Genomic DNA, 58,641 nt, shown 5'->3' with positions numbered 1-58,641 from the left:
CTGAATCTGATTAATAATTCTGGCTAAATCTTGGCTAAGATAGCTAAGATATGATCTGCAAATGGAAACTGTACAATTATTTGGGCATCTACAATAACAATAGGAACAGTTTAAATTGTGCTTTCTGTAACAACCCATCTGTACTAGAGCAAACATCCCCCACTTGACTATCTATAAAACCCCCAACCCAGTAAAAGGATTGAAAGCAAAAACTGTTGTTGTGTGCTTTGCAATTCTCAAGTATATGCAAAGTACCTGAAACAAAGCTCATAACCAGAAACAAAAACTCCAGATTGAACAAGGCCTTACCATTTGTTCATTAACATAATTGACCTTACATTACAAATTTTAAGGCATTTTAAATCTGGTTTTCCCGAAATAAATTGTTGCCTTTGTAAAACGCTATATTCAAAAACATTTCAATGGCCCGCAACTTTGTGCATGGATCCTTACAAGAGGTGAGAAAACAAAAATACAATCTCACCTGCCATGCCTTCAGGCCATTCACAAAACCCTCTACTATAGTAAAGTAACAAAGGCAACCCATTCAGATTTACATAGCTACAGTCAGCACCTGAAGCTACGACAGTAATTTAGAATTTAACTTTTCTGACTGTAGATAAAATGATCAATTAAATAAAGAGGCTTATTCCTAACTCTAAAAAAATATGTTAGGATCCTCTTTATACATAAATGCATACATAGACAGACAAACAACAAAACACAGCCAGGATCTTCTTTTGTTCCTCGGTTTCCTACGAAATAGAAACTGAAAAACCATTATTACCATTTGACAAAGTTCCTCCTAGGAAAACTGTGTTCTGGAATGTCCCTCATTGTTTTACATTCCAGTATCTCCTGCTTTATTTCACTAACCTCCTGAGCAAATTTCCCTCGAAGCCAACTTACCTCAGCTTGTAATTGCTCAGTATGTGATCTGAGAACTTTATAAGGAACCCAGGCCCTGTACTGGCTCCTCTGCCTGCTCTCCCACCTAGGAGAGTACACCTCAGTTTCTCTCCTCCTGGTAAGGAATTTGTTACCTCTGAAATAATTCTGTCTGTCTCTCCCAAGTGATGGGCAAAACTATTTTATGTGGCCCTGCTCCCCACATTGAAAGCACCGCCGGGTCTCATGCCTTCTCTGGGGCTTATTCACTATATGTACAGTGCTGTCCCTTACAGGCTCCACAGCAAACACCTTATTGAAATTTATCTTGTGCTGCACTGACGATTTGAAAGGGTTCCTTTTCAAATCATCTCTTGGACTCTCTAAAGTCCTATTCCCCTGAATGGGCCTTTCCAGAGAATGCGCCTCCTGCTTGCTCTCTGGCAACTCAATAACTGAACAACCACTGCATTTAGAAGAACTACTATAATCAGCATCACTTTCACTTGGACACTGATTAACTGCTTCACTACTGGAGGATACAGACAATGTTTCCAACTTGCATTGTGCATCCTTCAACTGCTCAGTCAGACCTGCATTCTGACGAAGCAATCTTTTATTTTCCTCAACAATTTGTTTCTGGGTAATGGCAACCACATTGGCCTCTTCAGCAGCAATTGTTAAAATGGAGACTGCGCTTTGTAAGTCTTTTACATTGTCCTTCAGCCTCTGAACCTCATGTTCTAGGTTTGATTTTTGTTCAACAACGCCCCTGTATTTCTCTGCTATCCATTGCGCTGCAAAAATAAGCATAGCTTTGCCCTCATTTTTCTTCAACTTCTTATTATTTATCAGATCATGCACATACATCTGGGCATGCTTCCATGGATTTACAGAGCTTTGCAATATATTCACAATACCTTCCTGGTTCTTTACTTTAGTCTGTTTTAAAAGCAACAATTGGACAGAGGTCTCCATTTTGTTTACCCCTAAACAACAAAATGGACAGTCTATTTAATGCAAACACTTTGATCTCTGCACACAACAATAGGCAGAGTTTACACTGAAACTCACTTGGCTACCTCACAAGTCACAACATGGCTGCTTACACAGTTTCTCCCAAAATCTGTCTGCAGTATAACCTCAACATCAAACCTAAATCACAAATCCAACATGCAACATTATACAGTTATTAATATGCCTTCCCGCCAAATCATAACACACCTCCTACCTGCCGCTCACCATTTATGTAAGAAATACGATATTGCTGGAAATATTGCATCAACAATGGGATATTAATAAAGACAACAATACCGATTTCTCGTAAGTTCTAGGTGGTCGTTTGGCAAAGAAATACATATCAACAACAGCATGAATAAAGTTTATATTGCAAGTGGTATTTGCGATAAAGGTACAGATATTGATGTATTACAGTAAGCGACAAGTACAGAGAAATCGGACCATATAAAAACATAAAGCTTAGGAACCAATACCCACAATGTATACATTAATACATAACATTAGTGTAGCTTCCCAATATATCCTAAAATACAGCCCACAATGCGCAGATACAGCTTACCTAGCCATGGTTTCCCGCTAACAGCCTCACCAGTCCATTCCAGCAAAAGCCCCCCCAACCACATGGTCAAAGACTCTATATACTTCTTGACTCCACCCCTTCACCACACATCACTTCCGGCTCAGTGTCATTGGCTGAAAGGATGCTTTTCAGCAGATTTTAACTTAATCTCCGCCTAAGGTCAGTTAAGCAGGAAGTGAATTTTTTTGTCTGAAACGTGCTCTAAGAATGGATTTTCAAACAGTCCAATTCTTACAGGAGGAGCAGTGCGTTGCTGACGCACTCCTGCTGCCGACGGCTTCGCAGTGGTGGCGAGTCTGCCACTGCCACTGCCACTGCCTTCAACTTCACGAACTCCTCATGCTCGTGAAAGTGTTTCCCTGCAAGGTGGTTGACCAGAGAGGTGGTGCCAAACGCAGAGGGCTCCTTCCCTCTGCTGAGCTGCTTGCGGCACTGGTTGCAGGTGGCATACTTGCACTCCAAATATGGAAGGGTGAAAAAATTCCATATTGGGGAGGTGAAGTTGCCCCTTCGGCTGGAAGGTGCTGCTGCCGCTGGTCTCCCTGTGGTGGTTGGGGGGGGGGGGGGGGGGTTCTTGGTGCGGCTGGTGGTGGCACTGGCAGAACTCGTCTCCTGATCAGCACGCTGTGTGGCCTGCATACCACGCCCACTTGTGATCCTGCCCATACCTGCGATGCTGATCCTTCTAGCAAGGCCCGCAGACGCATCCTCCTCCTCCTCCTCCTCAGAGCTGATGACATCCCCACTCACAGGACCTGGCAACCAGTCTTTGTCCTGCTCCCTGTCATCATCATCCTCCCCCTCCACAAACATGTCCTGCTGGGATCCCCCAAACTCCCCTTCTGCATGCATGGGCGGATGGACAGTCACCACTGTCTGACTGTCCAAAGCATCATCCCCCAAAGTGCCCATGAGCATTCCTTCCTCTGCCAATTCTTCCGCAACAGCACTCCATACCTTCTCTGTGCTTGGGGTCCATAAGAAGGTGCTGAGTGACAGGGTGCTGGTGTCGCCCGCTGGGGCTGGAGAACTGCACTCCTCCTCCTCTCCCCCAGGCAGTGCTGGGCGGTTGCTGCTGCTCTTGCGAACTGGAGTGGTGGCGGGGGTGGAGGACTCTGTTCCAGAGCTAATGGTGGCCTGCTCATCCACTATCAGTTCCACCACCGCGTCTGCGTCCTTCTCCTCAATAGGACGGCTACGACCTGGCGGTGGGAGGAACATCTGGGCCACACGCTGCTGCTGCTGCTGTGTCTCTGAAGCGTGACTCCCAGCTGTTGGGCGGCCAAGGCGTCCACGGCCAGTGGCTAATGGCGGAATAGCCACTGGTGCAGACGCAGAACTGCGCATGGAGGCGGTGGCGCGGCTGCCACGCCCACGACCTCCTCTCTTGGCGATGCCTTTGCTGCCCTTGCTGCCCCTGCCCAGACCGCGGCTGCCAGTGCCAGACATTGAATATTTTTAATATTATACAAATGAAAAAAAAACTTATGTATGTAAAGGCGGGTGGGACAAGTGGGGTACTTTAATGGGGTGGGATTGGTGGTGGTGGGTGTGTGAGGTGACGGACAGGTGTACTCTACAGCAGAGATCGGTGTAGCGCTAATGAGAGTGCGCGCTGCGAATACACAAAGACCCTAGCTGACGCTGACTGACGGTGTCCCTATACACAGACTACAGTACAAGTCAGCAAATACACAATAGAAGTAATAAACAATAGGACGGGTGTAGAACTAATGAGAGGGTGCGGACAGCACAGACGTGCACTGACTGCGCACACAAAGACCCTATGTAACGCGGTGACAGACGGTACCTATACACAGACTAGAGTACACTACAGTACTAACTAAACAATAGAAGAATCTAGCTAAACAATACAACAGGTGTGACTAGATTACAGAGAGCAGATACAGCAGGACAGGTATAGCATTAACCTGCTGGGCGGTCTGGACGAGCTCAGCTCGTCCAGTACCGCCGGAGCCTGCCGCTCAGGCCCTGCTGGGCCGATTTGGCTGAAATAAAAAGCAGCACACGCAGCCGGCACTTTGCCAGCCGCGTGTGCTGCCTGATCGCCGCCGCTCTGCGGCGATCCGCCGCGAGCAGCGGCGAAAGAGGGTCCCCCCAGCCGCCTGAGCCCAGCGTAGCCGGAACAAAAAGTTCCGGCCAGCGCTAAGGGCTGGATCGGAGGCGGCTGACGTCAGCTGACGTCGATGACGTCACTCCGCTCGTCGCTATGGCGACGATGTAAGCAAAACAAGGAAGGCCGCTCATTGCGGCCTTCCTTGTTTATTCTGGGCGCCGGAGGCGATCGGAAGAACGCCTCCGGAGCGCCCTCTAGTGGGCTTTCATGCAGCCAACTTTCAGTTGGCTGCATGAAATAGTTTTTTTTTTATTAAAAAAAAACCCTCCCGCAGCCTGCCTGGCGATCTTAATAGAACGCCAGGCAGGTTAAAGCTGGGCCTTGCTAACTATAAAATAGTACAATATCTATCTAACACAGAAGTAGTACAGTAAGGACAGGTGAGAGCACAGGTGAGGTGAGGTAACTAGAGACTAGAGCAAGAGCATAGAGCAGGGCAGGCACAGGGCCTAGCTGCTGGCTGCAGGCCTGCAGCAGCAGCACCAGTGACAGACTCTCCCTCCCTAGTCCCTAATCACACAACCTAAACTGCCTAAAATACAATCTATCTACAATACAAAGCAATACAGTTGAAGATCAAGTGTTGGAGTGTAATAGCAATGCACTTGCACACAGACAAAAAGCACTGGAGCAGTCTCTCAGTACAATCAGTCAGTAAGTGGCAAGCAGGACGAGTGAGGCAAGATGGCGTCCGCTATTTATAGAGGGGGGCTTGGCCAGGCTCCCCCTCTGTGATTGGCTACAGTCAGAGGGCTTGGAGCCCTCTGATTCGCTTGTGAGGACTCGAGGTGACGTCTGTCGTGACGCTATCCGAGCTCGTGACGCTATCCGAGCTCGGATAGCTAGGATGTCTCCGGATGGCTGCTTGCTATCCGAGTGCGCTCGGATAGCACAGCCCGGATAGTTAATACTATTCGAGCTCGGTATTCGAGCTCGAATAGTGAAAAAAGAGCTAGGATATCCGAATAACTCGGATATCCTAGCTCAGATGAGCACCACTATCACTGACACATGGACGCCCCTCTGTACTTCTGTCACCATAGATCATCACTGACACATGTACGCCCCTCTGTACTTCTGTCACCATAGATCAGCCTTTTTCAACCTTTCTACCCTGGAGGAACCCTGCAAATAGCTTTTGGATCTCAAGGAACCCCTGCAAACTATTTGTTGATCTCGAGGAACCCCCGCATTTATTTTGCAGGAGGCATGATCTTTAAAACGGATCAGTGAATAATGGCGCACAGCGCCTATGCATAAAAATGGCGCCGCATTAAAAACATGGCGCACAGGGAATAAAGAAGAAAAACGGCACACACTAACGTTGTTTATCAATAGTGGCACACATTAACGTTATTTATCAATAGTGCCGTTCATTTGCCAAACAGCAGACATTATTGCCCACAGTAACGTTATTTATCAATAGCGCCCTACATAAGCCAAACTGCAGATGTTATTTAACTGCAAAACGGTGAATGGATTTAATGTAACACTGTCAAGGTTAGGGTTAGGCACCACTGGGGGGGTCTTAGAGTTAGGCACCACCAGCGCTGTGGTTAGGGTTAGGCACCACCAGGGGGGTGGTTAGGATTAGGCACCACCAGGGGGGTGGTTAGGGTTAGGCACCACCAGAGGGGTGGTTAGGGTTAGGCACCACCAGGGGTTTGGTTAGGGTTAGGCACCACCAGGGGGGTGGTTAGGGTTAGGCACCACCAGCGGGGTGGTTAGGGTTAGGCACCACCAGGGGGGGGTCTTAGGGTTAGGCACCACCAGGGGGGTCTTAGGGTTAGGCACCACCAGGGGGGTCTTAGGGTTAGGCACCACCAGGGGGGGTTTAGGGGTTAGGGATAGGTACAGAGAGGGTTCTGTGTGTTAACGCTAAATAACGATAAGGCTTTAACGCTAAATAACAATAAGGCTTTAACGTTAAATAACAATAAGGCTTTAACGTTAAATAGCGATTAGCGGCAACACCGTGCGCCATTATTCGCAGGCGCCATTTTCAGATGGACCCCTTTAAAAGTATGTGTGGCTGTTTATTTCACTACCCCTATTACACTGCCACTCATTATACTGCCTCCTAACCCCTAATTTAGTGCTTCTTGTTACAGTACCACCTATTATAGTGAGCTCCATTATACATCCCCACGATGGGGGAAAATGCCAAGGAACCCCTGCAGAGTACTCAAGGAACCCTGTGTTCCAGGGAACCCTGGTTGAGAAAGCCTGCCATAGATCATCACTGACACATGGACGCCCCTCTACTTCTGTCACCATAGATCATCACTGACACATGGACGCCCCTCTGTACTTCTGTCACCATAGATCATCACTGACACATGGACGCCCCTCTGTACTTCTGTCACCACAGATCATCACTGACACATGGACGCCACTCTGTACTTCTGTCACCATAGATCATCACTGACACATGGACGCCCCTCTGTACGTCTGTCACCATAGATCATCACTGACAAATTGTGATCTCACTATAGCAGTTTGTGTTATCGTATTTCTTTCGTGACAATCCCATGATGTCCCTGTTATGTCTGAAGTAACAATTGTACTCCTTGTTTTGCAGACCGTGGCTTTGACCTCACATTTAAGACAGCAATGCAGGCTGACAGGTAAGCTCTGCTGCCAACACTCTGCCGGGATCCCGAATCGAGCACTAGATAGGGGAGACCTGAGGGGCCAACCAGTCAACCCTGCAGTATGGTGGCAGTGGTTTCATAGATTTTTAATAGATTTCAAGGTGAAATCTATTTAAAATCTGTTTGCAGTGTGTGGCAGTACTTGATTCCTCTTTGTTCAAATCACAGAGGGCAAATCGTCCCAAAAGGGCTCTGGAAATGTTGGCTCACCAGGCACTGGCAATGTGAATTAGTGCTATTGCACTGCACAGTCAGTAATTTGGGTGGCAGCAATAGCTGGAAGCTGAATTCTGTGTTACCACTGCATCCACGGCACCCTGGAGGGGGAGAAGTAATTAACACCACCGGGACTTTAGCAAGAGCAGGGTGAGGTGTTTTTCAGCTGTACCGTGTCCAAATATCCCGGGGCCCTAATTACATGTGTGCCACAGAGGGACCCAACTCTTGTTCGAATCTGGTGGCCATCTGTCAGTGTATGGCCACCTTTAGTTTATTGCAGGGAAGTGAGAGGGATATGGAGGCTGCCATATTTATTTCCTTTTAAGCAATACCAGTTGCCTGGCTGGCTGTCCTGCTGATCCTTTGCCTCTAATACATTTAGCCATAGATGCTGAACAAGCATGCAGCAGATGAGGGGCTTGATTCACAAAGCGGTGCTAACCTACTTAGCACGTCTAAAGTCTTTAGACGCGCTAACCAGGGTGCTAAGTAGGTTAGCACCGGATTTCTCAATCAGATCGCGCGCTAACTTTGCGCGCGCAAAGTTTTATGCGCGCAAAGTTTTACGCGCGCTAAGTCCCATAGGCTTTAATGGGCACTTCGCGCGGAGCGCCCTGTGCTCTGTGTAAAGTTTTACGCGCGTAAAGTTTTATGCGCGAAAAGCTTGTTTAGACGTGCTAAGGGGGTTTTCACAGGCGTGCTAACAGTTAGCACCACTTTGTGAATCAAGCCCGAGGTGTTTCTGACATTATTGTCAGATATGACAAGATTAGCTGCATGCTTGTTTCTGGTGTGATTCAGACACTACTGCAGCCAAATAGACCTTACTCCTCGGGGGGCAATCCGGGCAGCGCTTGCATGTGAGGCAGGGCTATGAGCTGCAGCTCTGCCTCTCAGCGCGTCTGTCAGCTCAGATCGCCGCCTCTCCCCCGCCCCTCTCAGTCTTCCTTCACTGAGGAGCGGGGGAGAGGCGGAGATCCGCCGCTGACAGACGCGTGTGAGGCAGAGCTGCAGCTCATAGCCCTGCCTCACACGGAAGAGTGCAGCAAAATCCACGACCAAGAAAGTCGTGGATTTTGCAGTGGAGAGGGAGGGGGGATTTAGATAGATTTCAGTGGCGGGAATGCGGCGGTTTAGTTAGGGCTATCATATTACACAGGATTTTATAATAAAAAGATGATTTTTAAGAGACTTCAGTGTCTCTTTAAGCATTACCAGTTGCCTGGCTGTCCTGCAGATCCTCTGCCTCTAATACGTTTAGCCTCAGCCCCTGAACAAGCATGCAGCAGATCAGGTGTTTCGGACATTATTGTCAGATAGATATTTCTGCTGTATAAATGCTGAAATACTGCTGGTGTGTCAGTATTGCTTTTCCCTTTATTCACAATTTTCATGCAGTTTATTGTGTATTGTGCTCTGTAATATAAATGCACAATAATCTAATCATAACATACAGGATATAGCACTTGGTGCTGCTGCTGGCAATTTCCGGTGTTGTGTCTGATCACGCTACCCTAAGGATTACGCTGCTGCGCATGCGCAGTATAAAAATTGTGTAGTTACAGACTCGCGTGACTTCCATGGTGGTTTAGTACATGCGCAGATGCCGTAGTTTTAAGCTGCTCGAGCTGCACAGGCTGGCTGCAGAGAGTGCTTCCTATCCTACATCGGGTAGACGTGAAGGGATGAAGGGGGCGCGGCGTTCCACTCATTCACATTTACCAATGAGCTGTTAGCTGTGGCGTCCAGGGCTGTGGGGTCTGCACTAAAATCCTCCAACTCTGATTCCTCAGTTTAAGATTCCTCGGACTCAGACTCCTCTAATTTGCATATTACAATCTTGTTGATTGAAAGTATGTAACATAAAATGCATCTCTTAACTGCCAACGCTTAGGAATTTTAAAACACAACTGAAGTGAGAGGGATTTGGAGGCTGCCATATTTATTCCCTTTCAAACAATACCAGTTACCTGGCTATTTGGCTGATCTTCTGCCTTTAATACTTTTAGTCATAGACTAAAACTAGTCCTTGGTAAGAGTACTTGTAAAAGGTACAGACAGGAACAAAAAACATCAATCAGGCCCTAGGGAATGTAACTGTGGGTACATGTAAAGGTGGCCACACACGATATAATAAAATGATCCGATTTTACGGAAGTTCGATAAAAACGATCGGATCTCCCGGAAAAAATCGTAAGCTTTTTTTCATTCGACTGAAAAATCCGATCGGATTTCCCATTTTCTTCGATTTTTATCGATCCGGAATTCCAGATATTTTTCTTCAATCTTTATAAAGATTATATGGTGTGTGTTAGATTGTCAATTTATTAATATACACATCCTAGCAATTTAGTCAGAGTTTCCAATAATTTTTATCATAATTGGGGAAAAATTGAACATAGGTGTGTGATACATTGGTCATATTTTTTTAATGTTACAATTAGTCAGAAAAATTGATTGTAATTTTTAAATTGAACAGATATTTAAAAAATTGTATGGTGTGGCCACCTTAAGGCTCAACACACACCATACAATCTTGGTTGTATAGATTTACCAAATCTATGTAGTATAAGGGCCAACAGATTCAAAATACCTTGAATGATTGATTAGATAAGCTCTTATACTACATGAAAGTGGTAAGATTGAACAACCAAGATTGTATGGTGTGTGTTGAGCCTAATGATGGCCATACATGGTACAATTTTTTCATACAATCTTACCATTTCTATGTAGTATAAGGATAAATTAGGTGAATATACTGAAAGGATAATTTAGGCAGTTCCCTTATATTACATAGAAATGGTAAGATTGTATGAAAAAATTGTACCATGTATGGCCACCATTAGAGTGATGTACAGGTACTCTGCAGGAGAATGAGGGGATTCTTCCTCTATTACACATTCTTCATGCACAATCTGAACATGGATCAGGCCCTACGCATTGTAACTGTGGGTACATGTAAAAATGGCCACACATCATACAATTTTTTAAATATCTGTTCAATTTAAGAATTGCAATAAATTTTTCTGACTGATTGTAACATTTCAAAAATATGACCAATGTACCACACACATGTTCAATTTTTTCGCCAATTATGATAAAAATGATTGGAAACTCTGAGAAAATTGCTAGGGTTTGTATATTAATAAATTGGCAATCTACCACACACCATACAATCTTTAGAAAGATTGAAGAAAAATATCTGGCATTCCGGATCGATAAAAATCGAAGAAAACTGGAAATCCGATCGGATTTTTCCATCGAATGAAAAAAAAAGCTTTCGATTTTTTTCGGGAGATCCGATCATTTTAATCAAATTGGTGTAAAATCGGATCATTTTATTTTATCGTGTGTGGCCATCTTAAGAGTGATGTGCAGGTACTCTGCAGGGGAATGAGGTGATTCTTCCTCTATTACACATTCTTCATGCACAATCTGAACCAGGTTTATGTGTGATAGACAACACCTCTGTGTTCAATGTGCACAATATTCTCAGTGGATTCCCTGCAGCTCTGTGGGGAGTGCATATGTAGAGTACAGTACTACTGTGTAACAAAGTAAACCTGAGACAGATGAAATTAAAGTTTTGTACATCCCTGGGGATTCCTCCAGCCACCTTCAGACTAATCAGTCCTTCGCCACCTGGATCTTCTGCTGAGTCCAGGTACTTGAGCCAGTCTGGCGTAGTGCGCATACACACACTCCGCCGCCGGGAGCGTACTACAACTGCGCAGCACTATTGTGCAGGTGCAGAACGCTCCTGGTTGTGGAAGAGGCACGTGGCCGGACTGCGCTGACTGGCTGAATTACCAGGACTCATAGCAGAAGATCCAGGTGGCGGAGGACGACAGTGGGGGACTGATTAGCCTGAAGGGGGCTGGAAGAAGCCCCAGGTATGTATAAAACTTTAATTTCATCCATCTCAGGTACCATTTAATTCGTAGTCACCAAACTAAATTTTAACAACATATCAAATTATTTGATTTCATGAGCAAAGAGAGTGCATACATTTGCATAAACCAGCATCAACGCAGGATTATTAGCATCTCATTGACCATCTCTATTAGTGACACGGCTACACATCAGGCTTTATACTTACAGCATAGATGTTATTTAGTATATAAAAGATTCCTGTGTACACATCATATATCCCCATATGCAGAGTAGTGAGCAGAGAGCTGCTAGGAAGTGACGTATCTCTCCGGGCTCCACTTATGATCAACCTTCCCCATGCGTACAAATCTCTATGATTACAATGTCCACCCTTGTCATATAACCTATATGATGACACGAGGACGCTACAAGGAAGGTACAGCCCAGAGAGGTATGTCACTTCCCTTCAGCACTCTGCTAGCTACTCTGCAATTCAGAGGGCCCACCACAGGTCTCCATGAGGCCCACAGCGGACCCTCTTATTGCCGGATGATATCACCAGGCACCACTTGGCTATGGGCCCTATAGCAACTGCTGTGGTGATCCCCATGCCAATCTTTTTTGCCTTTTTTTTCCATGGGCAGCTGAAGGCGTTGAAAACAGAAACCTCCCATATTTTTGTTTGACACAAAGCATTCATGATTTGACGTGTGTGCCCTGCCTAAATGTTTTTTGCTGGAGACTCGATCAGGAAAGTCTATTATTTCATCAATTAGGCTAGGTGGAGGCAGGGTATTTACGGCTACATAGCCTTTGCACTGCATTGAGCTATACCAAGTTTGAGGTAGCAGCATTCAGATCTACATTTGCTAAAATATGATTAAAGGGAACCCGAGGTGAGAGGGATATGGAGGCGCCATATTTATTTCCTAATAAACAATACCAGTTCCCTGGCAGCCCTGCTGATCCACTATCTCTAATACTTTTATCCATACACCCTGAACAAGCAAGCAGCAGATCAGGTGCTCTGAATCAGGTCTTACTGGATTAGCTATATGCTTGTTCCAGGGTTTTGACTCAGACACTACTTATGCCAGAAGATCAGCAGGGCTGCTAGGCAACTGACATTGTTTACAAATAAATATGGCAGCCTCCATACCCCTCTCACCTCGGGTTTCCTTTAAATATTGAGTGGTACAATGGGATAATCAGTATTGAATGTTTATCTGATATCACAACATGAACGCATACGAGGATGCGCACAACCATGGGCCACGCAGGTGCAGTGTAAGCTGCGGCGGGGGACTGGAGGATTAGTTTGGCACACCGCGGGCACGGTACGCCTGTGGGAGGGTGGTTGAAGCCCCAAGTAAACTTTCTTTTTTTTCAGTTAGGGCCCATTCACACTTGAAAGTGCAAAACACCGGCGGTTGCGTGAGTGATTTCTCAGCGGGAAAAATCACTGAACACTGCGGCGATTTTTCCGTGATCGCGTTTAGCGCTTCTATAGCACTGAAACGCGATCGCCAGGAAATCGCCTAAAAATGGTGCAGGCGTTTGTGTTTTGCGTGTTTGGCCGTTTTGTGGCGATTTGTGGCGATTAGCGCAAATCACCCAAGTAAGAACGGGCCCATAGGATTTTATTACACTAGAGCTTTAAAAAAAACGGTAGCGTTTGAGCGTTTTGCCGAAATCGTGCCAAAACGCTTTAGTGTGAATGTCCCCATAAGGTTCTTTTTAAGCTCTTCACTGTTCTCTGAATATGGTCAGTGAGATGTAAATGACTTTGGTTTGCTTGTAAATTGTGTGCAGCTCTGAAATAGACAAATCAAACACAACAGGAAGTGTATCTGATGTGCCCAAATCTTATCTGCATACAATTGTGCATTAAAATAGAATTACAATCTGTTATTACAATAAAAACATGTTCCTCTACTCTATTTCATTTATAGTTATCCTGTTTGCATTTGTCCCATAGAAATGTCATCTTTGTAAATATCACAGGACATCCCCAGCTCAGAGTTCTCCATTACTAAGATATGATGGATAGATGGATGTATCATGCATGTGAATTAATTCTAATCTTTTTGGCGAAGAAACATTTTGTCTGCTAGGGTCAGAGCTGTTCACAGACACCAAGCCTGCACTGCTACTGAGACTTTGTCTTTTCTACCTGCTATTCTTCAATAAAAAAAATTGTTTAAAAAAAATGTACTGGCTTCCATGGACTTCTATGTGGAGTAATAGTAATTCCATAACGTGGTTTCCAACATTGGAGACTTAGTTTGGTGGAATCCCGATTTATGTTTTATGACTGTGTTAGTACAATAGATATCGAAAGTTGATCTGCCACCAGCTATCCTTCAAAAGTGTGGTGGGATTGTATGGTGGAGGTTGTGTGGGGATAGATCATTACCTCAGTAGTGGAAAGCCTCGGGTTGGTCTAGACTCTAGAGGCTTCACAGGACCCTTCTACAACCCACTGTTCCAGCGCAGGATCCCTCTATACCTACGCCACTTATCGGGACTTTTCTTTCAGCTGTGTTTCCAGCTGTGGACAAGTGCATTCTGACTGGGTATGTACGGGGAAGGTCTACAGATGCCCAGTAGAACAAAGCCACTTGTCCACTTTTTTCCTCAGTGCACAAGCACTTTGTTCCTATGTGCATGGCAGAGTTCTTCTGGGACCTTACTCGCACATGCCCAGTTAGGACATACTGCACATGCGCTCATCCATATCCAGGAGAGGGACTAGTAAAAACCTATTTGACCAGTGTAAGTAAAATAGGTATAGAGGGAACCAGCGCTTTAACACTGGGCTGCAGAAGGATTTGGGAAACCTCTGAATCATATACCTACAGGCTTACCACTACTGAAGTAAGTATGCCATTTTTTTTTTTTCAGTTCAGGTGTCCTTTAAGCGTTGTAGACACACTAGATGTTTCTTGGCTAAGGCTGCCTGTCGGAGTGTCTCTGCCAAGGCTCCAGCTTGTATACAGCAGTCCCCAGTTCCCCCTCGATGGGATTGCAAGCGATCCTGCTCACCCTGGCCACTGCATTGTGTGCACTGATTGTGTTGCTAGCCCGAGTCTAATCGTTATAGAGGGACCCTGCGATGGATGGTGGGCTGTAGGACCATCCAGAACCTTTCCCCTACTGAAGGAAGTATGTCATTTTCCTAGAAGTCTCTAGCCCCTTAAGGACCAGATTTTTGTTTAAAAAAAATGGAGCTCACCAACATTTCACCACACGGACTCATCTCTCTTGCTGTCTGTGCCATTCTCCTGTCGCTGCAGCCCACTTGATCTACTGTTGGTATGACAGCAGAGCTCCATGAGCCTGCCATGAGCCGATTTCATTGGCTCCTGACTCTGATCACTGTGAGCCAATCACAGGGTCAGCAGCCAATGAAATTGGCTCATGACCGACTTATGGAGCTCTGCTGAATGGGCAGCAGCGACAGGAGAGCGGAGCGATTGAGGGAGGTCTGGAAGCGGTTTAACTCTTGCCGACCGCGTCATGCCGATGGGTGTGGCCGCGGCGGCAGCCCCAGGACCGCCTAACGCCGATTGGCGTAAAGTCCTGGGGAAGCAGTTTGCATGAGATTGCGCGCAGGCTGCGCATCTCCTGCTTGGTGGGCGGAGCTGAGCTCCGCCTTCAGTCTCCGAGCGGCCATTGCCACTCGTAAGACTGTTACACAGCGAAGCCGCTGTGTGTTTACTTGTACAGCGCTGCGATCAGCAGCAGCGCTGTACTGGGGACAGCCGTGTGACACGGCTGTCCCCCTGGGGGACAAGAGAGCAATCGGCTCTCATAGGCAGAAGCCTATGACAGCCGATCGCCGTGATTGGCTGGCTGGGGGGAGGGAGGGGATTTGGTAAAAAAAAAAAAAAAAAATAGTAATAATTATTAAAAAAACATAAATATTTATATAAAAAAATAAATAAACACAGGGGGGGGTCGATCAGACCCCACCAACAGAGAGCTCTGTTGGTGGGGAGAAAAGGGGGGGGGGGAATCACTTGTGTGCAGAGTTGTACGGCCCTGCAGCTTGGCTTTAAAGCTGCAGTGTACAATTAAACAGAAAATAGCCTGGGCACTAGGGGGGTTTAACACCATGGTCCTCAAGAGGTTAAGCAACATACACAACAACTGCGTGGCAACTCAAATTTATGAAATCAGTTAAAAAAAAAAAAATAGCACATCCTTGCAGTTTATTGTAAAATACTGTTTGTTGTGAACAAAATGTACATTAACCTTCCTGGCGGTAGCCGCGCAGGAGGTTTTCTCCGGCCCTGCTGGGCCGATTTTCTTAATTTTTTTTTTTTGCTGGACGCAGCTAGCACTTTGCTAGCTGCGCCAGCACACTGATCGCCGCCGCCCCGCGCCCGATCGCCGCTATACGTTGCGGCGCGCCCCCCCAGACCCCGTGCGCTGCCTGGCCAATCAGTGCCAGGCAGCGCCGAGGGGTGGATCGGGACTCCCAATGACGTCACGACGTTGCTGACATGGCGATGGGGGAAGCCCTCCAGGAAATCTCGTTCTTTGAACGGGATTTCCTGATCGGAGATCGCCGAGGGTGATTGAAGAGGGCGGGGGGATGCCGCTGAGCAGCGGCTATCATGTAGCGAGCCCTGGGCTCGTTACATGATTTAAAAAAAAAAAAAAAAAAACTGCCGCGCTGCCTCCTGGCAGAATTTTTCATACCGCCAGGAGGGTTAATAATTGTAACAGTAAAATTTGAGTATAATGCTTTGCATTCCACCCACACTAAAGGTCATTTAAAGTAAGCCTAAGGTGTGTGTGTGTGTGTGTGTGCGTGCGTGCGTGTAAGTTGTATTTTACTTACCTTGGGATTCCTCCGCATTATTGAATCTAATTATTTTTGTGCACTGTCCTTTTCTGAATGCTGCCAAAATGAGTTCTTTATTGGATTCCTCCAATCCCCCTGTAGATTAACAGGTCCTTTAATTTCCTCCTAGCCTGCTCCGTTGTGCTCCTCCGGAATATTGCCAGTGGACACACGCTTCTTCGGTCCTGTGGCTGGGGAGAACATGCAGAATGCTCTTGGCCACGGGAACACAATCAAGGAAATGCGCACTTCTACTGGTCCCAGTCTGCGAGTTATCCGAGAAGCACAACAGAAGGGATCAATGGGAAACTGAGGTACCTGTAAGGCTACGGGAGCTGGAAAAATCCCTATAGAACTTTTCCCCCATCTCAGGTATACTTTAAATTCAACTGTCGATAGTTTAGTAGACCTGGCAGATGTAAAAAGTGCTTGTGGATTAATGGAAGGGTTTCATGATAGCTTAGTGATGGGCACACTGAATAACAGTCACAGATGGGGTGTCGCTAATCAATAAAATCTAGTCGCTCGCAAAATACAGTGTACACGGACACCACACAGAAAATACTGGCTTTCCCATACACTTGGGCTACGAAGTTGTCAGCATGAGGATCCCAGAGGCAGCGGCTGACCACAGTAATGTCTTCCTGTTCCCTCTCCCCATTGTCACCACACATAGCAGCTTGTATCGGGCACGTGGTCTGGAATGCTCTGTGTAGGTGCAGAAGTACTGCGCATGCATAGAACACTACACCACGTGAGTGCGATAACGACGCCTGGCTAGGCTGGCATCTGTCAAACAGATGAGAAAAGGAGGGAGCTGACATGTACAATGAGCTGTCCAGATGCCCACCACTCCCCTGTTCACCTTCTTTGCCTGATAAATTCCCCCCCCCCCCCCCCTTAGAGACTAAGGGTGCGGAGAGAAAAAGTTCTTATGAAAGCATCTGCTAAGCCTCTCATAAGGAATCTACAAACCTTTTCTCTACAGCAACACATGTATGACATTCCCTAATTAGTTATCTGGAGATCTAGAGTGTGTCTGTGCACTCCTGTCCCGCCCCTCCTTATGACCTTGAAAAGAAAACACATCAGAAGAGGAGGATGGTGTCTATGGAAGCAGGTACAAGGCATTCCAGAACGGACTGGCCAGGGGGGGAAGGGGCTAGATTTTCCCCCAGGCTGCTGGTACAGTATATAAGGCAATGTGAAGTACTAGGACAAGACAAGACAAGACAAATAACATTTATATTGCGCTTTTCTCCTTGCGGACTCAAAGCGCCAGAGCAGAGCAGCAGCCACTAGGGCGCGCTCTATTGGCAGTTGCAGTGTAAGGGAGACTTGCCAAAGGTCTCCTACTGAATTAGTGCTGGCTTACAGAACAGGCAGAGCCGAGATTCGAACCCTGGTCTCCTGTGTCAGAGGCAGAGCCCTTAACCATTACATCCTCAGCCAACTGCTAGGCTGGCTGAGGGAAATAAAAATACATGTACAGAGGAAACTGGTAAATGTACACAGCATGATGCAGAAGAAAGGCTTGCCTCCTGCAGATTCTGTAGAAAAAAAACTCTGTCTGTTCTCACAATTGTAAAGATGGTATGTGGACAGCTGGAGAAGATATTAGGGTGAAAAGTTTGACAGTCCCTAGACTCCAGGATGGCTGCTGCAGCTAGTGTGAGAGACTGGCAGTGACAGGAGTCCTATTACAGGCAAGTAGCCTCTGTGTGATATAGGACTGCAATACAGATGCGCTCTCTGAACCATCGCAGGCTATTCTCAGTATCTCTCCACTCCTCTTTACTCCCTCGTTTACCTTCGTTTCCCCCCTTCCCCTAGTGCTGGCTGTCTTCTTGTCATATAGCTAAATAAAAGCTCTTTTCTGTATAGTGTAATGGTTAAGGGCTCTGCATCTGGCACACGCGATCTGAATGCAAATCTCAGCTCTTCCTACTCAATAAGCCAGCACCCATTCAGTAGGAGACCTTGGGCAAGACTCCCTAACACTGATACTGCCTACTGAGCGATTCTTAGTGGCTGCAGCTCAAGAAATTTGAGTCCGCCAAAAGAAAATCGCATCGATATTACTTTCGATCAATTCAGTGCAAAAATATCTAAAAATTTACACAGAACATTTTTCAATTTGACACAGTGGTATAGTGTCGATAGATCGGCGGCATCGTAGTATTGCACTGAACCACTACTGTAATACGATTATTTTCTGGTGAAAAGCTGCCGCATTGCGATTATTCTCCTGAGGGGGACATGGGGGGGGGGGGAGTTGGTCGCACAGGTTTTCTTGCCTGGAGTGACAAAATGGCCAGAGGCGCCCCTGCCCCCTGGCAACTTCTACCGGGTCGCGTAGCACCACGCCTGCGCTGGCCTGGCTGCATACACCCCACAGCACTCGAACCCAACTGGGAGCGCTCTGTGCATGACATCAAGACTACATCATGTGCGGAGCACTCCTGGCTGCAATTACATGCTGTAGGATGTGGGACAGGACAGGCGCGGTGCTGGCCATCTTCAGCAAGCCGTGAGGAACGGAGGAGAATGGGGAAGCGGTGGCCATCAGGACAGCTCATTGTAAATGGCCCCCCTTGTTTCTCATAAGTGAGTCAGCTCTGGTATCCTTTACGGTAACTTGCTACTGGAATTCACCCAGGCTGCACAGAAAACAATAATTTACTATATCTTTGAATGGACACATACAGTGCTTTGCAAAAGTATTCGGCCCCCTTGAAGTTTTCCACATTTTGTCACATTACTGCTACAAACATGAATCAATTTTATTGGAATTCCACGTGAAAGACCAATACAAAGTGGTGTACACGTGAGAAGTGGAACGAAAATCATACATGATTCCAAACATTTTTTACAACTCAATAACTGCAAAGTGGGGTGTGCATAATTATTCAGCCCCCTGAGTCAATACTTTGTAGAACCACCTTTTGCTGCAATTACAGCTGCCAGTCTTTTAGGGTATGTCTCTACCAGCTTTGCACATCTAGAGACTGAAATCCTTGCCCATTCTTTGCAAAACAGCTCCAGCTCAGTCAGATTAGATGGGCAGCGTTTGTGAACAGCAGTTTTCAGATCTTGCCACAGATTCTCGACTGGATTTAGATCTGGACTTTGATTGAGCCATTCTAACACATGGATATGTTTTGTTTTAAACCATTCCATTGTTGCCCTGGCTTTATGTTTAGGGTCGTTGTCCTGTTGGAAGGTGAATCTCCGCCCCAGTCTCAAGTCTTTTGCAGACTCCAAGAGGTTTTCTTCCAAGATTGCCTTGTATTTGGCTCCATCCATCTTCCCATCAACTCTGACCAGCTTCCCTGTCCCTGCTAAAGAGATGCACCCCCAGAGCATGATGCTGCCACCACCATATTTGACAGTGGGGATGGTGTGTTCTGAGTGATGTGCAGTGTTAGTTTTCCGCCACACATAGCGTTTAGCATTTTGGCCAAAAAGTTCCATTTTGGTCTCATCTGACCTTCTTCCACATGGTTGCTGTGTCCCCACATGGCTTGTGGCAAACTGCAAATGGGACTTCTTATGCTTTTCTGTTAATAATGGATTTGTTCTTGCCACTCTTCCATAAAGGCCAACTTTGTGCAGTGCACGACTAATAGTTGTCCTACGGACAGATTCCCCCACCTGAGCTGTAGATCTCTGCAGCTTGTCTAGAATCACCACTACATTTCCGATCAGCGCTCTCCTTTTTCGGCATGGGAGTTTCGGTGGACAGCCTTGTCTTGGTAGGTTTACAGTTGTGCCATACTTCTTCCATTTCTGAATGATCGCTTGAACAGTGCTCCATGGGATGTTCAAGGCTTTGGAAATCTTTGTGTAGCCTAAGCCAGCTTTACATTTTTCAATAACTTTATCCCTGACCTGTCTGGTGTGTTCTTTGGACTTCATGGTGTTGTTGCTCCCAAGATTCTCTTAGACAACCTCCTGAGGCCGTCACAGAGCAGCTGTATTTGTACTGACATTAGATTACACACAGGTGCACTCTATTTAGTCATTAGCACTCATCAGGCAATGTCTATGGACATAGACTGCACTCAAACCAAAGGGGGCTGAATAATTACGCACACACCACTTTGCAGTTATTGATTTGTAAAAAATGTTTGGAATCATGTATGCTTTTCGTTCCACTTCTCACGTGTACACCACTTTGTATTGGTCTTTCCCGTGGAATTCCAATAAAATTGATTCATGTTTGTGGCAGTAATATGACAAAATATGGAAAACTTCAAGGGGGACGAATACTTTTACAAAGCACTGTACTTTCACTCCATGGTAACAGGTCATCAGGACATTTAGTGACAAGAAGACAATATGTACAGTGCTGTCAGCACTATATAATTACTAAATAATAAAGATAATAAAACGCAACTAAAACTTATATTTGATCCTGGTAGTTATGTCAAATAAAATAGATCTGTCCTGTTAAAAAAAAAGTAGTGACTCGCTCAAACTCACTCTTATCAAGCGAACGACAGTCTGTACACACGCCCGATTTAGCGGGCGAACGACGGGACGTTCAAACGACCCGTCGTTCATGGAAATCCGACGTGTGGGTGTGTATGGGCCTTTAATGTGGAAACTGAACAGCAGGTAGAAGACTGATTGGATTATTCCTCAGTATTCTAATCAAGCACTCCTGACGGCTGCCTGCCCTGCAAATTAACCTAAAGTCCTGTCCTGTCTTCTCCTACAGCACAGCCACCTTCAGCGCTTTACAATAGACCCCATTCACAGCACGGAAGTGCTGCAGATTAATTACCATTAGAGGGCAGCTCTCTGCAGAAGCACAGTCTGAGCTGTGCTATGTCTGATTTGTGCTGCCTTGCCTTCTCTCTGCGGAATGAGGAAGTGATCTCCACAGAATGAGAAAGTAGTGTCTGCGCATGTCTGCCATGGAGGGCAGCTTTGAGGCAGCGCAACAGACATTATACCGACATAAAAGATGCCCAAAGCTAATATGGCTTCTGTGTGATTTGCCAGCCCTCTCTAGCTGTCCCGCCTCTCTGCCCGGAAGTGCACAATCTTGCATGCTGCGTGGAGAGTTGTTGTCGCGCATGAGGGAGAGCCATGCCTGTGAGTTGACAGCTAATGGCGCTGCGTGATTCCTTAGCACAGCACATCCTAGTACCGTGGCATGCTAGCGTGCGGTAGCTACAATCATCTTCTGAAGCTGGGGTGACGGGGCGCTCTGTCACTTGGCATGCAGCAGCAATGTGATAGTGGGGTATGGTGAGCTGTGCAGTGCCGCATGACATGCCTGCTGCTATTGTATTGCTCGCGCTAGACGTGCAAATGGTGCAGCTGTTACTACCTGTTGCTTCCTAGCCATAGCGTCAACTTTTTTTTTTTTTTTTCTTTTAAGCAACGTTTTTTTTTCTTTTTTCCTCCAACTGTTACCCCTTATAGGTCAGATAAAGTCAGTAATACTAATGTTCTAACTTTATATGCAGCCTTATAACTATAGTTTTTTGTTTTTTGGGTTCAAGGTATTTTGTACTAGCTGACCTAAGCCTGTTTAAAAATGGGCTCTAGGTCTGTCACCGCCGCAGCAGCGCCCGTCGGCCGCGCATGCATACGCCCGTCCTGTCCCAACGGCCTGTCGGTGCTGGACATACGCACTAGCGCAAAAGCACTGACACAGGGACATGGGACACAGGGAATTTATATAAAGAGATTGTGGATGCTTTAAAGTCTTATTTGTTTATTGACTCGTAGACAATTAAGCCCGTTTTAAAAATGGGTTCTAGAATGGCAGCGGCCATGGCACAGGCGCACTGGAGGTGACACGGACGCAGATACCCAGGACAATTATTAGGTAGGATTTATGGTGTATATGACAAAATATGTGACAGGCTAGCCATTTGTACAAATCTTTTTTCATTGATAAGTTTCTCAAAGTGGGGAGCAGAGATGGTATCTGAATTAAAATGGGTCAATTGTTTAAAGGCACAGTCTTGCAACAATCAGATAATTGTGGGTGACAATGGTACAAGTACTTCTGAATCGGGGACAAAATTATTGAATACAGCCCATGGGGAACTAGATTACCTTTTTCTGAATGTCCTGACGCTGCTCATGTATCCTCAGAAAGTTTTTCTGAGTGGTGCAGAACAATTCCAAACTGTGCAGGCACAAGTTTCACATTGCACAGTGAAAGAAAGTGCTTGTGAATAAGCACTTGCTTGTGCTGAGCATGTGCCACGCTGCTTGGGGGAATTTCCTGGAAAAGTATTCAACCTGAGGATCCCATCGAATGCTTAGAGGGATGGGTAACAGGGAGGACCCTGAGAACAACGAGCAGAGTCGGGATACTTATCACAATCTGTTCTCATTCTATTGGTGGAGGAGGGTGGTGCTAGTTAAGCTGAACCAGCAGGAAACCTCATAGGTCAGCTGAATAGTGTACACGTTAAAGGGACTCAGAGCTCAGGGAAATATTTATACATACCTGGGGCTTCCTCCAGCCCCATACGCTCCGATAGCTCCCACGCCGCCATCCTCAGTGTTTTGCAGCGCCGGTACCGGCTCCCTGCACTTCTGTCGGAGCCAGTCTACGCAGGAGATGTGCACTGCGTATCTCTCCATACAGACAGTAAGGCAAGTGATCTGCGGTGGGAGCGTGCAGTGGGATGATTGAAATCTACGCCTTAGCAGGTATAACAGAATGAAAACGGGGCGTAGACATCAAGGTCTGGATGTGGTTAAAGAAAAACATTTCTTTGTTACAGCTGATACAAATCCTGCAATAAATCTGCAATGTTTCTACTTCCTGCTTTCATGAAAGCAGACATATTGTTAACATCCTGTGTTTACCAATTCATGAGTGTAGGTTTTTTTTGTTTTGTTTTTGTTTGCCTGTTCCTCCAATAGTGTGTGCCTAGCTTTCCAGAAGCCACTGTAGCACAACTATGGTGTGCTCACTGTGCTGCCAATTCGTAAGAGGCTGTAACTTCCATGTTAATAAACTGAAGGAACATTCAGGGCTCAAACTCACTAGCAGCCTTTTCTAAGGGCTAATGACTTGAAAGAAAGCTCTTGCTAATGTAATGCTATGGGGGATTTTTATAAAATCTCATTGCTCAAGTGGGATTACACCCATAGCATTACATTAGCAAGAGCTTTTGAAATCACAAAGTGCTCAGAAAAACGCTCCTAGTAGGTTCCAGGCCTCACTGTGATTTGACGTTCTTGGAGGAGTGGCTGTTTCATCAGACTGGAAGGGTGGGTTACAAGAAACATCTGGTATAGGGGATTTCATGCTAGTTACTTTAATGCCTGTTGCAGTGATGCTGCTTATAAGCCTCTCTCTGCTTTGCTGGTTTGATAGTGTGCACACTACCCTTAGGCTTCTTGCACACAGGGACATTACAGGCGCACGTTAGTGCAGCCTGTAACGCTCTCCCAACGCACAGCAATGTAACAAAAGTGGGCTGTTCACACTACCCACGTTGCGTTACATTGTAACGCAGCAAAGTGCTGCATGCTGTGCGTTCTCTGCGGCTAAGCCGCGTTAGACTGTTTGCACATGCTGTCATGTTGGGGAGGAGGGGAGAGCGGCCGGGCACATGGCTAATTAATATTCACTGCACTCAGTGACGTGCAGTGTTTACTTCCTGGAGCAGCCGCTCTGTGCGGCGATTGGCCGGGCGGGACCACGTGATGCCGCATGCGTCCAAGAGTACGCATCACGGACGCCAGAGTGAGCTGCACGACGCGGCTCACTCCGACGTCCACACCAGAGAGCACCAGGCGTTGCGTTAGGGGCACGTTATGTGCCCTATAACGTCCCCTAAACACAACGTCCTGGTGTGTAACTAGCCTAAGGGCCTCCAATTGTGGGTACAGGTAGAACATCTCTTGATTGGGGCCTATAATATATTTTTTTTATGGATTTTGATGCTAACCCTGACAACACCTGTCTCCCTCCCTGTCCTGTTCATTACTCAGTGTTCTCCCCAGGCACTTTTAGCCGGGTGCTCCACCCGGCTGGTTTTGGTGAGCACCCGGCTGTCATCGGCTCACCTCCTCCTCTGCTGTAAGCAGAGTTCAGCCGAGAAGATCTGGCCCTTCATTCTCTCATATCGCCCCTCCCGGCTACTTTTTCATGCCACCCGGCTGGAAAAAAATTCTGGGGAGAACACTGTTACATGTTTAATTAAGACCTGCTCTGGAATTAGAAATGTGAAAATACCAACAGCCAGCTTGTCGGTAGACTAATGGGAAAGGGGCATCTGTAGCATGAAAGGCTCTCCTGCAGAACGCTGCCTCTCCCCGGTCTCTGCTCCGGACAATTCTTTTTTTTTTCTCTAGCAAAATGAAACTGAAGGAAAACTGTACACGAGTGGCAGTAAGGGGCTCTACCTGACCCAGTTGATTTCCCTGATCAGGTATTAAGCATGTATGTACTGGCAGTAAATGAGTTCCTGGATCTCTTCAGGAACACAAAATCTACAATTGAGCATAGCTTCCTGGTTGATCAGGGACATACATTTGTTCTAAACGTGGCCATACACTGGTCGATTTGCCATCAGATCGTCCAACAGATAGATCCCTCTCTGATCGAATCTGATCAGAGAGGGATCGTATGGGTGCCTTTACTGCAAACAGATTGTGAATCTATTTCAACATGAAATCGATTCACCATCTGTGAAGCTGCCACCCTCCCTGCATACATTACCTGATCTGGCTGGCGCGAGTCCCCTGGTCTCTGCTGTCTTCTTCTCCACTCTGGGCTCCAGAGCTGCAGCTTCACTGTACTTCCTGTCCGGGGAAGTTTAAACAGTATAGGGTGCTTTACTGTTTAAACTTCCTGTCGGGCCAGGAAGAAGTGAAGCCTGCCGGAGCCCAGCGGAGAAGGAGCAGCGGTGACAGCGGGGATACGCTCCGGCCGGATCGGGTAATGTATTACTGCTAGCGTCGGTTGTTGGACATTCGAACGCCGCTATCGACGCACTCCCAACCCGCCGGCGATCGAGCGAAATCTTCCACACGGATGGATCGAAGGGAACGATCGATTTTGGACGGAAATCGATCATTTGGTCAGCGTTTGCGCAATGCTTTCACAGCAGATTCGATCAGTGATCGAATCTGCTCTATATCGGCGGGAAAATCATTAAAGGACTTACGAGGCGAAATTCATGCAAAAAAGTTAATTACCTCATTGCAAAAGCAGACCTCAGGGCAGACGAACAGCACCTTCCCTGTCATTATCAGGTGCTTTATGAGCTTAATCCAGTCTTCATTACATGTCCCGACCCTCCCCAGGGTCGCCTTATGAGAATTGCCGCTTTAAAAATTATCTGCTGCGCAGCTCTCATAGCCAGAGCTGCGCAGGATTACAGCCCCGCTCGTGTCCGCCCTCTCTCCGTGCAATCTATCTCCATCCGATACGTCATGTGGGCGGCTCCACATGACCACCCACATGACTTGCTACACAGTGCCAGCCAGCCGCGCCCCCTCAGCAGAAAATACTAGCGCTGAGCGAGTGATGACTTGCTCGCTCAGCGCTTGTATTCTCTGCTGAGGGGGCGCGGCTGGCTGGCACTGTGTAGTAAGTCATGTGGGTGGTCATGTGGAGCCGCCCACATGACGTATAATAGAGCGCACGGAGAGAGGGTGGACACGAGTGGGGCTGTAATCCTGCGCAGCTCCGGCTATGAGAGCTGCGCAGCAGATAATTTTTAAAGCGGCAATTCTCATAAGGCGACCCTGGGGAGGGTCGGGACCTGTAATGAAGACTGGATTAGGCTCATAAAGCACCTGATAATGACAGGGAAGGTGCTGTTTGTCTGCCCTGAGGTCTGCTTTTGCAATGAGGTAATTAACTTTTTTTGTGAATTTCGCCTCCCTTTCGTAAGTCCTTTAAATTTTACTTCACGTTCAGTGCTGTGTGAAGTATTTCGTTGCAGAGCCTGAGCAGCCTGTAGTTTATGCTGTGACATGTCTGGACTTGTCTTCCTGTTTCACATTTACTGTACAAATGCTATGAATTGTACTAATTGGGATGGTGATAAGCTGTGTATGATAAGGCTGAAGGTCAACTACAGTAGTTTTCACCTGTGAAATTTTGCAGTGAAGCAGTTGCCAGACTGATGTGCTTTTCTACAGTGTAGTACACCTTACTAGTACTGGGTTGAAACTACTTTTGCCTTCAGAGATGCCTTGGTTCTTTCTGGCATAAATTCTCTCAAGAATGTTTTTTTAAATCTTGTAGAATTTGGTCTATATTGACATGATAGCGTCACATAGTTTCTGCAGGTTCATTAGTTGTACAACCATGATGCAAACCTCCTGCTCAATCATTGTCCTGTTCAAGTAACTAGTTAGGGATGTGAGCTTTGTAGTATGGTGCATTATCCTGCTGGGAGTATGGTAGCTACCAGAAGATGGGTACACAGTGGTATTAAGGGATGGACATGGTCAGCAACAATATTCTAGGCTGTGGCATTTAAACAACGCTCAGTTGGTACTAAGGGGCCCAAAGTGTGCCAATAAAGTCCCCCACATCATTATAACTCCTCCACTAGCAGCCTGAACTGTTGACACAAGGGCAAGATGCTGTTTGCACCAAACAAGGGCTCTGGAGTTGAGACAAAAATTATCTGACTCAATGCCCAAGACTTGAACTGTTTTGGTTAGGAATACAGGACCTATTGAAAAATGTTTTAAAAGCTCCTCTTAAATTATCACCGCAACTAGCACTCTTAAATATTGGTCTGGAACGAATTCCTTTAAAATATAGATTAGTAGCATTTCAGATTTTAGCATCATCTAGATATTTTATACTGAATCATTGGAAAAGCCAAGAAGTCCCTCAATAACTCAAATAATTCATGCTACTAAATATAATCTGGAATTAGAAAATATCTTGAGGAGTAAAAGTAGCGTCACTGAAAGTAGATATATTATGAAACTCCCAGATAAAAATTTGGATAGGTAAGACAGAATCCCTAACATTACCATTACTCTTCATTATAATTTAAACCTACATTTTAACCGACTAAGTTACCTAGGACCTTTTTTATCTTTTTCTTTTTTTCATGGGACATTTGGTGGGACAGTTCTCTCTGTTTGTTTTTACCCTAGTAAGGGCAGGTTTGCAGAGTTAATAGATCTGTATAATAATGCTACTAGTTAAAGGCAGGGCTGTGGAGTTGGAGTCGGGGCAATTTTGGGCACCCGGAGTTGGAGTTGTGGTTTCAGAAACTGAGGAGTCGGAGTCTCATGATTTTTGTACAAAATCTACAGCCATGTTAAGTATTAGACTAAGGAGTCGGAGTCTGAGCAATTTTGGGTACCCGGAGTTTGAGTCGGAGTCGTGGTTACAGAAACTGAGTCGGAAGATTTTTGTACCGACTCCACAGCCCTATTTAAAGGGACTCCAAGCCGTGCATAAAAACAAAATCTGAATTTACCTGGGGCTTTTTGCAGCCCACCGTAGGTTGGGAGGTCCCTCGGCGTCCTTCTGGCCCATCTCCCAGGCCCTGCTCCGAAATTGCTCCCGGTGACACCGGGACCGAGTGTCGGGCTCTCTCTTCCTGGAAGATTTAATTGCGCATGCACAGTACTGTCACGCCGGCCGGCGTGAGGACTATTAACGTAATCTTCCAGGAAGAGAAAGACCGACACTCGGTCCCAGTGTTGCCGGGAGCCATTTCAGAGACTGGGAAATGGGCCAGAAGGACGCAGAGGGACCTCCCGACCTACGGTGGGCTGCAGAAAGCGCCAGGTAAATTGAGATTTTGTTTTTATGCACTGCTCGGAGTCCCTTTAAGTAGCTATGTTATGCCAATATTTTTCTGAAGTTAATTAATCCTTGAGATCTTTGACGATTCAAGAACTGATGTGTGTAGCTTGGGGAGATCAATAGGTAGATGTGATAAAAGTATGGTCTTTAGATCTCTGAACATATCTACACAGTTATAACTATTTGCAGGACTTTTCTTGATCACTACTTCTGTACTATATACTGTAATGTGGTATACTTTTCTGTATTGTTAAACATTTTTAATAAAAATTGACAATTTAAAAAAATTACAAATTATCTGACTCCCCAGTTTATGAAACCTCTGATTCCAGGTACCCACTAATTGCTTTTACTCCAACTCCACAGCCCTGCTGGTGTTATCAACAAAGCAGGAAAGCCTGGGATCAGAATCATAAAGAATGGTAAAAAGCCGTGATTGGCAGCAATTAGGCCTGAAAGATAAATCGAATTTAAATCAAAATCGCGATCACCAAGATCACAATTTCGGAATCGTCAAAGCGGCAATTATCGCGATCCCGTCATTTCCACATGGGGGAAGTTTGAAGAAGTGGCTTCACACCTCCCCAAAGTCCCGGTGCGTGCGGACCGCAGCGCTGGACATACTTTCCGCACGAGTCCAATGCTGTCCGTCCTCTATCCCAGTCTGCCGGCTCTTGTGCTTGGCAAAGCTCCTGGTTCCTGTATGTTACATGACATACAGGAAGTATTCTGTGCATTAGAGCCTGCAGGAGGCAAAGTGGATAGACGGGCATCGCTTGACTCGTGCTGGAAGCTATCTCCAGAACTGATGCAGCTTGGGGGACAGAGGAGGCATAGAGAGAGACCGAGAGAACCAGAGCGGGTACAGAGACGCAGAGAGGGCAAGAGAGAGACCCAGAGGAGGCATAAAGAGGCAAAGGGGGCACAAAGAGACTGGGGGGCAGAGAGGGAACAAACAGGCAAAGATGAGGAACAAAGCTTGATTTGAAGGAAATCGTGAATCGAATCGAAATCGCAATTTCAGACAGGAATCGCTCAATTCAATTTTTTCCTAAAATCGTTCAGGCCTAGCAGCAATACACAGAAATTTGGGCACTCGGTGAAACAGGCGCTGGGGCTATCTGCTATGTAAATTGCGGATATAAATCAGGCCCGTCTGCCTCTTTTACATGTACGTGTTATCAAACCCCCTTTCATGTCTGAGGTAATATTGTAGGAGAAAATATTTTGACTGCATAGTAAGTTTAAACGAGGAAGAATTAAATTGGTCTTAAGGCAGCCATACACTGGTCGATGTGCCATCAGATCGACCAGCTGACAGATCCCTATCTGATCGAATCTGATCAGAGAGGGATCGTATGGCTGCCTTTCCTGCAAACAGATTGTGAATCGATTTCAGCCTGAAACCGATCACAATCTGTTGTGGTGGTGCTGCCGCCGCTCCCCCCGCCGGTATACATTACCTGAGGCTGGCTCCCGGGCGTGATGTCCCCGTCATGTGGCACCTCCGGCTCCGGCATCCGCATAGAACTTAAGCTATCACACCAGTGACAGCGGAAGTTCAAATAGAGCGCCCTCTAGTTGTACTTCCGCTGTCACTGGCATGACAGCGGAAGTTATGCGAGGATGCCGGAGGCGCCATGACGGGAGCAGTGACGGACGGGATGCCCGGGAGCCAGCCTCAGGTAATGTATACCTGATCGGATCGGCCGCCGCTAGCGACGCGCTCCCTACCCGCGGGCGATCGAGGGTAATTTCCCGCACGGCGCGATCGACGGACCGATCCGATTTCGGGAGGAAATCGGATCGGCGGGTGCGTGTTGCGCGAATGATTGGCAGCAGATTCGATCCCAGTGATCGAATCTGCTGTCGAAACTGCCGCAAATCGGGCCAGTGTATGGCCACCTTTACTCATCATGGAGGGACATCAAACGATGCACCAAACTTTTTTTTTTTAACTAATCTAACAAGTGTACAGTATGTTCACATACAAAACCGTCTTCTGATGCATTCCACAGACCAATGAGTCAAAGCTAAGTTCTGTTCAAAGGTCAATGGTTAAAGTAGATAAGTGAATTCCAGCAGTGAAATGGTTAGTAGCCTGACGTTATCCCTTGTAATTTAGTTATCAGTCTTCCCTTGCTTATAAAACAGCACACACAGTACACACTGTCAGTTGTTACTCTGGTGTTCTAACATGGTAAAGCCATTCTAGCTCAGTTTAGATGTGTACAGATTGATCAGGTCAGTATGTTGGCTTTTGCTTGTTGAAGAATGTTCTAAATGGAAACCTAATTTATTTTTCAGTTGGCAAAAGATTTACTGCATCCATCCTCTGATGAGGAGAAGACCAGACATAAGAAAAAGAGGTTGGTACAGAGCCCAAACTCGTACTTCATGGATGTCAAATGTCCAGGTGAGACACATTTCTTGCTTACTTATTTTGAGTATCATGTCGCAAAACGTAAATATATTGTAACTTTCTGTACTGAAAAAAATCTTTATCAGCAATTTTAGTTACTAAGTGGTTTATCAAAAAACTAGCCCTGGGTAATTTGTTAGTGAAGTAGAACATTGTAGCTGCAGACTCCCCACTGTCATGGTGGTGACGACCTATTCTTTTTTTTAGGTGTGTAAGGTAGCTTGTGCTTGCAAGTCTGTTAGTACAATTGTACTCAGCAGTTGGGGGCACAGGGTTTTCTCTTTCATCGGTCAGTCTACATTGCTGGACGTAAAGGTAATGGAGCTTAAACTCACCTGTCCACCAAGTGTCTTCTCTTTCCAGAGCTGCCAGTACTCATCCCCGACTCTTTTCTTCCAGGACACCTGTGTAACCTGGCAAATGCTAGAGGCTCCATGGCATATACCTTTAAGTGACCACTAGAGGCCTCCAGCGTTTGTCACGGGACACAGGTGTCCCTGGAGAGAAGAGACAGGGAGGAGTACCTGGTGGTGGAGAGAAAATATGGGAAGTGCAAACAGGTGAGTGTAAGCTCTGCTGCCTACACTGCCCTTTGATTTTGGCTGAAAATCAACCAAGAATAGTTTTTCATTGTTTTCTATTATGCTGGGTACACACGGTAAGATTTTTCCGTGCTATTTTATTTATTTTTTTTGACCCGATCGTTTTTTCCACACGATTCCGCACTCTATTCTGTGCTCGATTCTCTTATCATTCGTTTTTCCATTCACCGCTATGAGAAATTGAGCGCAGAAACGATCGTGAGCAATATCAGACATGACGGATTTTATCAGTCGGATCCATCTATCGCACGGAAAATCGAACCTTGTGTATTAGGCATTAGATTTGATCAAATGTTCAAATTATCCGGATATTGATTGAAAACCATCGACCAGTGTATGGCCACCCCTAGCTTTAAATTGTAACGATGTTTTTGCTTTTGCAAAGGGAGTTGGATCCTTTATATATGGCTTTCATTATATGTTTAGAAGTTGGCCTGTCAACATGTCACCATCAGTCTGGTTTCTTAAAGGAAACCAGAGATTAATATAATCTGTCCTCCGCTCCTCGATCTTCCGTAAGGGGTCCTGATATCGTTACTTGCCATGCGTGGCCCAGTCGCCCGCCCCACCGTGCTACCGTCGCCAGGAGCTTTCTGCGTCTGATCAGTACCACTTTAGTGAGATAGTGTGATGTTGAAAACCACTCATGCATAACTTTTGATATGGCTTCACAGGAATTACCAAGGTGTGCGGTGTAAACCTTTTCCTTCCTAAAAGTAAATGCTATGTAGGTGTTACAGGGTTGATGACTTGGATTAGCAAAGAAAAACTTTTTCTCCTAGAGCTTATAAATTGATATCCGTGTACATCTTAATGCCATGTTTTGGACTTGTGCAGAGTGTAACTCTTTGTACAGACGGTAGATGGTTCCTTTACTTTATGTTGGGTAAATGGTTGATATGTCCCCAGGGGAGGACTGGCCCAGGGGGCAATTGCACCCCGGGCCGCCCAAATCTTAAGTAATTAGGGCCAGCCGCTGCTATACGCAGCGGCCGCAGACATACCACAGGTGACAGGTTCGCAGTGGGGATCGCAACCTCGCGCGATATTTCCCGGCAAGTTGAAGTATCCAATCAGAGAAGGGGCTGAGGCGGCCGGCCGTGGTGTGCCCTTGTGCGTGGCTGCGCCTGCGGTGGATGTGAGCGGCACAAGGACACAAATAGCTTAGGTCCTCTCCCGCCCGGTGGGTTGACCCTGCTTAACTCCGCCCCCCGCCTGGAGCCATTGCCGCCCGCAACGTGCTGCTGTGCCTGCGGTGTCATCGGAGTGAGCTGTCTCACTCTTCAGCTTTCTGTGCTGGGGGCCTGAAGCTGTGGCTACGAGTGGCTGGCTGGAGGAGTCGGACACAGTCCTCCCCTGTGCTGTTGTGCCTGAGGTTTCATCGGAGTGAGCTGTCTCACTCTTCAGCTTTCTGTGCTGGGGGGGCTGGGGGCCTGGAGCTGCGGCTACGAGTGGCTGGCTGGAGGAGTCGGACACAGTCCTCCCCTGTGCTGCTGTGCCTGCGGTGTCGTCGGAGTGAGCTGTCTCACTCTTCAGCTTTCTGTGCTGGGGGCCTGAAGCTGTGGCTACGAGTGGCTGGCTGGAGGAGTCGGACACAGTCCTCCCCTGTGCTGTTGTGCCTGAGGTTTCATCGGAGTGAGCTGTCTCACTCTTCAGCTTTCTGTGCTGGGGGGGCTGGGGGCCTGGAGCTGCGGCTACGAGTGGCTGGCTGGAGGAGTCGGACACAGTCCTCCCCTGTGCTGCTGTGCCTGAGGTGTCGTCGGAGTGAGCTGTCTCACTCTTCAGCTTTCTGTGCTGGGGGGGGGGGGGGGGGGGGCCTGGAGCTGTGGCTACGAATGGCTGGCTGGCTGTCCTGGCTGGAGGAGTCGGACACTCTGGGGGCTGGGAGTCGGAGATGCCACCTATAGCTGCTTGCTGCTGTGGAGAAGGAGGAGGTGTAGGACTGAGGAGACAGGAGGATAGAGGAGGTCGGGTCCAGGTTGCCAGAGGAGAAGGTGGTTTTTATAAATTTTGTTTCTGTACTTCTTCTCCCTTCTTGTCACTGAGTTACTCACACTTTGCTGCCTGCCTGCTACTGCTGTCAAATTCAATTCTCTGCCCAGGCCAGTGCCGTCTGAGTTTTTTTTTTTGTGTGATAATCATCCTCATTCTGACCCTGGCCTGAGGGGGAACGTTTTTTCTTCTTGTGGTGTGAATGGCGGCAGGGGAGGGGGGAGGCAGGCAGTTAGGCACTGTCAAACAGGTAGTTGGAGGGGGGGGGTAGGTGTCAGACAAGTAGTTTGTATGGTGGGTGGGCAGGAGTGGGGTTAGGCATCACCAGGTAGGTAGGTTTGTGTGTGTGTGTGTGTGTGTGTGTGGGGGGGGGGGGGGGGGGGGGTTTAAAGGAGTTATCAGGCATTTTTAATGAAATAAGTGCTACTTACCCGGGGCTTCCTCCAGCTCCCAGCATGTCCCTCGCCACAGCTCTGCAGTCAGCCATTCGCTGCTGCTGCCTCCCAGTCCCCAGCGATGGTACCAGTCCGACCTGGATGTCGGCCTGTACTGCGCCTGTGTGAGCAGCACTGTCAATCACCGCCACGTGGACCGGAGTGTACTGCGCAGGTGGAGTAGTTCTGCGTCTGCACAGTACGCTCTGGTCCATGTGGAGGTGATTGACAGCGCCGCTCGCACAGGCACAGTCAGCCTGACGTCATCGCCGGGGGCTGAGAGGCAGCGGCAGCGAACAGCTGACTGCAGAGCTGCGGCAAGGGACATGCTAGGAGCTTGGGGCTGGACGAGCCCTGGGTAAGTAGCACTTATTTTCATAAAAAAAAAAAAGCCTGATAACTCCTTTAAGGTTAGGCATCAGACACAGACAGGTAGATTGTGCGGAGAAATGAGGTTAGGCATCAGGTACATTGTGTGTGTGTGTGTGTGTCTGTCTGGGGCTGTAAGTCATCACAATTTGAAGATTTGCACACAAGAAAGATATGGCTTTGGGCTGGGGATGCCGTGAAACGGGCCTCTAGTTTGTGTTGTCCCCCCAGGCCAAAAGGTCCCAGTCCTCCCCTGTATGTCCCTGATATCAAACCTATACCTACTTACCAACTTGAGCTACTGAATATTAGATTAGATTCCAGCAAGAATCTGACCTAATGATCACATAACTAGCTCTGTATTGCCCAGTTAAGTACAAAGTTAGTAATCCTATACCATACCCACATGCATCCCAGTACAAGGTACTGTTACAGTGTACATATGTTAGGATGAGTACAGTGACATTCATCACGCTCCAATGGCCTGCAAGATGTATTTCCCATAGTAATATGAAAGCATTCATGGCAGGATAGGAATTGGAAGACTGTCCACAAGGCACATCCATATCATGTTTGAATATTCAATTAAATATTTTGTAACCCCCCCCCCCCCCCCCCTTCAATCACCAAGTGGGAGACCCCTGTGCCCCACATCATCACAATAGCCTAACCTTCCACATGCCCTCATTTTCCTAGCTGATTCCTACCCCCTCCTCCCAGCACAGTCATGGTCTGAAAGGTAAGCCCTGGAGAGGTCCTCTTAGGACAATCCCTTGCCACAAGTAGGAGATGGGTTGGGAATGGGGTTTGAGTTTTACAAACTTGAAGGATCCTTTTTCCCAGAACGTCCTCCTGACAGCACCCCTCCTATGAGACTTGTCTCCCTCCCAAACTTTGGACAGGAAGCTAGAAGATACAAATTTGCATAACAGGCAGGCAGGAGTAGTATATAAAGATGTTACTCACAAAAGGTATTCAGTTGTTTTTCCTGTCCCGGACGGGACGCTTTGAGAGGTCTCCAGGTGCTACTACGTCAGGCGGCGAGTGCAGCGTGCAGCGCGGGCATAGTAAGGCTGAGCAGGGGACTCAGCTGGTCCAGCGCACAGCGTGGAGGAGGCTTCTCCTAGAGATGCGGAAGCTTTATGGCGGCAGGAGCGCGAAACCGGAAGTTCCGGGTGGAAGTGACGTCATGCGCATGCGTCCCGCATGACGAGTCAGCTGACGGCATAGCGGCAGGGGCCGCGGCGGTGTTAAGATTGACTTCAGCTGCAGGTAATTAACAGGGGTATATATATGTGAATGTTAGCCACGATCACCATTGCTGTCGGTGATCATGGAGGACGCTGTAGGCCCTTCTCCTCTGACTTCTGCGGAGTCTGGCGCTATCCCCTCTCTGGTGAGCTGTAATTTTTCAGACTTTGAGGGAGTTGATTTGTAATCATAGGTCCACCTTGTAAGGCTGACAGTCTGTCTTTATTTCTTTTTAGCCTAAAGCCCCAAAAGGTGATAAAGACAAAGACAAGGCTGTGTCTCAGCAAGGTCAAGGGGGACAATCTTCTGGTAGAACTGAGAAACGCTGTGTTATGTGCAACTCTCGCTTCTATTCTTCCTCTACGAAGAAACTGTGCCAGTCTTGTAGAGAGAAGGTGGTAAAGGAGGAATCCCCAGTGGTATTTAAGGACTTGATGGGATGGATGCGGTCTGAGATGGCCTCGGCCATTAAAGAGATAAAGGATTCAGCAATGGCGGAATCTACAGTTCCTTCTACTTCTGCTGCTGATACTGTGCCTGCTCCCTTACCAGCCCCGGTGATTGAGGGGCACAGTCAGTTAGAGGCTTCACCTCATCAAGTTGCAGCTAAACGTAAAAGAAAGGATAATGAATCAGGGGATTCAGATTTATCTGGAGAGGAAGGAGAGATTTCATCTTTGGAGGAGATTTCTGGGGAGGAGGAGGAAAACCCAGAGGTTACTCAGAAGTTTGCTTTCGCACCCAACTTAATGAAAGACTTGTTGTCGGCAATGCAAAATACTATGGGGATAACAGTGGAGCGGAAATCTTTGACCCCCTTGGATCAGATGTACGTGAGTTTGGCGGAACCCCAGAATTGTTTCATCCCAGTCCATTCCTCTCTAAAGTCAATGATTGGGAAGGAGTGGGATGACCCTGAAAGGAGGGCATTTTGGCCCAAGTCTCTTTCTCGTCGTTATCCTTTCAGTCCGGAAGATCAAAAATTCTGGGGTCCGGTTCCCAAACTGGACCCGTCGTTTTCAAGGGTGTCGAGAAAATCCGATTTGCAGTTTGAGAACTTTGGGAATTTAAAAGACCCCATTGATAAAAAGATGGACAATCTGTTGCGTAGAGCTTGGGAGTCAGCATCTTTAACATTTAAACCAGCAGTGGCATCCACGGCAGTGGGACGATCCCTTAAAGCTTGGCTCACGCAGACTCAGTCTAAGATAGCTTCGGGGGTGCCCAGAGAAGAAATTTTAGAGGACTTTCCAGATTTGTTTAACGCTACTAATTACTTAACTGATGCAGCGGATGATACGGTTAAATTAACGGCCAGAACAACTGCCCTTGTCAACTCGGCAAGGAGAGGTATATGGGTAAAAACATGGCAGGGGGACAATTCGTCTCGCTCCAAGTTGTGTGGTTTGCCCTGTGAAGGTGAACTGTTATTTGGTTCAAAGCTAGACCAGACGCTAGAGAGAACCTCAGATTATAAGAAAAATTTTCCGACCAAAAAGAGAGCTTTTCAGTACAGGGGCCCAGCTCGCAGCGGCAACAAGGAACCTGAGGCAAAGGTCCCACCTAAAAAGAAGTGGATTCCAAATAGAAACCAAAAAGGGAAGGCTCTTTTTCCCCGGTCCAACCAACCCAATAAGCAATGACGCCAGTATTCCAGTAGGGGGAAGGCTTTCCCACTACTACGAAACATGGTGCCAGCGGTTCACAAGTCAGTGGCTCTTGAAAATAGTGTTGGAAGGTTACAAGATAGAATTCGAGTATCCCCCACCCCTGCAGTATGTGGTAACTCCACAGCCAAAATCACCAGACCAAAGGAAGGCATTACAGGAGGAGGTTGCTTCCCTTCTGGAAAAAAGAGTGATCCGAGAGGTACCATCCTGCCAGAGAGGCCAAGGGTTCTACTCACCAGTTTTTCTGATAAAAAAGCCTCAGGGAGCCTTCAGATTTATTCTAAATTTAAAGGGGTTGAACAGGGCCGTAAAATACAGGAAGTTTCGAATGGACAATGTGAAGTCTGTAATAACCCTGTTGCAAAAAGACTGTTTTCTAGCTTCTCTGGACCTCAAAGATGCCTACCTGCATGTACCAGTTCATCTAGAGTCCCAGCAATTCCTAAGATTTGCAATTCACCTACAAGAAGAGGTAAGACATTTCCAATTTAATGTGTTACCTTTTGGGCTAGCTTCATCACCTTGGCTGTTCACAAAGGTGATGGCAGAAGTTTTGGCAGTCTTGAGGTGTAGGTCCATTAACATCATTGCTTACCTAGATGATTTATTGATTTGGGGTAATTCTTTACAGTCTGTAAGTGATCAGGTTAAGATATGCATTGATAGTCTAGAGTCTTTAGGCTGGTTAATTAACTGGTCAAAATCGGCGCTAATACCCAGCCAATCTATGGAATATCTGGGGTTTATTTTTTCCTCCCGCCAGCAAAGAGTATTTCTCCCAGAAAGAAAAGTTTCGGCAGTACTTAATTCTGTTCTTTCTTTTCAGAAATCAAGGTCCATCAGTATAAGAAAAGCCATGGCACTTCTCGGTCTGTTAAGCTCAGTCTTCCCTGCAGTACAATGGGGTCAATTCCATGCCAGGAACCTGCAGTTGTGGATACTAAGGAGCTGGAACAGGAACATTTCAGCACTAGAAAGGAAGATTCTGATCCCATACGGTGTGAAAGTGTCGTTAAACTGGTGGCAGGAACTGTCTCACCTATCGGAAGGCCGCATGTGGTTTTTTCCAGTACAAAGAATCATAACGACGGATGCCAGTACGTGGGGGTGGGGCGCTCACATGGACTCTCTACCAGCACAAGGGCAGTGGTCCAGAGCTATGGCAATAAGATCCTCCAACAGCAGAGAACTGGAAGCAGTATGGAGAAGCCTTCAATTCTTCAAGGATCAAATCAATCAGTGTCATGTCCTGATCAGGTCCGACAACAGCAGTGTAGTGGCTTACCTGAATCATCAGGGAGGAACAAGAAGTCGTCGGTTGTGGTCTCAGACAGCAAGGATTCTGCATTGGGCAGAGAGCAACTTAACATCCGTCAGAGCAGTTCATTTGAAGGGGACTTGCAATGTTGTGGCAGACTATCTCAGCAGGTCAGCGATATTACAAGACGAATGGTCTCTGAATCCAGAAGTATTTGTTCAGATCAGCCAGGCATGGGGCACCCCTGCAGTAGACTTATTCGCAAGGAGACAAAATTCAAAGTGTCTAAAGTTTTGCTCCCTGTATCCAAAGGACAATCCGTGGGAAATAGACGCTTTCTCGATAGAGTGGCGGTTGAACCTGATGTATGCATTCCCCCCAATACCTCTGATATCAAGGGTTCTGAACAAGATTATGCAGGACAGAGCACAAGTAATTCTCATAGTACCTTTCTGGCCGAAAAGACCGTGGTTTGCTCTGTTACAGAATTTAGCGATGTGTCAACCAATAATGTTACCAGTCAGAACAGATTTGTTGTCGCAGGGCCCAGTTCTTCACCCGGACTTCAAGCGTCTTCACCTTTCAGCATGGAGATTGAGTGGGGAATCCTGAAATCAAAGGGGTTTTCGGATAAACTTTCTGAAACGTTAATACAATCCCGCAAGAAGGTGACGAGGCAGATTTATCAGAAGACATGGAAAATTTACTGTGAATGGTGTACAAGGAAAGAGAAGGATTCTAGACTTTCCGCCTCAGCTCTGGAATTTCTTCAGGATGGATTTCAGATGGGGTTAAGTTCCAGCACTCTTAAAGTTCAGACAGCAGCTTTGAGTGTATATTTAGAGAGAAGATTAGCTCAGGAGGAGTTTTTTCTTCGTTTTTTTCAGGGAATTAAACGTCTCAGGCCTGTGGTGATATCTAAGGTGCCCCCTTGGGACTTGAATGTGGTGTTACAGAGTCTTTGTGAACATCCCTTTGAGCCTCTGGATCAGATTCCAGATAAATTTCTGACGTTGAAAACGGCCTTTCTTCTGGCAATCACCACAGCCAGGAGAGTCAGCGAACTTCAGGCCTTATCCATTAAGCCACCTTATTGTACCATCTCGGAGGATAGGATTACTCTACGTCCAGACTTTGCATTCCTTCCTAAAGTGACTTCAAAGTTTCATCGATCTCAGGAGATCTTTCTGCCATCATTCTGTGATAAACCAACTAATGAAAAGGAGAGGAAGCTTCATTGTTTGGATGTTAGAAGGTGTATCCTTCATTATCTTGAAAGGACTGCATCTTGGAGAAGATCAGATGCCTTGTTGGTGCTGTTTGCGGGGAAATTCAAGGGGAGGCAAGCCTCTAAGACATCAATTGCAAGATGGATCAGACAAACTATCACCGCGGCTTATCAGACTCAAGGGAGGCCTTTACCGACCTCAATTAAAGCTCACTCCACAAGAAGTGTATCAACATCTTGGGCAGAGAGGGCAGGCGCCTCGATAGAGCAGATTTGCAGAGCGGCCACCTGGTCCAGCCAAAATACGTTTGTCAAACATTATAGACTAAACTTATTAGCCAATACTGATCTAGCATTCGGAAGAAAGGTGTTGCAGGCAGTAGTCCCTCCCTAACTTATAATGTTCTTGTTTATCGTCTCATAGGAGGGGTGCTGTCAGGAGGACGTTCTGGGAAAGCCAAGCTTACCTCGGGTAATGTCTTTTCCAGTAGTCCGAGTGACAGCACCCCTCCGGCCCACCCTAATAAAGGGCATAATTAAATTAATCGTTTCAGCAGCATTTGGTGTCCGTGTCTTTTTTTATAACTGAATACCTTTTGTGAGTAACATCTTTATATACTACTCCTGCCTGCCTGTTATGCAAATTTGTATCTTCTAGCTTCCTGTCCAAAGTTTGGGAGGGAGACAAGTCTCATAGGAGGGGTGCTGTCACTCGGACTACTGGAAAAGACATTACCCGAGGTAAGCTTGGCTTTTTTTTTACAAGTTTTTAAATTAAGAATATATTTTTTCAGAATGTTGATTACCATCAGATTTGACATACAGGTCTGAAATGATTATGTAATTGTATGTGCTTTCCTTCCAGGCTGCTATAAGATCACTACGGTATTCAGCCATGCGCAGACAGTTGTCCTTTGTGTAGGCTGTTCAACTGTACTGTGTCAGCCCACAGGTGGAAAAGCCAGGCTAACGGAAGGTAAATATCGTCTGCAAATCATCTGCAAATGAGTTTAAAGCTGAAACTATTAATGTACAATTCTCAGTGTACATTATTGTTTTAAAGGGAAGTGAGGTATATAGAGGCTGTCATATTTATTTGTTTTTAAGAATTACCAGTTGTCTGGCAGTCCTTCTGATCCTCTGCCTCTAATACTGAACAAGCATGCAGCAGATCAGGCGTTTCTGACATTATTGTCAGATCTGACAGAATTAGCTGCATGCTTGTTTCTGGCGTGATTTAGACAATACTGCAGCCAAATAGATCAGCAGTGCTGCCAGGAAACTGGTATAGTTTTAAAAGGAAATAAATGTGGCAGCCTCCATATACTTTGTGTATTTTCACTTAAAGGTAACATGAAGCACAGTTCCCCTCCGCCCCTCTCCTTTATACCCTAAATTGCTGCCACAGCGGCTCAGTCCAGGTTGCCTGGGTTGGGCTTTAGTGCACAGGCGCGCGCGGCCAGCACTCTGCATAGAATGTCATTGGTGTAGAACGCTTCTGGCCACACGAGCCTGTGCACTACTACCCGACTTGGGCAACCTGGGCTGAGGTGGCAATTTAGAGTATAAAGGAGGGGAGCGGTGGGCATGAGGAATGCATCTAATACATGACTGCAAACCCCCCGTCCCCCCATATTCTTAACCCTCTGGGCGATAATCCCGAGCTGAGCTCAGGGTAAGCCGCCGCATAATTTTTTTTTTTTTTTGTTGCACGCAGCTAGCACTATGCTAGCTGCGTGTATATACCGATCGCTGACGCGCCCCCCGACCCCGTGCGCAGCCTGGCCAATCAGAGCCAGGTAGCGCTGAGGGTGGATCGGGACTCCCTCTGACGTCACGACGACGTTGACATCGATGATGTCATCCCGATCGTCGGCGTGGCAATGGGGAAGCCAAACAGGAAATCCCGTTCTAGACGGGATTTCCTGTTTGCTTTGACCGCCGGGGGGGGGGGGGGATGACGCTGCACAGCGGCTATAATGTAGCTAGTGCTAGGCTAGCTACATGAGTAAAAAAAAAAAAAAAGAAAGTGCTGCCCCGACCCCTGGCGATATTATTGTATCGCCCAGGAGGTTAATAAATTGTTCAACTCTGGTATCCTTTTTAATCCTGCTCTGGCCCACGGTGCCATAACATTTGGCCCACCAGTGGTTGATGAATTAACATTGAATCTGGCCCGCGGCCGCACAAGCTCTGGCTGCTATATTATACAGCCCATTATATTAACTGAGGCTATTCCTTTTGGCTCCAGGTACCTGTACTCGCACTCAGTGAGCTTTTTTTTTTTCTATTTTAGTACATTAAAGAGGAACTCCATCCTAAACAAACATACTGTCATTAAAGCCAGTGTTTACCAATTTAAAAATAAAAAAGTCAGATACTCACCTAAGGAGAGGGAAGGCTCTGTCCTAATGAGCCTTCCCTCTCCTCTCCCGGTGCCCTCGGTGCTGCGCTGGCTCCCCCGTACGCGTCCGCCACCGCAGGGACTTTGGAGGTCTTCGGGAGCACTTGGGCTTCCGAAGACGGGCCGCTCCATACTACGCACGCGTGCGTCATAGAGGGCGCATGCGTAGTATGGAGCGGCCCGTCTTCGGGAGCCCGAGTGCTCCCGAAGGCTTCCGAAAGCTCCCTTCGGCTGCGGAAGTGGCAGTATTTGACCGAACTGGTCGAATACTGCCACGGGGGATCCTGCGCTGGACCGGGCACCGGGAGAGGGAAGGCTCATTAGGACCGAGCCTTTCCTCTCCTTAGGTGAGTATCTGACTTTTTTTTTATTTTTAACTTGGTAAACATTCACTTTAATTAGTTATGTCAATTAAAATAGGTAATATAATCTCTTACCCACCCTGTTTTAAAAGAACAGGCAAATGTTTGATTTCATGATGGCAGCCATCTTTTTGGTTGAAAGGAGGTTACTGGGAACATGAGACACAGTTCCAACTGTCCTGTGTCCTGACCTCTCCCAGTTGCTAGGCAACGTGAATAACAACCTAGGAAATCCCATCATGCTCTGCACAGCATCAGGGGAAAAAAGCCCGGCCTTTTTTTCTTTGATGGGTGGAGCTTAGTTAAAAATGCAGCTAAAAATGATGCTTTGGTAAGAAAAACAAAGTTGTGATGCTGTGAAACCGTTAGAGAAACACCAAGCCTTTTCAGTTCTGCTGAGTAGATTTTTAGTCCGGAGGTTCACTTTAAGATGCCGCACACCATTATACCGCAACACCCCCAGCCGCACTGTGCATGTCACATAGGTGGTACATGGAGGTGCAGCAAGTTGCATGACAAAGCGGCCGTTACCTGCACTTCTTCATTGTATGTCATAGCATAGCCTTGGGCCCTGTTTGTAGTGGAGCGTTGCAACATAACTGCCACTCTGTAATGCAGCTTGCTGCGCTGCATTGCGCCACCTATTGCAATGTTCACAGTGCAGCAGGGGCTGTTGTGGTATGACTGGTGGGCCTTGACTTGGTCTAAGTTTTTAACTTTGGCCACCTGTCTTTTTAAGTTTGACACCCCTGCTTTAATTTAAGCAGAGCTGGACAGACATGCAGGTTTGATGTAGGAGGATGGGAGTGACTACAAATAAGCCCAATAATTAGCCTACATCGGTATATAGTATTGGACTTGCATACTATGGCACAGTATTTTTTCAGTTCTATGAGGCAGCACACACAACGTTCTAACCCAGAGCAATGGATATGCACCCCTCTGCTATAATTTTCTGTTCCTGGCAATGCTTTGCAACCCATTATGAAAGCTAAGAAGCTCTGAAGATATAAACTGCTGAGTAAATCTGGCAAGATTGCTATGCTATGTGTATCCTGCTGTGTGAGCAGCATTGACTAAGTACTTTCTGTCTGCAGGTTGTTCTTTCAGAAGAAAACAACACTGAATGATTTGTCTTGGTTTCTGTGACATGCTGCTGCACCTTGCAATTTTCCCCTCAGGATGATTCGCCTTATGTCCAACCTAGCACACCACTTTCCTTGCTGTGGTATTGTACATCAATCCTGTTGGCTTTTTGTAATTCAGGGAGAGTTTTTTGCAGTTAAAGTTTGATTATTTGCAAATCATTTCCTAAATAAATATAAAATTTGCTGTTTATCTTTTGTCTCCTGAAATTATTTGTGTGGAAATGGTATTGAATTGTAGGGATGGTCAATGAGACGCAAATAATTCCAAATTGATGCATGATTATTACGGCTTGAAAATGGGTCACTCAAATTTAACCCAGTTTCAATTTAATTGGTACATTTTCAAGCTGCATAAATTGGCATACAAAATTTATATAATCCAGCATCAGCAACTCAAAATTATTTACATCTCATTGTCCATCCCTATTGTTTTGCTAGTAAAACTTTTACATGTGGCACTTGGTCCATATACGATGGTGTGAAAAAGTATTTGCCCCTTCTTAATTTCCTTTATTTTACCATATTCATAACACCACATAAAATATAATTAAATTATAAATGGAGCCCCCATATTTTTTTTGTTTTGATTTTTACCTAACAGGTAAAAGTTGACTTATTTTTATTAAAGTGGACCTAAACTCAGAATTTCCTTTCTGCTGTAAAAGCTAAGCCACAGCATAATGACCTTAACCACTTACCGACCGCCCACTGCACAGGGGCAGCCGGAAAGTGGATCCCGCAAGGACCGCCGCATGTACAATTGGCGGCGGTCCTTGTACAGGCATGGGCGGAGCGATCGAGTCATCCGTGACGCGATCCTCCGCCGGGGATCGATGGCCGGGGATTTAGCCTCCAGCTCGCCGGCCACTTAGCAGCGCCGGCGGGCGGAGGAATACAAATCTCCGCCGATCCATGTGTATAATAGGCTTTGTAATGTATACAAAGCCTATTATACAGGCTGCCACCTGCCCTGGTGGTCCCAGTGTCCGAGGGACCACCAGGGCAGGCTGCAGCCACCCTAGTCTGCACCCAAGCACACTGATTTACCTGCCCACCCCCTAGACCCCTGTTTGCACCCAATCACCCCCCTAATCACCCATCAATCACTCCCTGTCACTATCTGTCGACACTATTTATTTTTTATTCCCTAAACTGCCCCCTGCTCCCTCCTGATCACCCCCCCCCTGTACTGTATGCCTCTATCCCCCCCCCCCTGTAATAACACACTGATCACCTGTCAATCACCCCCTGTCACTGCCACCCATCAATCAGCCCCTTGCGGGCAATCTAATCACCCACCCACACCAATAGATCGCCTGCAGATCCGACTTCAGATCACCTCCCAAGTGCATTGTTTACATCTGTTCTCTACCCTAAACGCCCACTAATTACCCATCAATCACCCCCTAACACCACCTGTCACTGTTACCCATCAGAACAGACCCTAATCTGCCCCTTGCGGGCACCCAATCACCCGCCTACACGCTCAGATTGCCCTCAGACCCCCCCCCCCCCCCTCTTATCAATTCGCCAGTGCATTATTTACATCTGTTCTTCCCTGTAATAACCCACTGATCACCTGTCAATCACCCCCTGTCACTGCCACCCATCAATCAGACCCTAACCTGCCCCTTGTGGGCAATCTGATCACCCACCCACACCAATAGATTGCCCGCAGATCCGACGTCAGATCACCTCCCAAGTGCATTGTTTACATCTGTTTTCTACCCTAAACGCCCACTAATTACCCATCAATCACCCCCTGTCACTGCTACCCATCAGATTAGACCCCTATCTGCCCCTAGGGCACTCAATCACCTGCCCACACCCTCAGAACGCCCTTAGACCCCAGCCCTGATCACCTCGCCAGTGCATTGCTTGCATCTATTCCCCCCCTCTAATCACACCTTGAGACACCCATCAATCGCCTCCTGTCACCCCCTAGCACACCTACCCATCAGATCAGGCCCTAATTTGCCCCGTGTGGGCTCGTGATCACTCGGCCAAACCCTCAGATCCCCCTCAGACCCACTTCCGATCACCTCCCCAGTGCATTGATTGCATCTATTTTCCCCTCTAACCACCCCCCCTGAGACACCCATCAATCACCTCCTGTGAAAGTTAGCGGAAATTGATTTTTTTTTTTTTCCCACAGTGTCATTTTTCACTAAATTGTGACAAAAAATAAAATCTTCTATGAACTCGCCATACACCCAACGGAATACCTTGGGATGTCTTCTTTCTAAAATGGGGTCACTTGTGGGGTTCCTATACTGCCCTGGCATTTTAGGGGCCCTAAACCGTGAGGAGTAGTCTAGAAAACAAATGCCTCAAAATGACCTGGGAATAGGACGTTGGGCCCCTTAGCGCACCTAGGCTGCAAAAAAGTGTTACACATGTGGTATCGCCGTACTCAGGAGAAGTAGTATGTGTTTTGGGGTGTATTTTTACACATACCCATGCTGTGTGGGAGAAATCTCTCTGTAAATGGACAATTGTGTGTAAAAAAAAAAAAAAAAAAAAAAATCAAACAATTGTCATTTACAGAGATATTTCTCCCACCCAGCATGGGTATGTGTAAAAATACACCCCAAAACACATTATACTACTTCTCCTGAGTATGGCAATACCACATGTGTGGCACTTTTTTGCAGCCTAACTGCGCTAAGGGGCATAAAGTCCAATGAGCACCTTTAGGCTTTACAGGGGTGCTTACAAATTAGCACTCCCCAAAATGCGAGGACAGTAAACACACCCCACAAATGACCCCATTTTGGAAAGTAGACACTTCAAGGTATTCAGAGAGGGGCATGGTGAGTCCGTGGCAGATTTCATTTTTTTTTTTTTTTGTCACAAGTTAGCAGAAATGGAAACTGTTTTTTTTTTCTTGTCACAAACTGTCATTTTCCGCTAACTTGTGACAAAAAATAATATCTATGAACTCACTATGCCTCTGAGCGAATAATTTGGGATGTCTTCTTTCCAAAATGGGGTCATTTGGGGGGTATTTATACTATCCTGGAATCCTAGCCCCTCATGAAACATGTCAGGTGGTCAGAAAAATCAGAGATGCTTCAAAATGGGAAAATTCACTTTTTGCACCATAGTTTGTAAACGCTATAACTTTTACCCAAACCAATAAATATAGGCTGAATGGGTTTTTTTTTTATCAAAAACATGTTTGTCCACATTTTTTCGTGCTGCATGTATACAGAAATTTTACTTTATTTGAAAAATGTCAGCACAGAAAGTTAAAAAAAATAATTTTGACAAAATTCATGTCTTTTTTTTGATGAATATAATAAAAAGTAAAAATCGCAGCAGCAATCAAATAGCACCAAAAGAAAGCTTCATTAGTGACAAGAAAAGGAGCCAAAATTCATTTAGGTGGTAGGTAGGTTGTATGACCGAGCAATAAACCGTGAAAGCTGCAGTGGTCTGAATGGAAAAAAAGGGTCTGGTCCTTAAAGAGAAACTCCAACCTAGAATTGAACTTTATCACAATCAGTAGCTGATACCCCCTTTTACATGAGAAATATAATGCTTTTCACAAACAGACCATCAGGGGCCACTGTAGGACTGATTTTGTGCTGAAACCTCTCCTACAAGAAGCTCTAAGTACCACGGTACTCTGGGCAAACTGCCACAATGTAACAATGTTCACAGACAGGAACAGCTAAGGAGCAGCTACATAACCTGCCCACAGTAAAAATGTCACCATGTAATGTCAGAATGTAAATCGAGGAGAGGAAAGATTTTACAATGAGCAAACACTGACTAAATCATTTATACATAATTATGGTAAAAAAATGAAGCACTTTTTTTTTTACTACATTATTTTCACTGGAGTTCCTCTTTAAGGGGGGTAAAGCCTACGGTCCTCAAGTGGTTAAAGAGACTCTGTAACGAAAAAAGTTCCCCTGGGGTTTACTCACCTTGGTAGAGGGAAGCCTCTGGATCCAATCGAGGCTTCCCCCTGTCGTCCTGTGTCCCACGGCGGTCTCGCTGCAGCCTGCGGAACACACAGCAGACAATTTGTCAGGCTGTGCAATATTTACCTTTTTTGGCTCCAGCGAGGGCGCTGTTGCGGCTTTTCGCTCGGAAATAGCCAATCTGTCGGGTCCGCTCTACTATGCAGGCGCATGAGACTTGCGCCTGTGCAGTAGAGCAGACCGACAGGAATAGGCTATTTTCGCCTATCTCCGTAACTTTTTTTTTTTTTTTTTTTTTATTACAGCTTTTCTTTAAAGAAAAAGATGTCACAACTTATAAAAATCCTTAAAAAAAAACAAAACCTGAAGTATTAAATTCTTGGACATTCCTGGGAGCACAGAAAGGGTTATCCTTCATTTGTTTACACACAAAACAAGGGTCCAGGCTGGTACAGCTCACAGCCCTGATTCACACTTGCTGATAATGGCTTGTTAGACAGCCTGAGCTCTCTAAATACATGGGGCCATTTATTTATTATTATTATTTATTGTATTTATAAAGCGCCAACATATTGCACAGCGCTGAACATTAATTTAGGTTACAGACAATATTTAGGGGTGACATACAGCAATTTGACAATACCCGAATACAAGAAAGACCAGATCACACAGCACAGTAGGAGCATAAGGTAATGCTTAGTCAGTCACTGGATGGAGCATGGAGATTAGGCAAGTTAGGTTCACTCAGATGCGTAGCATGGGTTCACAGTAATGGAGGTGCATGATCAGGTAGGACACAAAAGGAGGACCCTGCCCAAAGGCTTACAATCTAGAAGGCGAGGTAGAGACACGAAAGGTAGGGACCAGAGTTCCATTGTGGGTTTAGAGCAATTGTTATGGGTGGTAGGCCAGAGTGAAAAGGTGAGTTTTGAGGGCCTTCTTGAAGATGTTGGAGGGGGCTGCCCTAATGGGTGGAGGTAGGGAGTTCCAAAGTGTTAGAGCAGCTCTTGAGAAGTCCTGGAGGCGTGCATGGGACCGTGTGTTGCGGGGGGGCGGTCAGGCGAAGTTCATTGGAGGAACGGAATGAGCGGCTAGGTGTGTACCTCTAAGTAAGATCAGAAATGTAGGTTGGACAGGTTTTGTGGACAGATTTGTAGGTCAGACACAATATCTTGAATCTGATTCTGGACTGGATAGGAAGCCAGTGGAGGGCGCCCTGGTGGAGAGATGGGAGGAGTGGATAATTCTGGTTGCTGCATTAATGATGGACTGCAGTGGGGCTATTCGGGTCATAGGGAGGCCAGACAGAAGGACATTACAGTAGTCGAGGCGGGAAATTATGAGGGCATGGATGAGGAGTTTGGTTGTGGCAGAGGTCAGGAAAGGGCGAATCTTACAGAGGTTACCAAGGTGGAAGTTGCAGGACTTGAGGTTTTGGCTGTGGGCAGTGAAGGAGAGTGCGGAGTCCAGGGTGACACCCAGACAGCGGGCTTGAGAAGTAGGGCGAATGGTAGTGTGGTTAACAGTGACATGCACTTCTGGGAGGTTTATGGATGGCCGGGGTGAGAAGATCATAAATTCCGTTTTGTCTAGATTTAGTTTCAGGAACCAAGCGGACATCCAGGAGGAGATGGCTGATGGGCAGGAAGACACCTTGTCCATGGTAGTGGTCGAGATGTCAGGGGTGTGGAGGTAGATTTGGGTGTCATCTGCATACAGATGATAGTTAAAACCCATGGAGGAGAAAACCTTGCCAATGGAGGATGTGTATAGGGAGAACCTTAGGGGGCCAAGGACCGAGCCTTGGGGGACTCCTACCGAGAGGTGGTTGGGGGTGGACGAGGACTCATTGAAGGAGCGGTTTCGAGAGGTAGGATGAAAACCAGGTCAGGGCGAGATCGTGAATGTCCATGGACTGGAGGAGTAGGGGATGATCTACGGTGTCGATAGCTGCTGAAACATCAAGGAGGAGAAAAATTGAGTATTTACCTTCAGATTTAGCTAAGGCAAGGTCATTGACCACTTTGGTGAGAGCAGTTTCAGTTGAGTGGGCAGGCCGAAATCCAGATTGCAGTGGGCCATATGCAATTCACATTTTCACCTGAGTTTTCTCTTAGGTGATATTTTGACAACTTGTAAATAAAAATCCTTTTACACCCCTAGCAAGTAAAGAAATACTCAAAATAAATTTGACAGTACCTTTTCGGTACTTTTTCCATTGCAAAGTGTTAAAAAGTTAAATTAAATTGAAGATGAAAAATGATCTCCTAGAAGAAAACTCAGGAGAAAACTTGAATTACATATGGGCCACAGAGTGAATTTCTTAGCAATTGTGTTTTCATTGTATGCTGTTTAAGAGCTTGGGTTCAATTTAACTTGGGAGCCCTTTGGTTCCTGGTTTTGGTGACACTATTTACACGATCTTTCATCTCTTCTTCTGACGTGGGTAAGAGGGCTTAATATTGGCAGTGTGGATGGATAACTGCAGCAGAAGTAATTGCAGAAAAACCTGGAGTACACACAGCCATGCAGCAGTGTAGCTTAGGAGGCCCAATGGCTGGAACCAAGAGAGGTACAGTAGTCCTGCTGTACACCTTGCAGTAATCTGAATATATACAGAGGTTTAGTATACTGCCTTATTTTTCCCACAAAATCCATTTATTTTCAAGTATATAGTGCAATTGTTTCTGATTGCCAAGCAAAGTATGAAAATAAAAACACTAAATGCAACACGCAGTTTTGGAATCTGTTGGAAGTGTAAAAGTTCACCCTTATCACCCATGTGAAAAGTGACATCCAAGCAACCAGTGATGCAAATTTGATTTCTAATGGATAAAATTAGACTATACACCCTGCTTGATTTTTTTTTTGCCAGCCTATTTAACCACATATAGAATTTAGGATGGTAGGTATATCTACCCCCAAGTATAGAATTTAGGATGGGGCACTTTTTTTTAGTACAGGTACACAAATGTATATTATATATATATTTTTATCAGAAAAATTCTAAAACCTTGCGCTCCTATCTGAGAGTGACAGGCTATCTCAGTTCCTTGTTTTCCTCTTGTCTTAATGCACGGTGCTGCTCCAATTGAGGTTGGCAAGGGTAGGCAAGTCTAGAAGAAAATGAAGCGCTCCATTGTGCATTACCAAAAGAAAGTTTAATCGCAACTTAAAAAGATCTACTTACAAGATCCAGTAAAACAACTCGCTTATTTAGCGGCACAGTCCACCGCTAACTCCGCATGCAGATGGGCAACAACGCGCTGTGGCCGGCAGCACGTTCTCCGATGTCCGGGATGGCCGTCTCGCAATGGGTGTGGGCGTGGCTGTCAGTTAGCGTGCGTATAGCGTCATTACGCGTTTCGGCGCTCTGCGCCTTCGTCAGATGACGACTATACGCACTGCACGCTTGTTAAATCCATCCTCACGGCCGTAGTCATGGCTACGTGGGTGGAACGCTTGTGGATTTGAAAAACTTTGACAAATGGACAATTATATGTGTACAGTATTATTTCAGTACACCTGGTATTAGGCTTCTTGCGCATAAAATAAAAGGACTTAGGCGTGACCAAGATGGCGGAGTGAACGGACGTGCCTTCTCAGCCTCTGCTGTGTAATCCGCCCTAACTTATCCTCAACGGCTTTTATTCTCCTCAAAAACACCAGACCTGGACTGCCAAGAGCTCCCGGAAGGCTCCCGTATGACCCGGAGCAAATTTGCAAAAGAGGCGGACATCGCAGCGACTCCGGCCTTGCCACGAGGCTCGGTGACTCAGCAAGCGGCCATCCCCAAGAAACGCAGCAAGGGCGTGCAGACAATGGCGGAGAGAGAGCCGGAGAATCAGGCCACCCTGCTGGATGTGCTAACGAAGCTCGACGCAAAGCTATCTGCGAAGATAGATGAAGTACACGTAGACACCGGACTGATCCGCCAAGATCTGGTCAAGATCCGGAGCAGACTTGCGGAGGTGGAGGACCGGTCATCCGCGAACGAACGAGCGGTTGCAACTAATACTACCGACATCCAATCCCTCGTGCGGAGGGTGAAGCGGCTTGAGAATAGAGCGGAGGACTCCGAAAATCGCTGCAGACGAAACAATCTGCGCATAGTGGGCCTGCCGGAGGGGGCAGAAGGTACTGACGCCACGGCCTTCACTGAGGCCCTGCTCAGGAAGCTGCTCCCAGAGGCCGAATTCTCGCCGCAGTTTGTGGTCGAAAGAGCCCACCGCCTTCAGGCCAGGAAACCCCCGCCGGGCAACCGGCCAAGGGCCTTCATCCTTAGGCTACTCAACTTCCGCGACCGGGATCTTGTACTGCGTGAGGCCCGCCGAGTGGGAGAGCTGCCTTACGACAACGGGAAACTCCTTATCTTCCCCGACTTCACCGCAGAGACACAGAAAATGCGCCAATCCTTTGATGCGGTCAGAAAGCGGCTAAGAGACAAGGGGATCAAATATGCTACCTTATTCCCAGCCAAACTGAGAGTTGAAGACGGCGAAACCGTTCGGCTCTTTGATACGCCGGAGGAAGCTGCCACGTGGATTGAGGCCCTACCGGACTGACTCCTGCCTCCTCAAGTATGTTTCTCCTACAATTGGGACCGCAGCGCTTGCCCTATCTAGATTGTGGAGCACTCACTCCTTCATATAGGGACTTTGGCCTCTAGCAGCCGGCTTAATGGCTCGAATCCTGCGGGGGCACAGTACCCCACTGTATCCTGCTGCACTCCTTCCTTAATGGCGGGACGCGCCATGGACACTTCTCTGCCAGGTACATTACTGAGGCCTTTCATCCTCGTGCCACACTCTGATTGAGCGCAAGCATGGGCTGCCTACCTGGCTGACTGGCTCCGGGGGGGCCCTCTGCCACCTATGTTTCCGGAGCTCTTGGTACTGTAATGTTTAAGCCGTTGCAATTTTATTGTTTTTATAACACAGTACTCGCTGATGTGAGCTCTATTTTTGTCATGCTACTGGTATGTTGGGGTTATGGGATTAAGTATTCTCATTGTTGGGGGGGAATACAGGGAGGGCTAGGGTGGGAGAGTGTTGAGGGAGGGAAAACTGCTTTGGTGTGCACCGCATTGATTATGATCGAACTGCTATGGGGGTTGGTTTCCCAATCTCAATTTTCACATTTTAAAGATGGCTACAGACACTAAGTCTATTTCTATTATCACGTGGAACGTCAGAGGTCTCAATAATAAGATCAAGCGCTCCCTTGTCCTCAATTATTTGAAACAACAAAAAGTACATATATGTCTCCTACAAGAGACTCACCTACAAGGTGGCCGTATACTTGCTGTAAAAAAACCCTGGGTAGCAGCACACTACCATGCTACCTTCTCCTCCTATTCTAGAGGCGTCTGCGTGTTGGTTCATAAACAATTGGCTTACGAATTTATATCATTGAAACTTGACCCCCATGGCAGATATGTGATATTGCATGCAAAATTTAATTCTGTTGAATATGTGGTGGTCAGTGTGTATCTCCCCCCCCCCTGCAGAGGTTAAGCTCCTTTACGACCTGGTTCTACTCACAGCCCAATTCCCATCTGCCCATATAGTAATTGCTGGAGATCTGAATTTTACAATGGCGCCCTCGGATAGAGCTCCGCCATCCCTGAGACATTCGCCCGATCTACATACGTGGGCTGAGGCCTTCGACCTCACCGATGTCTGGAGATGGAAGTACCCTGATACGCAGGGCTTCACCTGCCAATCCTCAACCTACCACTCCATGTCAAGATTGGACCATTTCTTTGTTCCCCGTGAGACCCTCTCGTCCGTGTTGGCGATTGATCGCCTCCCATGGGCCATATCAGACCACGCACCCCTTAAACTAACGCTGTCCACGGGGGGAGTTAGGTCCCTAGCTGCTTGGAGGCTTTCTGCGTACTGGCTTAAGGATGCGGATGTTCAGGGGGAAATGCACACTGACCTACTCGAATACTGGAGTACCAATACTGGGTCCTGCTCCGCTGATGTGGTATGGGACGCTTCCAAAGCCTATATAAGGGGGGCCTTTAGATCCACTATCAAAAAGGTGAGGGACACACGTAAACTGTCCTTAGTTCAGGCAGAAGACCGTGCTAGAATCAAGGAAGTGGAATTTTGTTCCACTCATTCATCTGATGCTTTCCGACTCTGGAAAGCTGCTCAAATCAAAGTCAATCTCCTCGAGGTCGACCTCACTAAAAAGTTTCTGTTAAGACAAACACACCGCATATTTGAGCAGGGAGAGAAATGTGGCTCCCTACTGGCCTGGCTTGCCAAGGACCACACTAATAAAGCCAGTATACCCCTCATCTTCGATAAGACAGGCATTCTCCACACCTCACCACCTGATATTAACCGTGTCTTCAGAGATTATTATCAAGATCTCTATTCTTCTAAGGTGACCTATACATTGGACGCCCTTCAGGAGTTTCTTGGGGGGATCCCCCTGCCGCGACTGGAGGCGGAACAGGCTGAGCTCTTAGATACTGATATAACTGCGGATGAGGTGGAATTGGCCATTGCTAGTATGCAGTCTGGGAAGACACCGGGCCTAGATGGTATCCCAGTAGAATACTACAAACTTTACAGAGAGGATCTCAGCTCTCAGCTAGCTGATCTCTTTAATTATATGCAGACCCACTGTCTTATCCCAGACTCCATGAGAACTGCTCTTATTGTAGTGATTCCCAAGAAAGACAAAGACCCCAAGTGCTGTGCTTCCTATCGACCAATTTCCCTACTGAACGTAGATATCAAACTTCTTGCAAAAATATTAGCTAGGAGACTGGCCCGGGTTGCTGAGGTTCTTATCCATCCTGATCAGACCGGCTTCATGCCAAACAGAGGTACGGACATCAACTTGAGGCGCCTTTACGCCAATCTGCTGATCTCCCATGACAACGTTGGCACAAGAACTATTGCCACGCTTGACGCCGAGAAGGCGTTCGATTCAGTTGAATGGCCGTACCTCTGGGAGGTACTCCGTCTGTTTGGGCTGGGTGACAAGTTCATCTCCTGGGTTCAACTCATGTATTCATCTCCTCTGGCCAGGATCAGAACCAATGACGAAGTATCAGATCCATTCCCACTGGAGAGGGGCACCCGGCAAGGCTGCCCGCTCTCCCCCCTCCTCTTTGCACTAGCAATCGAGCCGGCGGCCGCTCTGCTTCGCATGTCGCCCGAGGTTGTTGGACTCTCGGTGGGGAAGTTGGTCGAGAAAGTGGCGCTATATGCAGACGACATGCTGCTATTCCTGGGTGACGCGGGACCCTCACTGACAACAGCTCTCCGCATTTTAGATCAGTTTGGCGGCTACTCAGGTATCCGTATAAACTGGGACAAGTCCCTACTCTACCCAATTGACAATGCTGGTCCTCCTCCACTTCCGCATGCCCAACTGAAATGGGTTTCAAGATTTAAATATTTGGGAATTCTGATTGACAAAGATATAAGCCAATATATCACTATGAACCTTCAACCGGTTATTGACCACTTCTCCCGTAAAGCTGCCTCGTGGAGGTCTCTTCCGCTTTCGGTCGTGGGGCGGGTGAATCTCTTCAAGATGCTATTTCTCCCCAGGTTTAATTATGTTTTTCGTCAATCGCCAGTATGGATCCCCCAAACCATTTTTCGGGCGGTGGATTCGATACTATCCAGCTTTATCTGGGGGGAGGATGTACCGAGATTGTCGCTGACCACACTGCAACTCCCCATTGATGGTGGTGGGCTCGCTCTTCCCAATCTACGCAGGTATTTCCTGGCCTCGGTCCTCGTCACCACAAGATGGTGGTTTAGTCAGGACGAACGCAACACTGCAGCGTTACTGGAAGCGGCAGTCGTCGGGTCCCAGGAAGCTCTCACCAACCTTCCCTTCAGGGGAACCAATAAACTCCCCAACATCACAGCCCCAATGAAAACCACTATCAAAGCATGGGAGAACAGCAGGTCTGGTCTGGGAAAACCGAACACCCTCTCCCCCTTCACACCACTATGGGGCAATCCTAAGTTAGCAAACTTCACCTCCATTCCTGACGTGCAATTATGGGCCTCCAAGGGTATCAAGCAGGTGGTCCATTTGGCTCCAGCTGGAACGCTACTAACCTTTCCACAACTGAAAGCCAAATACCACCTGCCGAACCAAATGCTCTTCCGGTACCTTCAGGTCCGGCACGCATGGCAGACCCAGTTCCCAGGCTCCTGGACGTGGGAATCTGACCCAATAGAAAGCATCCTTCTGCGGGAACACCTGGACAGGCCCCTCTCGGAGGTATACGCCAGACTGGCCCCACTATCCACTCCTAGACTTGATAAAGCCAGAACCAAGTGGGAGGCCGACGTGGGTCCCTTATCTGATACAGAATGGGGGGACTTCCTAAGCTGCATGGAAGGGGTCTCGATCTCTGCCGTGGATAAATTTCTGCACCTCAAACTAATTTACAGAACTTACCGTACCCCACTCCAGCTACATGCCATTTATGCAGATAGATCGGAGCTCTGCCCAAAATGCAAAAGGGAACCTGGATCCTTCTTCCATATGACCTGGAATTGTGACGTGATTCACAACTTCTGGACACAGGTGGCTACCTTGTTGACTGAGGTTCTGGGAGAGAGGGTTGTGGTGGACCCCAGGAGTCTACTTTTGGGTCTATATACTGATGCTACCCTTTCCACACATCATATCACTCTATTTCACATTCTGTGTATGTATGCTAGGAAAGAAGTTTTCCACAAATGGTTTTCTGACGACCCCCCCTCTAGGGCCCTATGGATAAAGAAAATCAACAAGGCAATGACATGGTACAAATTAACATATTTAAACAGAAACTGTCCCCAGAAATTTGACTTGATATGGTTACCCTGGTCAGAACACCTCACCTCCCACGATGTTCTCTCGGATGTCTAAGGCTTAAAGGAAAGCCACATCTTGTACTCTCTTTTCGCTCCCTACTATGCTATTACTCAACTACTCTAAGGTGACACTCCATTGGTGTCCCAGCAGAATTGTGTCCCTCTGATGTGTCATTAATGCTGATAGTCTGTACTAGCACTCTACTATTGCTGGACTGTCCAACCCAGTCCATAGGTTCTACTCTAATACTTAAGAGATGATCCTTGCGATGCACACCTGGGGGGGGGGGGGGGGGGGGTGGAGTTGGGATAGGGTGGGATGGGTAATGTATGTTTTGTATGTAATTTGGAAAACTCAATAAAATACGTCTGTTAAAAAAAAAAAAATAAAAGGACTTATACATTCTATAAATAGAAAAACATTCTCAAAAATGAATTGTCTTTAGTTAAAAAATGTAAATATAATTATACAAAGAGTTAAGGGCAAAGTTATAAACTAAGGGGAATTTAAAAAACAGGGGATGATAAAAAAGGGGGGGAGGGGTGATAAAAAAAGTGGAACGTGATGCGCCGGCTCACAGCGCGCTGTAGGGTTTATTAAAATAACATTGTTATAAGATTTTATTTATGTGCAAAACCCCCCCGGCTGTGATTAAAAGTTTAAACAGCCTAACAAAAGATTTTATTTCTATATGTGAATTGCTCATTTCTATACATAAAACCCCTGCTGTGATTGGAACTCTTGGCAACCTAACACAACTCTACAGCATGTAGTTTCAGGACACTGGGGATAATTATATAATGCATCTATAGACCTTACAGAAAACCTATATTCCCAGTTTAAATAATGGGATATCTGGGTGGGTGTACTGTAAATACATGGTTAATAAACCTTCCAGTGGGGTAAGGGGCAGGGGGGGGGGGGGGGAGGGAGGAGAAGGGAAAGGGGAAAGGGATTTGGTGTTGGGGAGGATGGAACAGGACGCTTCAATTGGACTGGGATTTTTGTGCATCATTCCTACATGATGCACAGTATGTGCCCTATCATGATTTTTAACAGGGATGCATTAGGAGACCCATATTGTCTCACCAAGACCAAAGTTATGGCATGGCATGCTACTATGCAAAGCTCTGCCTAGTACATGAAACTGATATATGTTACTATTGATCATTGCACTGAAATGGAAACCCAAAGTTTCTTATCAAGGGTTCGCTTAGGCTCCATGTTGTTTACGGGGGGGGGGGGGGGGGGGGGAACGGGGGACAATACCAAGGTTGGGGGAGAGGGAGGTTAGATATAGGTTCATACGGTAATTGATATCTTAAACCTACTATGGACATATTCTATCTTATGGTATACTCACCACCCTCATCTAATGTGGAAATCTGCTAGGGGGTATAACATCACTGTGGAAAGAGAAGGGGAACAATGTTATAGCTTTTGTATGAATAACCAAATGATGAGCATATCACGTCACAAATATGTTGAGGCCTCTAGACTCTCATTCATTCCATTTGGTTTTAGTGCATTCATCTTAAAAATCCAAAACGTCTCTCTTTCGCACAGTTTTTTGTATCTTTCACCTCGGTGGAGATTTTTGGGAATCATTTCAAGACCCATGATCCTAAGTGATTCGACTGAACTGTTGTGACACTCTTTAAAGTGTCTGGGGACAGTATGTTTTTCAGTCCCTTCTAAAATATTGCGCTTATGTTCACCAAGTCTTTGTCTGAGTGGTCGAGTAGTTCGGCCAACGTATACTTTAGGACAACCGCAAGTTAGTACATAGACCACATGATCACTCCCACATGTGATAAACTCCTTTATCTTACATATACTTTGGTTGCCATCCGCTACCTCTAACACCCTGTGTTTGAAGAACTGGCAACAACCACATCTCTTTACATGACATCTATAGTTACCCACTATTGACGGAAACATACTTCGAGGTTTCTCCTTAATTTTTCTTATATTGCTCGGTGCAATGGTGTTTTTGACCGATCTTGCTTTCTTAAAAATCACCCCCGGATGGTCTGGGATTATATCCCTCAGTATGGAATCTTGCTTCAGGATTGGCCAATTTTGTGTTATAATTTTCTTTATTTTCCTGTGTGCCTCTGAAAAAGGTGTAATAAATGACACCTCAGAGTGATTTTTATCTTCCATGTTCCCCGTCTTATGGCGAGGTGGCCTAGTTCTGAATTCCTCCAGGGTAGCCTGTATTTGATCTGGTGTATACCCTTTTTCTAAAAATTTGGCTCTTAATATCTCTCCCTGCTCATCATAATCGACATCAGAAGTACAATTACGTCTTAACCTGCAGAATTGGCTTCTGGGAATATTTTGAATCCATTTGGAATTATGGCAGCTTTTAGCATGCAAATAGGAGTTACCCGCTGTGGGTTTAAAGTGAGTCTTGGAGGATATATTCCCCTTCTCATCCGGATATAATTCCAGATCTAAAAATACTATACTTTTATCTGAAACTATATGAGTGAAAGCAAGCCCAAATTCATTATCATTACACCATACAGCAAATTTCTCGAAGGTATCAATGTCCCCATCCCAAATTATTAAAATATCATCTATAAATCTTGTGTAAAATACAATATTTTTTGCAAAGGGGTTGTTATTAGCCCATATCTGTTGTTTCTCCCAGTAGGACATATACAGATTAGCGAAGGAGGGGGCAAACCCTGCTCCCATCGAAGTCCCGCAAG

At 46.5% G+C, this 58,641-nt stretch overlaps 2 protein-coding genes across 3 annotated transcripts; both read left to right on the top strand.

The window, feature by feature from the left end:
* The first annotated feature begins 21,150 nt into the window (after positions 1-21,150).
* RPS27L (ribosomal protein S27 like) lies at positions 21,151-43,329 on the top strand. Of its 2 annotated transcripts, none has more exons than XM_068272590.1 (4): positions 21,151-21,326; positions 30,307-30,415; positions 40,091-40,201; positions 43,089-43,329. In XM_068272590.1, the coding sequence occupies exons 1-4, from the start codon at positions 21,321-21,323 to the stop codon at positions 43,115-43,117; spliced, it is 255 nt and encodes an 84-aa protein (XP_068128691.1). In that variant the 5' UTR covers positions 21,151-21,320; the 3' UTR covers positions 43,118-43,329. The 2 variants fall into 2 exon arrangements, with proteins under 2 accessions (XP_068128691.1, XP_068128692.1); XM_068272591.1 differs by lacking the exon at positions 21,151-21,326 and adding an exon at positions 21,363-21,482.
* LOC137563391 (uncharacterized) lies at positions 36,755-39,847 on the top strand. Its single transcript, XM_068275782.1, has 2 exons — positions 36,755-37,211; positions 37,566-39,847. Exons 1-2 carry the CDS (start codon positions 36,758-36,760, stop codon positions 39,617-39,619), a joined length of 2,508 nt encoding a protein of 835 aa, XP_068131883.1. The 5' UTR covers positions 36,755-36,757; the 3' UTR covers positions 39,620-39,847.
* Positions 43,330-58,641: the final 15,312 nt, after the last annotated feature.

This window comes from Hyperolius riggenbachi, chromosome 3, assembly GCF_040937935.1.
Source record: "Hyperolius riggenbachi isolate aHypRig1 chromosome 3, aHypRig1.pri, whole genome shotgun sequence".
Taxonomy (NCBI): Eukaryota; Metazoa; Chordata; class Amphibia; order Anura; family Hyperoliidae; genus Hyperolius; species Hyperolius riggenbachi.
The sequence above is the reverse complement of the archived record's forward strand: the minus strand, read 5'-3'. Positions and strand labels throughout refer to the sequence as shown.

Coding starts and splice junctions, on each gene's coding strand:
- RPS27L (XM_068272590.1), top strand. Junction 30,416..40,090: donor CATGGATGTCAAATGTCCAG/GTGAGACACATT, acceptor CTTTCCTTCCAG/GCTGCTATAAGATCACTACG. Junction 40,202..43,088: donor AAAAGCCAGGCTAACGGAAG/GTAAATATCGTC, acceptor TTCTGTCTGCAG/GTTGTTCTTTCAGAAGAAAA.
- LOC137563391 (XM_068275782.1), top strand. CDS start 36,758: ATGGTGCCAGCGGTTCACAAGTCAGTGGCTCTTGAAAATAGTGTTGGA. Junction 37,212..37,565: donor CAATTCACCTACAAGAAGAG/GTAAGACATTTC, acceptor CTTTCTTTTCAG/AAATCAAGGTCCATCAGTAT.